General features: G+C 47.8%; 1 protein-coding gene across 1 annotated transcript; it reads right to left on the bottom strand.

Annotated features, from left to right (window-relative positions):
- Nucleotides 1-6,270: 6,270 nt before the first annotated feature.
- Nucleotides 6,271-50,793, bottom strand: ONECUT1 (one cut homeobox 1). Its single transcript, XM_084816456.1, has 2 exons — nucleotides 49,677-50,793; nucleotides 6,271-6,563 (listed from the first exon to the last, which is right to left on the bottom strand). Exons 1-2 carry the CDS (start codon nucleotides 50,791-50,793, stop codon nucleotides 6,271-6,273), a joined length of 1,410 nt encoding a protein of 469 aa, XP_084672582.1.
- Between the last annotated feature and the right edge of the window lie 21,296 nt (nucleotides 50,794-72,089).

Here is a 72,089-nt window from a genome sequence, read left to right on the forward strand (position 1 = left end):
GTATACTCGTTTACCTTGGAGTAAGTTCCAGTGAACTCAGTGGGGCTTACTTCTGAGTAGACATGCATGGGCTTGCACTGTTAAAGACGACACCTTAACATTGTTTAGGATTAAGCTGAAACCCTAACCCTGCTTCCTCCAGGTAGGTAATGGGCAGTCGAGATGTTCTAGAACAATGTGCAAACTCTATTTCCAAAATAATTTACAGTCCAGTCTTAAGTGGTGCCAGGAAGGAGATATCTGAGTGAGAAAGGCTTTGCAGCCAAGAGCTCTTAAAAATATTCTCATGCTTCCCAATCTCCATGGAGTTACACCATCCTTATAAAATGTTTGATGTGATGTGGCTTAATTTCCTGTGCCACAATCTAGCTTCAGTTGTGCTTTATGTGATTAACGGCCCTGGATATGACTACATCATTCAAATTCTGTGGTGATGGGGTAAGCTTCACTACACCCATCCACATCAGCTGCATACATGATGGGGGATACTTGGCTACAAGTAGGGGGGATGGGGGATACTTGGCTCAAGAATACTACAAGCGAGAAGAATCTCAGAATTGTTGTAGATCACAAGCTGAATATGAGCCAACAATGCGATGTGGCTGCAAAAAAGGCAAATCCTATTTTGGGCTGCATTAATAGAAGTATAGCTTCCAAATCCTGGGAAGTACTGGTTCACCTCTACTCAGCACTGGTTAGGCCTCATCTGGAGTACTGTGTCCAGTTCTGGGCACCACACTTTAAGAAGGATGCAGACAAACTGGAGAGGGTTCAGAGGAGGGCAACAGAGATGATCAGGGGACTGGAAACAAAGCCCTGTGAGGACAGACTGAAAGAACTGGGCATGTTTAGCCTTGAGAAGAGAAGACTGAGGGGAGATATGATAGCACTGGTCAAGTACTTGAAACGTCACAGAGAGGAAGGCCAGGATCTCTTCTGGATCATCTCAGAGTGCAGGACATGGAATAATGGGCTCAAGTGACAGGAAGCCAGTTTCCGGCTGAACCTCATGAAAACGAACTTGACTGTTAGAGCAATACGACAATGGGACCAATTACCTAGGGAGGTGGTGGGCTCTCCCACACTGGAGGCGTTCAAGACGAGGCTGGACAGCCATCTGTCAGGGATGCTTTGACTTGGATTCCTGCATTGAGCAGGGGGTTGGACTTGATGGTCTTATAGGCCCTTTCCAGGAACCTGGTGGTCAGAGTCTACTACCGGCCACCCAGCCAAGGAGAAGACAAGGATGAAACTTTTGAAAAGCAAATAGCCAATGTTTTAAGGAAGCATGAAGTAGTAGTAATGGGGGACTTCAATTTCCCCGATATGTGTTGGGAGACACATTCTGCAAAACATGGCCCCTCCAGGAAATTCCTGACTTGTGTGGCGGATAACTTCCTCCTACAGAATGTAGAGGAAGGAACTAGAGGATCAGCTATCCTTGACTTGATCCTAACCAACAGAGATGACTTAGTGGATAAAGTAGCAGTTACAGGAACTCTGGGGGAAAGCAACTACGTTGCACTTGAGTTCTTGGTTCTAAGGGAAGCAAAAGCTGAGTGTAGTCAAACGCGTACCCCGGATTTTAGGAAAGCTGATTTTAATAAACTCAGAACAATGATCAGTAAGGTCCCATGGCAAGCGACGCTAACGAGAAAAGGAGTCCAAGATGGGTGGGAGCTTTTAAAAAAGGAAATTCTCAAGGCACAATCACAAACAATTCCAACAAGAAGAAAAGGTGGAAGACAACAGAAGAATCATAGAATCATAGAATAGTAGGGTTGGAAGGGGCCTACAAGGCCATCGAGTCCAACCCCCTGCTCAATGCAGGAATCCAATGTGGCTTCACAAAAAGCTTAGGGATTACCTGAAAACAAAAAAGGACACATCTAGGAAGTGGAAAGAAGGCCATGTAACAAAGGAAGAGTACAGGCAGGTAGCACAGAATTGCAGGGATGGCGTCAGGAAGGCTAAAGCTGAGAATGAGCTGAGGTTAGCGAGGGATGCTAAAAACAACAAAAAGGCTTTCTTCAGCAACGTGCGTAGTAAAAGGCAGAGGAAAGAAATGGTGGGTCAGCTATTAAATCAGGATGGCAAAACGATAACAGATGACAAAGAAAAGGCAGAGGTGCTCAATTCCTACTTTGGCTCAGTCTTCTCCCCAAAGAGGGTCTATGACCCCCCTGGCAAAGGTGAAGTACAGGTTGAAGGGGCAGGATTGCAGCTTGAGATCGATAGGCATATGGTCAGGGAACAGCTCATTACTTTGAATGAGTTCAAATCTCCAGGGCCAGATGAACTGCATCCTACAGATGCAGATAAAGAACTGGCAGAAGAACTCTCAGAACTGCTGTCTATTCTCTTTGAGAAATCATGGAGGACGGGGGAAGTGCCAGATGACTGGAGGAGGGCTAACGTTGTCCCTATCTTCAAAAAGGGTAAAAAGGAGGAACCTGGGAACTACAGACCAGTCAGTCTGACATCAATCCCTGGGAAAATTCTGGAGCAGATGATAAAGCAATCCATCTGGAAGCACCTTGACAACAATTACTCGAAGCCAACATGGATTTGTCAAAAACAAGTCCTGCCAGACAAATCTGATCTCATTTTTGGATCAAGTAACCTCCCTTGTGGACCGTGGGAATGCTGTAGACATCATAGACCTCGACTTCAGCAAAGCTTTCGACAAAGTGCCCCATGATATCCTGATGAGCAAACTAGCTCAAAGTGGGCTAAATGAAACAATGATCCAGTGGATCCACAGTTGGCTACAGAATCAGATTCAAAGAGTGCTTATCAATGGGACCTTCTCAAACTGGGGAGAGGTAACGAGTGGGGTACCGCAGGGCTCAGTCCTGGGCCCAGTGCTCTTCAACATTTTTATGAATGACTTGGAGGAGGAGGTGCAGGGAATGCTGATCAGATTTGCAGATGACACCAAATTGGGTGGGATAGCTAAGACTTTGGAAGACAGAAATAAAATTCAAAGTGATCTGGATAGACTGGAGTGCTGGGCAGAAAACAACAGAATGACATTTAATAGGGATAAATGCCAAGTTCTGCACCTAGGAAAAAGAAACCAAATGCACAGTTACAAGATGGGGGATACGTGGTTCAAAAACACTACAAGCGAGAAAGATCTTGGAATTGTTGTTGATCACAAGCTGAATATGAGCCAACAGTGTGATGTGGCTGCAAAAAAGGCAAATGCTATTTTGGGCTGCATTCATAGAAGCATCGCTTCCAAATCCCGGGAAGTACTAGTTCCCCTCTACTCAGCACTGGTTAGGCCTCATCTGGAGTACTGTGTCCAGTTCTGGGCACCACACTTTAAGAAGGATGCAGACAAACTGGAGAGGGTTCAGAGGAGAGCAACAAAGATGATCAGGGGACTGGAAACAAAGCCCTATGAAGAGAGACTGAAAGAACTGGGCATGTTTAGCCTTGAGAAGAGAAGACTGAGGGGAGATATGATAGCACTCTTCAAGTACTTGAAGGTTGTCCCAGAGAGGAAGGCCAGGATCTCTTCTTGATCATCCCAGAGTGCAGAACTCAGAATAATGGGCTCAAGTTACAGGAAGCCAGATTCCGGCTGAACATCAGGAAAAACATCCTGACTGTTAGAGCAATACGACAATGGAACCCATGACCTAGGGAGGTGGTGGGCTCTCCCACACTGCAGGCCTTCAAGACGAGGCTGGACAGCCATCTGTCAGGGATGCTCTGACTTGGATTCCTGCATTGAGCAGGGGGTTGGACTTGATGGCCTTGTAGGCCCTTCCAACCCTACTATTCTATGATTCTACATAATTTTACCCTGCTGGATTGGAGCACTTCTCCTTAGCATTTTTCTGTAGGGCCATAAATGGATAATTTGTATTGCTTGTACTCCACTGCATGCTCACTCAATGGGTCAGGAGCGTTAGGTGTAAATTGGATGCACTTACAAACGTACATCTATCCAGACTGCGCTGCTTTCAATGGGCACTCTCATCCACATTCTGGGGCAACTAGCCACATGCAAATAGCTTCTCTTATGTTCAACAAGAGCTAGATTAGGGCACACATGTGAAATCAGAGTTTACTTTGGTTTTGGATAATAAACATGGATTTAATATTACTGTTTTTGTAGCTTGATCCTGACTGGCAGCTGATATAGTAAAAAAAAAAGTGTTCAGTAATCATATACCAGCGATCTCAAAGGTATATGTACACAATTATTCATCTATTGCCCTTTGTGTGAGAAATACCATGTCATTAAATGTAAACACCCTTACTTCTATTGCATATAAAATGAAAGATTTCATTGTCACCTGTATATCTACTTGCAATTATGTCTTCAACATTTTCATTCAAAAATGATAAGCCTGCTAAATCTATGCATTATTCCATTAGGCCCAAAATATGCCATTAAAATCTATATCTATATCTATATATTGCACCCTGTACTTAGAGAAGAACTTGTTAAGCGCCAACAGAGCAATGAAACAGATCCAGCACCCATGGATGTCTGAAAGAACTTTGCTCTTGATCTCTATGATAGCAAGTGTATATCATGCCCAAACAACAAGTTCAAGCGCTTATTTGGGCTTCAGTACAAATGTACAGCCTGCTCCAGAACTCAGCTGATCTGTCAGACAGCCCTGAAATCCTACCCATATATGCATATGTGCATGAGAGTTGCTGGCTCTGATGCCATGCCAACATTACAGTAGCAGAGGAGTAAGAACATGTTGTATTACGTTGTTCATCCCACATACATAATGGGTTGCTTGTCACATTGCAAGCAAGCAACGTGGTTTAAGTTCTCATGTTTCCGCATAATAACTAGTGTAATCCAAGCTGCCATTTGCCCTGACATCCTCAAAGAACTCCTTATGAGGCCAACTTCCAAAGGGAAGCAATAGAGGTGTCCTAATTTCCCATTGGTTTAAGTCAACCATGGGCTATAATTCCACACAGAGGTACGCATGAGTCAAAATATTAACTCCCTGTTGCACTGTGGCTCAGAGCACAAGACTCCTTCTACCATTCTTTAGCAGAATTATTTAGCATTCTTTAGCATTCTCCTTCTTTAGCAGGAACAGAAAAATTGCTATCTGCATTTTAACCAAGTCACATTTTCCAAGCATAAAATATATAAATGAAACACACACCCTGCATGTGAGTATGCATATAAAATTATTACTCTTTGGAAGTTAGACTAACAGAGTACTTCTCCAGAATTCATAGTAAGAGAAAAGAGATTGGTTTGAAACACACAAAGACAACTACAACATCAGTAGGCCATGCCTCTTGTAAATTCATGGAGACCAGTATCAAGTGTTTTTTATAGTGGAGCCCAGGGCTTTCGTTTCAGCAAATGTAGGGTGTCTGAAGTATATTTGACCATCATCCTATCAGCTGCATGCTACTGTTTCTTAGTTGTTCTGGGAATGGCCAGGGCGCGGGGGCAGGGTATGGTCACAATTGAAATAACAGTCTTGCTTACAGTTTGGCGTCTTATATAATAAGATCACTTTATCCCTATAGCTCTACATAGAATTTTGTGTAAAAATAGCTTTGGAGTATTAAAAGCATTGCAACAAAATACCTGTGATATAATTTTAAATGTGTTCTTTGGTACCTAGTTTTGCAATGAAATGGTGTGGGGAGTTTTCTGTAATGGATATATTCCTTAGCAAACAAAGAGAATGCAGCTGGTTTAGGTAACATTCAAAATTTCTTTGCCTTATTTGAACTTGTATCCAGGGAATCCACTGGCAATTGTTTGAACAATTAAAAGAGCAAAATCACACTACTGTAAAAATGTACTCAGACGACTCAATGCTATTATGGTTGTACTTTCTGGAGACCAGCCCTGGATAAGTTCTTTACTACTGGTGTACACAGGAGTGCTATTTACACCATTCACCTTCATGGCATTGCTGCGGAAATGAAGAGCCATATCTGAAAACATGTTCGTTGATAACAAGTAATCACCATGCTCCAAACCACTAGCCAGCCAAGTGCGGTGGAAAAGATCACTGATGAAGGTGTAAAATCAGTGGTTGGTTTCTTTATTCCTTTTCATTCTTTTTGCTTTCAAACCATCATCCTAGTAAAGTGTGTTTCTTAGAGCAAAGTTATAATCAGAAGAAATAAGTCTTTGGTTTCTTTGGACATATAAATAACCTTTTAAAAAGAGTTTTAAGTATAAACCTGCTTTCTTGAGGCCCTGTTCATTTGTCTTAAAGCTTTTCCACCGAGTTTTAGTTTGTGGTCAGTCCTTCATACTTTGGTACAAGTGCTTGATGAAGAAGACGAGTTGCCTGAACTGGAGCTGCCCTCCTCTTGCCATTTATCCAGGCTCCTCCTCCGTGCGTTCATGAAAAAGTTGCTGACGGTGCTCAGCTCCAGACCTAACTGCTGTGAAATGGTGATTTGCAATTCTTTGGAAGGGCGCTTATTTTCCTTGAATATTGCATGTAGAGTCCGACGCTGGACATCTGTAAAGACCAGCCTAGGCTTTTTGGGGGTGTTTCCTCTGTCTTTCCCATGCTCTTGCTCTTTCCGTTTGCAAGCTGAAATGAAATAGAGCACATAAGAGCTTTACTTCTGGGCAAAAGATATGGCAGCTCACACTCTCTCTATCTCTCAATAGGTCTGTTACTGGGAAAGGTCAGGAATGTGGTGAATGTTGACAGCTGAAGGCAAGTAGGAGAGGAACTGTTGTTGTTTTTTAAATCTGACATTATAGCAGTAAATCTGAAGAGCCAAAAAGTGTGTTCAATAACTGATATAATCTTATCCTTCTTTTTATTGTTTATCAGTAGAGATGAACATTTATCTATTTTAGTGGTAACTATCTAAAACAAGTTATATGATATTTGTAGGCAAATCTCAAGAATTCTCAGATGCTTCAAACCACTGAATTGCATCTCAGTTTCTACCATATGCCACATGGGCTTAGACATGTACAATATTATGAAGAAAGTTTTTGGTAAGTATTTTTCAGGCTGATTTTAGATCTCCAATTAGATTCTTCTGAACAGATTTTGTATAATTAAAATAAAGTTTTAAAGTTTGTCAGAAAGTTTTTGAAGAAGAAACATTTTTCAAATAACATTTTTAATTTTAAAACGTTTACTGTTAATGTTTATTGACCATGATACTGCCTTGCCATGTGGAAAAGGGGATGTGATGGATTCGGCTATTGGGTGATATATAAGTAAAGAAAGAAAGGATTTGGACTTGAAACAAATATAGGGAAAATTAGCAATCATATCCTTGTAACTGAATGTATTTTGAAATGGAGTATTTCAATGTATATTCAGTTATAAGGATATGATTGCTAATTTTCCCTATATTTGTTTCAACTCCAAATCCATCACTTCCCCTTCTCCACATGGCAGGGTAGGATTATGACCAATAAATATTAACAGTAAATGAATAAAAGTATTTGTTAAAGGAGGAAGAGGAGGAGATGGAGAAGGAGAAGGAGACAGTACCACCAGTGTGCACAGCAGCTTACAGAGTACAAGAGGACAGGGCTCTGCCCCAAGGAGTTTACAGCCTAAAATTTGTCACAGGGGAGACAAGAGAGAAAGGGGGAAGTGGAGGAAGAGGCTGGTAAACAGGGATGCAATATGTGGTTGTTTCAGTTGCATAGCTTAGTCTGAGTTATAGATAGAGTTACAGCAACGTGTGGGAATGGAGGCTGTGACAAAGGCTTCATGGAAAAGGTAGGATTTGAGGTGGGTTTTGAAGGGAGTAAGAGGGAGGGCATCAAACTATATATCACATAGTTTTCAATATTTCCATTTACAATTGCAACTAATTTGGGGCTTTAAGAAAGGGTTTTGTGTTTAGCAAGCTAATATTTAACATTTGTGTCTGACTCTGAACATTTATCAAGCTTTAAGCTTTTTACAAGTAAACCTTGAAATTATATTTCAAACACAACATTGTGGCAGCATGTTCAACTTTCATAAAGTGAAAATCAAATGCTGAACATATTGCAAAATTAGAATCTGTGTACATTTTTTCCTGCTCTAATAAAAGTACTAAGCTACCCAGTTGGGTCAGCTGTTGCCCACATTCAGGCCACTACTGCTAAATAAAGCAAATGCTTTTCTATTCAAACGTAGAGAGCCCAATGAAAATGTTGACCCAGCATGTGGCTGCTGTGAAAAAAAAAGGCAAATTCCATGTTAGGCATAATTAGGAAAGGAATCAAAAATAAAACTGCGAATATCATCCTGCCCTGATACAAATCTATGGTGTCACCACACTTGGTTAGAATACATTTTGGTCACCACATCTGAAAAAGGGTATTATATAGCTGAAAAAAAGTACAGAAAAGGACAACTAAAATGATCAAGGGGCTGGAGCAACTCCCTTATGAGGAAAGGTAAAAAAAAAGGTTACATTAGAAAAAGGGTGAGCAAGGTGAGACATGATAGAGGTATACAAAATTATGCATGGAGTAGGGGATAGGGAGACATTTCTCTCCTGTAATACTACAGCCCAACAGGGTCATCCCATGAAGCTGACTGGACAAATAAAAAGAAGGACGTCTTCACACAGCACGTCGTTAAACTCTGGAATTCACTTCCATAAGATGTAGTGATGGCCAGCAATTTTTATGGCTTTAAAAGGGGACTGGACAAATTCCTGAAGGATAAAGCTGCTAAAGGTATCTCCAGTATCAAAGACAGTATACCTATGTACACCAGTTGGTGAGGACACATTGGTAGGAAGGTGCTGTTGCACTCATGTCCTGCTTGTGGGTTTCCCACAGCAGCTGGTTGGCTACAGTGTGAGCAGAACACTGGACTAGATGGACCCTTGGCCTGATTCAGCATGGCTTTTCTTTTGCTCTTATGACCTAAGCAGGTACTGACTAGGAGTGGCAAATTACCAATGATAAAGGAGGTCCTCAAGAACAATCCATTGGGATTTTGCCGTGAGTCCCCACTGGTGTACACATGGAATCTCCGGGCCAAATTCAAGGTGTTGGTTTTGACCTTTAAAACCCTATATGGTTCCGGCCCAGCCTATCTTAAGGAGCGCCTCCAGCAACACCAGACAGGCCGCTTAACAAGATCAGCCTCGGATGGCCTTCTCTCTGTCCCGTCAGCCAGGACAGCTAGACTGGTGGGGACGAGGGAGAGGGCCTTTTCTGTGGTGGCCCCCACTCTGTGGAACTCCCTCCCTAGGGAACTCCGCCATGCCCCCTCTTTAATGAGCTTCCACCGTGCATTAAAAACGTGGTTGTTCAGGCAGGCATTTGGGGTGGGTTAGGGTATTTTAGAAAATGTTTTTATTGTAGAATTTTATTGTTTTAAACTGTTTTATTATGCACTGTACATCGCCCAGAGTGGCTGGGTGACCAGCCAGATGGGCAATTAATAAATTTAATAATAAATAATAAAATAATAAAAATGACAAATGTGGGAGTGAAAGGATTTTTCCAGAGGCATGGTGTGCACATGCAGCGTGCTTCAAATGGGGAATAGCTACTTCTAAAGTGGGTGGAAACAGCTCAACAACTATTTATGTCTGAAGCTACAGGTTTTGTTTTAAACATACACATGCGCACACACGTGACAAAAGAGAAATACAATTTGGTTAATATACTAACCCCCAGCGCATGCACCAGTATGCCAGTTCTCATAGGACTAACATAGAAACAGAGACGGATGGAAAATCAGGAAATAAATAAGGACTGGAAGGAGGCAGTATGGAAATGGCAAAGCACGGGGTTGGGGGGTCTGTGTCCAGTGAAAACGCAAGTGCTGGTGAGCATGGGGGCTGCTGGAGTGAAATGGACGGATTCAGAAGAGGAAAGGAAAAGAGACAGAGTACAAGTTGCTATAATTACCTGGCTTCAGGGTAAGGGGAAGCCAAAAACGTCACTTCCTGGCTGGTCACAAGCAGCTGAAAAAATTCTGTGGGCACAGCCCAGCCACAGATCTCCCAGCTTTTGGTTACTATTCAAAATGGGGTATCATAGAATAGTAGGGTTGGAAGGGGCCTACAAGACCATCGAGTCCAGCCCCCAGCTCGGTGCAGGAATCCATGTCAGAGCATCCCTGACAGATGGCTGTCCAGCCTCGTCTTGAATGCCTCCAGCGTGGGAGAGTCCACTACCTCCCTCGGGAATTGGTTCCATTGTCGTATTGCTCTGACAGGAAGTTTTTCCTGATGTTCAGGTGGAATCTGGCTTCCTGTCACTTGAGCCCATGATTCCGTGTCCTGCACTCTGGGATGATCAAGAAGAGATCCTGGCCTTCCTCTCTGTGACAACCTTGCAAGGACTTCCAGAGAGCTATCAAATCTCCCCTCAGCCTTCTCTTCTCAAGGATAAACATGCCCAGTTCTTTCAGTCTCTCCTCATAGGGCTTTGTTTCCAGTACTCTGATCATCTTAGAATCATAGAATAGTAGGGTTGGAAGGGGCCTACAAGGCCATCGAGTCCAACCCCCTGCTCAAGGCAGGAATCCAAGTCAGAGCATCCCTGACAAATGGGTGTCTAGCCTCGTCTTGAAGGCCTCCAGTATGGGAGAGCCCACCACCTCCCCAGGTAATTGGTTCCATTGTCATATTGCTCTTACAGTCAGGAAGTTTTTCCTGATGTTCAGCCGGAATCTGGCTTCCTGTAACTTGAGCCCATGATTCCGTGTCCTGCACTCTGTGATGATCAAGAAGAGATCCTGGCCTTCTTCTCTGTGACAACCTTCAAGTACTTCTTCAAGTACTTGAAGAGTGCTATCATATCTCCACTCAGTCTTCTCTTCTCAAGGCTAAACATGCCCAGTTCTTTCAGTCTCTCTTCATAGGGCTTTGTTTCCAGTCCCCTGTCTGCATCCTTCTTAAAGTGTGGTGCCCAGAATTGGACACAGTACTCCAGATGAGGCCTAACCAGTGCTGAGTAGAGGGGAACTAGTACTTCCCGGGATTTGGAAGCTATGCTTCTATGAATGCAGCCCAAAATAGCATTTGCCTTTTTTGCAGCCACATCACATTGTTGGTTCATATTCAGCTTGTCATCGACAACAATTCCAAGATCCTTCTCGCTTGTAGTGTGGTTGAGCCACGTATCCCCCATCTTGTCACGGTGCATTTGGTTTCTTTGTCCTAGGTGCAGAACTTGGCATTTATCCCTATTACATTTCATTCTGTTTTTTTCTGCCCAGCGCTCCAGTCTATCCAGATCACTTTGAATTTTGTTTCTGTCTTCCAAAGTCTTAGCTATCCCACCCAATTTGGTGTCATCTGCAAATCTGATCAGCATTCCCTGCACCTCCTCCTCCAAGTCATTCATAAAAATGTTGAAGAGCACTGGGCCCAGGACTGAGCCCTGCGGTACCCCACTCGTTACCTCTCCCCAGTTTGAGAAGGTCCCACTGATAAGCACTCTTTGAGATAAGCACTCTTATCTCTTCTTGATCATCCCAGAGTGCAGGACACGGAATAATGGGCTCAAGTTACAGGAAGCCAGATTCCGGCTGAACATCAAGAAAAACTTCCTGAGTGTCAGAGCAATACAACAATGGAACCAATTACCTGGGGAGGTGGTGGGCTCTCCCAAACTGGAGGCCTTCAAGACGAGGCTGGACAGCCATTTGTCAGGGATGCTCTGACTTGGATTCCTGCCTTGAGCAGGGGGTTGGACTCGATGGCCTTGTAGGCCCCTTCCAACCCTACTATTCTATGATTCTATGATTCTATGAGTCCGATTCTGTAGCCAACTGTGGATCCACCGGATCGTTGTTTCATCTAGCCCACTTTGAACTAGTTTGCTCATCGGGATATCATGGGGCACTTTGTCGAAAGCTTTGCTGAAGTCGAGGTATATGATGTCTACAGCATTCCCACAGTCTACAAGGGAGGTTTCTTGATCCAAAAATGAGATCAGATTTGTCTGGCAGGACTTGTTTTTGACAAATCCATGTTGGCTTCGAGTAATCACGGCATTGTTGTCAAGGTGCTTCCAGATGGATTGCTTTATCATCTGCTCCAGAGTTTTCCCTGGGTTTGATGTCAGACTGACTGGTCTGTAGTTCCCAGGTTCCTACTTTTTACCCTTTTTGAAGATAGGGACAATGTTAGCCCTCCTCCAGTCATCTGGCACTTCCCCGGTCCTCCATGATTTCTCAAAGAGAATAGACAGCGGTTCTGAGAGTTCTTCTGCCAGTTCCTTTATTACTCCAGGATGCAGTTCATCTGGACCTGGAGATTTGAACTCATTCAAAGTAATGAGGTGTTTCTTGACCATATGCCTGTCGATCTCCAGCTGCAATCCTGCCCCTTCAGCCTGTACTTCGCCTTTGCCAGAGGGGTCATAGACCCTCTTTTGGGAGAAGACTGAGCCAAAGTAGGAATTGAGCACCTCTGCCTTTTCTTTGTCATCTGTTATCGTTTTGCCATCCTTATTTAATAGCTGACCCACCATTTCTTTCCTCTGCCTTTTACTATGCACGTAGCTGAAGAAAGCCTTTTTGTGCAACCCATCCCTAGCCAACAGCCCATCTTCCAGTTGTTCAGAGATTGCCCTCTGAACCCTGAGAGGGTTCAGAGGGCAATCTTTGTTGCCCTCTGAACCCCCTCCAGTTTGTCCGCATCCTTTTAAAGTGTGGTGCCCAGAACTGGACACAGTACTCCAGATGAGGCCTAACCAGTGCTGAGTAGAGGGGAACTAGTACTTCCCAGGATTTGGAAGCTATGCTTCTATTAATGCAGCCCAAAAGAGCATTTACCTTTTTTGAAGCCACATCGCATTGTTGGCTCATATTCAGCTTGTGATCTACAACAATTCCAAGATCCTTCTCGCTTGTAGTGTTGTTGAGCCATGTATCCCCCATCTTGTAACTGTGCATTTGGTTTCTTTTTCCTAGGTGCAGAACTTGGCATTTATCCCTATTACATTTCATTCTGTTTTTTTCTGCCCAGTGCTTCAGTCTATCCAGATCACTGAATTTTGTTTCTGTCTTGCACGATATTAGCTATCCTGCCCAATTTTGTGTCATCTGCAAATTTGATCAGCATTGTCTGCACCTCCTCCTCCAAGTCATTCATAAAAACGTTGAAGAGCACCAGGCCAAGGACTGAGCCCTGCGGTACCCCACTCGTTACCTCTCCCCAGTTTGAGAAGGTCCCATTGAGAAGCACTCTTTGAGTCCGATTCTGTAGCCAACTGTGGATCCATTGGATTGTGGTTTCATCTAGCCCACTTTGAGCTGGTTTGCTCATCACGCTATCATGGGGCGAAATCTTTGCTAAAGTTGAGGTATATAATGTCCACAGCATTCCCACTGTCTACAAGTGAGGTTACTTGATCAAAAAATAAGATCAGATTTGTCCGGCAGGATTTGTTCTTGACAAATCCATGTGGGCTTCGAGTAATCACGGCATTGTTGTCAAGGTGCTTACAGACTGATTGCTTTACATTCTGTTCCAGAATTTTCCCAGGGATTGATGTCAGACTGACTGGTCTATAGTTCCCAGGTTCCTCCTTTTTCCCTTTTTGAAGATAGGGACAACATTAGCCCTCCTCCAGTCATCTGGCACTTCCCCCGTCCTCCATGATTTCTCAAAGAGAATAGACAGCGGTTCTGAGAGTTCTTCTGCCAGTTCCTTTATTACTCCAGGATGCAGTTCATCTGGCCCTGGAGATTTGAACTCATTCAAAGTAATGAGGTGTTCCTTGACCATATGCCTATCCATCTCAAGCTGCAATCCTGCCCCTTCAGCCTGCGCTTTGCCTTTGCCAGAGGGGTCATAGACCCTCTTTTGGGAGAAGACTGAGCCAAAGTAGGAATTGAGCACCTCTGCCTTTTCTTTGTCATCTGTTATCGTTTTGCCATCCTTATTTAATAGCTGAACAACCATTTATTTCTTCTGCCTTTTACTATGCATGTAGCTGAAGAAAGCCTTTTTGTTGTTTTTAGCATCCCTCGCTAACCTCAGCTCGTTCTCAGCTTTAGCTTTCCTGACGCCAACCCTGCAATTCTGTGCTACCTGCCTGTACTCTTCCTTTGTTGGTTGGCCTTCTTTCCACTTCCTAGATGTGTCCTTTTTTGTTTTCAGGTCATCCCTAAGCTTTCTGTGAAGCCGCATTGGCTTCTTCTGTTGTCTTCTTCCTTCTTTCTTGTTGGAATTGTTTGTAATTGTGCCCTGAGAATTTCCTTTTTTAAACGCTCCCACCCATCTTGGACTCCTTTTCTCGTTAGCGTCGCTTGCCATGGGACCTTACTGATCATTGTTCTGAGTTTATTAAAATCAGCTTTCCTAAAATCCAGGGTACACATTTGGCCACACTCAGCTTTTGCTTCCCTTAGAACCAAGAATTCAAGTACAACATGATCACTTTCCCCCAGAGTTCCTGTAACTGCTACTTTATCCACTAAGTCATCTCTGTTGGTTAGGATCAAGTCAAGGATAGCCAATCCTCTAGTTCCTTCCTCTACTTTCTGTAGGAGGAAGTTATCTGCCCCACAAGTCAGGAATTTCCTGGAGGGGCCATGTTTTGCAGAATTTGTCTCCCAACAAATATTGGGGAAGTTGAAGTCCCCCATTACTACTACATCATGCTTCCTTGAAACATTGGCTATTTGCTTTTCAAAAGTTTCATCCTCATTTTCTCCTTTATTGGGTGGCCAGTAGTAGACTCTGACCAACAGATTCCTTTTATTCTTTGCTCCAGTTATTTTAACCCAGATGCTCTCGAAGAGGCTACCAAGCTCATCCTCCTGAATTTCTGTGCAGAGATATGTATTTTTCACATACAGTGCAACCCCACCTCCCTTTCTGTTCCTCCTGTTCTTTTTGAGCAAGTTATACCCTTCAGTTGCTGTATTCCAGTATGCGAGTCATCCCACGAAGTCTCAGTTACACCTATCGAGTCATAATTTCCCTCCTGTATTAAGAGTTCAAGTTCGTTCTGTTTGTTCCCCATACACTGGGCATTACTATATAGACATCGAAGACCATATGCTTCATGGTCTGGCTTTCTTCCTACATGTTTGTGAAGACTATTATTGGGCGCTATTAGAGCTGTTCTCTCCATTGCAGTGCATGCGCCTATGTCCATTGTTACCCCCAACATTACATCTCCCTTCCCCATAGGATTCAGTTTAAAGCCTTCCTGATGAAGTTCTTCATGCTGTGGCCAAACACATTCTTCCCATCCTTTGTGAGGTGCAACCTGTCCCTTGCCAACAGCCCATCTTCCAGGAAGTATAGCCCATGGTCCCAAAATCCAAATTCCTCCCGTCGGCACCACCTTCGTAGCCAGTCATTCACGCGGAGTATTTTTCTTTCCCTTTCTGTCCCTCTTCTAACTACTGGAAGGATGGATGAGAAAACTATCTGGGCCCCAAAGTTCTTGAATTTCCTTCCCAAAGCTTCAAAGTCTGATGTGATTTCTTCGTAACTCCATTTGGTGGTATCATTTGTTCCCACATGGATGAGAAGAAAGGGATACCTGTCAGTGGGCTTTATGAGTGCAGGCAACCCTTCAGTCACATCTCTAATCAGTCCTCCTGGAAGACAGCATGCCTGGTGAGTCCACGGGTCTTTGCGACATACTTGGGTTTTGATCCCTTTCAGCAAGGAGTCTCCCACTACTACTACTCTTCTCTTCTTGTTGTAGGCCTGGGTTTCATCGCCTCTGTTTGACTGACCTTCAGCCTCTTGCTCACTCTCATGCAGGTTCCCCTGTAATTCTTCCTCTGCAGGCTGTCCTCCAGTCTCATCCTCAAGTACCTGGAAATGGTTCCATAGCTCCAGTGCTTCCACTGGTGTAGAATGGCTTCTGGTTCTTCTGCTCCTGTCACCCTTTTCCAAATCCTCTACTGCATTTTTCCTCAGTTCAGCACTTCCCTGTTCTGCCTCAGTTTGCTGTTGCTCTTCAAGCTTCTGGTCTGCCTTTTGCCGCTGTGGTTCCCCCATTCTGTCCAAGAACGCTTCACGTTCTCTTATTCCCCGGAGGGTCGACAGTCGCCGCTCCAGTCCACTTACTTTCTTCCAGCAGCGTGATCAACTTGCACTTGTTGCAGGTGTAGGCCATGTTGTTCTCAGGCAAGAAAACAAACATTGCACACACCTTGCAGGTCACCACCACTGGAGAGTCCTGTCCTTCCATAGCCTCTTTTCCCTTTTTGTGTCTAGTGTTCTGATTGTTCTAGAGTAGCCTGTGCCTGGTCCTCTGCTCACTGGAACAGGGTCCCACTGGTATGGAAGTGTGTGTTACAAGAAAAATAAAGTAAAAAAAATGTTGTTGTTTTAAATGTTAGGGGCCTCACCCTTGAGCTCCCCTGCCGAACTCCCCTGGCCAACTCTTGTTTGCTCTCCCTGTGTGCTCGCTCTCTCGAAGCTTGCTTGCTTCTATAGTCCGTAGACCAGCTGGAGCAGCTTCCTCTTCTCTGTTCCGCTCAGCTGGGAGGCAGGAAACAGACTGAAACGTCCTGCCCACACAGCTGCTGGGGGTACTCAGGCCGCACCCTCTCAATTCAATAGGAGTTCTCAGGAGCACCTGGTGAGCTCACAGCCATAGCTGTTATTAGCGACCCCAGAGCCACATACTCTTAATTTGGTGGTCTAATCTGGGTTCGAATCTGCATCTTTGCAACCCAGTGGGTAAGAGGGTAAAAAAAGTAACAGCCATGCTGAATCATGTTCTCACAGTGGCCAACCATTTACCTGTAGGAAGGCCACAAGCAGGACATGCATGCAATAGCACCCCCTGCTTGTGATCCCCAGCAAATGGTGTGCGTAGGCATACCCTCCGAAGGGGCAACTATCCCTGCACGTTTCATCCAACTCTGCCAAGAAAGAAAGCAGTTATTGGTGGTTCTCTTCATATATATATATATGTGGGAGGGACACTACACCTGCAAATATCATCCAATGCTGACCAAGAGAAAGCATTATATATCCATTTTTTAAAATTCTATGACAGTCAATCAGAGGCACAAAGGGTTCAGGTTTCTGACTCTTGACATGGATTTGGTGTTCAGTTAAAACAAACAGACTTCAAATTGATCCAAGCTGGCCATTTTCCAAAGTGCCAAATCATATGATCAGTGCAGCTCTACTGAATGGCTACTAGTTCTGATGGCTATATACTACCTCTACCATGAGAGGCAGTGCACCCTTCCTACCAGTGGCTGGGGAACATGCGTGGGAGACTGCCTTGTGGGCTGCTACCCGACTGTTATTTGTGGGCTTCACGCAAGCACAGGTTGGGCACCGTGTGCTCTTCCAGTGTTCCTATACTCACATGCAAATAGCCATCCCTGCACAGGAAGACTGGAGAAGTGAGTTCTGACCTCTTTCTAAGCTTTCTTAGCGCTCTTCAAGTCCTTGAAAGGTTGTCACAGAGAGCAAGGCCAGGATCTCTTCTCGATCATCCCAGAGTGCGGGACACGGAATCATGGGCTCAAGTGACAGGAGGCCAGATTCCGGCTGAACCTCAGGAAAAACTTCCTGACTCTTAGAGCAATATGACAATGGAGCCAATTCCCTAGGGAGGTGGTGGGCTCTCCCACACTGGAGGCGTTCAAGACGAAGCTGGACAGCCATCTGTCAGGGATGCTCTGACTTGGATTCCTGCATTGAGCAGGGGGTTGGACTCGATGGCCTTGTAGGCCCCTTCCAACTCTGCTATTCTATGATTCTATTCTATGATTCTATGAATACTGGGGTGGGTTGCCGTTTGCAAATGCTCTTTTGGGCTGCATTCATAGAAGCATCGCTTCCAAATCCCGGGAAGTACTAGTTCCCCTCTACTCAGCACTGGTTAGGCCTCATCTGGAGTACTGTGTCCAGTTCTGGGCACCACACTTTAAGAAGGATGCAGACAAACTGGAGAGGGTTCAGAGGAGGGCAGCAAAGATGATCAGGGGACTGGAAACAAAGCCCTATGAAGAGAGACTGAAAGAACTGGGCATGTTTAGCCTGGAGAAGAGAAGACTGAGGGGAGATAGGATAGCGCTCTTCAAGTCCTTGCAAGGTTGTCACAGAGAGCAAGGCCAGAATCTCTTCTCGATTATCCCAGAGTGCAGGACATGGAATAATGGGCTCAAGTGACAGGAGGCCAGATTCCGGCTGAACCTCAGGAAAAACTTCCTGACTCTTAGAGCAATATGACAATGGAACCAGTTACCTAGGGAGGTGGTGGGCTCTAGGGGTGTGCAGACCCCACCTACCTGGGTCACCTGGGGGGTCTGCAGGGGGGAGGTCCGCAATCTGGTTCTCCCCCGCGGAATCCTCCCCAGCCAGCTCCGCTCCGCAGCAAGTCCGCGGAGCTGCCGGCTGGGGCTGGCCACTGCCAGACTTTCGGCCGTGGCTGGTCTACAGACGCAGATGGCATCTGGCATAGCAACATAAATCTTTACGTAGCCTATCATGGCCAAAGGGAGGCATGCAAATGGTGTAGCGGATGCCATTTGCGTCCTTCCCTTTTTGCCATGATAGGTTACGTAAAGATTTACGTACCATATCACGGCAAAAAGAGAAGGATGCAAATGGTGTCCGCTATGCTGGATGCCATTTTGCATCTGCACAGGGCAGCGGACAGACCCGGCTGGAGCCGGAGCCGGCGGTGCCAGCCTGCCAGGTAGGATCCAGCCGGGTCGGACTTCACAGGATGGCGGGGCGGGGTGGTCTGTTCCGCTACGGACTCTGGAGGGGGGGTGGATTCTAAGAATGCGGCCTCATTGGAATCCGTAGCAGAATTCTCCGCCATCCCTAGTGGGCTCTCCTACACTGGTGGCATTCAAGATGAAGCTAGACAGCCACTTGTCAGGGATGCTTTGACTTAGATTCCTGCATTGATCAGGGGGTTGGACTCGATGGTCTTGTGGGCCCCTTCCAACCCTACTATTCTATGATTCTATGATTCTATGATTCTATGATTCTATGATTCTATGATTCTATGATTCTATGAACTAAAGAGGAAATAAGCTGTTGATCTCTTTCCCAAATATTGATCTACAGAGGAGATCAATCTCAAGTGATATGCATTATGTTTGTTTATTTATTTTTTACATTTCTATACCACCCAATAGCCAAAGCTCTCAGGTGGTTCACAACAATTAAAACTGAGAAATGCAACATAAAATACAATATAAATCCCTTGCTTATCCATCACTAAAATATTTATTTATGTATGTATAGTATTTCTTCCCACCTTACTGTAAAAATAATTAAGGCAACCAACAATCCAGTTGAAGAGAAGTATATTCTAGCTCTCTGCACTTGCTACTGTCATCCACTAGATGGTAGATCATTTCTGATTAAGAGAAGGACAGAGTACAGGTCTAACAAAGAGGGAAAGTGGCAAGTAAAAGGAGGCACCATGTCAATATTTATTTATTTATTTATTTATTTGTACACCACCCAATAGCTGAAGCTCTCTGGGTGGTTCGTACACACACACACACACACACACACACACACACGTATCTCCTCCCATTTTAATACATGAATGTGTAAAACCTGCAGAATTCTAGCAGCCCTCTGAGTACATATAAACAGATTTCAGATTAACAGCAAGTCCCTCTCTATCTATAGTCAGAGGCAAAATCTGCACTGTAAGATGAGGGCAACTTTAATGCCAGAAAAGCAGGAGATCCTAACACAAAAACAAGCACAATAGTCTGATGTATATTCGGAATCATGGGCAATGTGGTTAATGGCCAGCAGGCAGTAAAATGAATTGAACCCTATACATCACTGAACTTGAGCCAGACATCCTAGGGAGTGAAGTCAAGTGGGCCTTAGGAAGCATTAGTAACAACAAAGCTAGCGGAGATGACATTATTCCAGCTGAGCTATTTAAAATCCTAAAAGATGATGCTGTTAAAGTGCTGCACTCAATATGCCAACACATTTGGAACACTCAGCAGTGGCCACAAGACTGAAAAAGGTCAGTTTACATTCCAATTCCAAAGAAGGGCAACGCCAAAGAGTGTTCAAACTACCGTACAATTGTGCTCATTTCACATGCCAGCAAGGTTATGCTCAAAATCCTACAAGCTAGGCTTCAGCAGTATGTGAACCGAGAACTACCGGAAGTACAAGCTGGGTTTCAAAGAGGCAGAGGAACTAGAGATCAAATCGTCAACATTCCCTGGATCATGGAGAAAGCAAGAGAATTCCAGAAAAATGTCTATTTCTGCTTCACTGACTACACTACAGCCTTTGATTGTGTGGATCACAACAAACTGTGGCAAATTCCTAAAGAGATGGGAGTAAAGCAATCCATCTGGAAGCACCTTGAAAACAATGCCGTGATTACTCGAAGCCAACATGGATTTGTCAAAAACAAGTCCTGCCAGACTAATCTGATCTCATTTTTTGATCAAATAACCTCCGTTGTAGTCTGTGGGAATGCTGTAGACATCATAGACCTTGACTTCAGCAAAGCTTTCGACAAAGTGCCCCATGATATCCTGATGAGCACACTAGCTCAAAGTGGGCTAGATGAAACAACGATCCGGTGGATCCACAGTTGGCTACAGAATCGGACTCAAAGAGTGCTTATCAATGGGACCTTCTCAAACTGGGGAGAAGTAATGAGTGGGGTACCACAGCGCTCTGTCCTGGGCCCAGTGCTCTTCAACATCTTTATTAATGACTTGGAGAAGGAGATGCAGGGAATGCTGATCAAATTTGCAGATGACATGAAATTGGGCGGGATAGCTAATACTTTGGAAGACAGAAACACAATTCAAAGTGATCTGGATAGACTGGAGCGCTGGGCAAAAAACAACAGAATGACATTTAATAGGGATAAATGCCAAGTTCTGCACCTAGGACAAAGAAACCAAATGCACAGTGACAAGATGGGGGATACGTGGCTCAACCACACTACAAACGAGAAGGATCTTGGAATTGTTGTCGATCACAAGCTGAATATGAACCAACAATGTGATGTGGCTGCAAAAAAGGCAAATGCTATTTTGGGCTGCATTAATAGAAGCATAGCTTCCAAATCCCAGGAAGTACTAGTTCCCCCCTACTCAGCACTGGTTAGGTCTCATCTGGAGTATTGTGTCCAGTTCTGGGCACCACACTTGAAGAAGGATGCAGACAAACTGGAGAGGGTTCAGAGGAGGGCAACAAAGATGATCAGGGGACTGGAAACAAAGCCCTATGAAGAGAGACTGAAAGAACTGGGCATGTTTAGCCTTGAGAAGAGAAGGCTGAGGGGAGATATGATAGCACTGGTCAGGTACTTGAAAGGTTGTCCCAGAGAAGAAGGCCAGGATCTCTTCTGGATCATCCCAGAGTGCAGGACACGGAATAATGGGCTCAAGTTATAGGAAGCCAGATTCCAGCTGAACATCAGGAAAAACTTCCTGACTGTAAGAGCAATAGGACAATGGAACCAACTACCTAGGAACGTGGCGGGCTCTCCCACGCTGGAGGCATTCAAGACGAGGCTGGACAGCCATCTGTCAGGGATGCTCTGACTTGGATTCCTGCACTGAGCAGGGGGTTGGACTCGATGGCCTTGTAGGCCCCTTAACCCTACTATTCTATGATTCTATGAGTACCAGACCACCTTACCTGTCTCCTGAGAAACCTGTATGAGGGCCAAGAAGCAACAGTAAGAACCAGACATGGAACAACTGATTGGTTCAAAGCTGAGAAAGGAGTACGACAAGGTTGCATATTGTCACCCTGCTTATTTAATTTATATGCAGAGTACATCATGAGAAACGCTGGGTTGGATGAATCACAGGTCGGAATTAAGATTGCCGGGAGAATTATCAACAACCTCAGATACGCAGACAATTAACACCCTAATGGCAGAAAGTGAAGAGGATCTCAAGAGCCTCTTGTTGAGGGTGAAAGTGGAGAGTGCAAAAGCTGGTTTGAAACTCAACATTAAAAAAACTAAGATCATGGCATCTGGCCCCATCACTTCCTGGCATATAGAATAGAATCATAGAATCATAGAACAGTAGGGTTGGAAGGGGCCTACAAGGCCATCGAGTCCAACCCCCTGCTCAATGCAGGAATCCAAGTGAGAGCATCCTTGACAGATGGCTGTCCAGCCTCGTCTTGAATGCCTCCAGTGTGGGAGAGCACACCACCTCCCTAGGGAATTGGTTCCATTGTCGTATTGCTCTAACAGTCAGGAAGTTTTTCCTGATGTTCTGCCAGAATCTGGCTTCCTGTAACTTGAGCCCATTATTCCATGTCCTGCACTCTGGGATGATCGAGAAGAGATCCTAGCCTTCTTCTCTGGGACAACCTTTCAAGTACTTGACGAGTGCTATCATATCTCCCCTCAGTCTTCTCTTCTCAAGGCTAAATATGCCCAGTTCTTTCAGTCTCTCTTCATAGGGCTTTGTTTCCAGTCCCCTGATCATCTTTGTTGCCCTCCTCTGAACCCTCTCCAGTTTGTCTGCATCCTTCTTAAAGTGTGGTGCCCAGAATTGGACACAGTACTCCAGATGAGGCCTAACCAGTGCTGAGTAGAGGGGAACTAGCACTTCCCGGGATTTGGAAGCTATGCTTCTATTAATGCAGCCCAAAAGAGCATTTGCCTTTTTTGCAGCCACATCACATTGTTGGCTCATATTCAGTTTGTGATCGACAACAATTCCAAGATCCTTCTCGCTTGTAGTGTTGTTGAGCCACCTATCCCCCATCTTGTAACTGTGCATTTGGATTCTTTTTCCTAGGTGCAGAACTTGGCATTTGTCCCTATTAAATGTCATTCTGTTGTTTTCTGCCCAGCACTCCAGTCTATCCAGATCACTTTGAATTGTGTTTCTGTCTTCCAAAGTATTAGCTATCCCACCCAATTTTGTGTCATCTGCAAATTTGATCAGCATTCCCTGCACTTTCTCCTCCAAGTCATTAATAGAAATGTTGAAGAGCACTGGGCCCAGGACTGAGCCCTGCAGTACCCCACTCGTTACCTCTCCCCAGAAGAGGGAAGAAGGGGAAGAAATGGAAGCAGTGACAGATTTTATTTTCTTGGGCTCCAAGATCACTGCAGACAGTGACTGTAGCCATGAAATTAAAAGACGCTTGCTTCTTGGGAGGAAAGCTATGGCAAACCTAAACAGCATCGTAAGAAGCAGAGACATTACCTTGCTGACAAAGGTTCATATAATCAAAGCTATGGTTTTCCCAGTAGTAACGTATGGCTGTGAGAGCTGGACTATAAGGAAGGCTGAGTGCCGAAGAATTGATGCTTTCAAACTGTGGTGCTGGAGAAAACTCTTACTGCAAGAGTAAGAGCTCCTGGACTGCAAGGAGGTCAAAGTCAATCCTAAAGGAAATCAACCCTGAGTGCTCATTGGAAGGACAGATACTGAAACTGAAGCTCAAATATTTTGGCCACCTAATGCAAAGAGAAAAGTCACTGGAAAAGACCCTGATGCTGGGAAAGATGGAAGGCAAAAGGAGAAGAGGATGGCAGAGGATGAGATGGCTAGATAGCATCACCGATGCAATGAATATGAACTTGAGCACACTCCGAGAGAGAGTGGAGGACAGGAAGGCCTGGCGTGCTATGGTCCATGGGGTCACGAAGAGTCGGACATGACTTAATGACTGAACAACAACAAAGTATCTACCTAGAGCATGTACAGATGTTAGTACAATCTGTCTCTTTTGGGAGAAGCAAAATTAAAACAATAAATCCACAGTATTTTAAATGGCTATTAATGCCCTGGGACAATGGGGTGGGGAGAGCAGGAATTCTAGCTAGAGATTCCTTCCTCAGCCCCCAGGCTCTAATGGCTCAAACTCTCTTGTATGATTAGAAATCCTTATTAACAGGCTAGGTGAAATGAAGGCTAGCCTTTTGATTTTAAAATTGTATCATGGCATGAATGGACTCAATTAAAAAATTAGCTATGTAGTGCAGATTCAGGTTAAGGAAGTTCTGCCCAAACCTATAGGTTGTGTTGTTGAATATTCTGCTATAATTTTGGAAGAAACCATGGTTGGAGGGTATCTTTCCAGCCAGGGTGTTGGTTAACAATAATCAGGGCTGTGATTCCTTCATCAATAGACTTATTCTCTTTCCATTTTGGCAAAATAAGTGCATTCACCCAACATCCTTGGCACCCTCTCCATGCACCTGCTTTCTGTCCCCCAACATTTGACCAGATGGAAAATTAGCACTGTCTCTAAGATGTGTCCAAGACCACTAAGATTTAAAGCTCACTTTTCCTATTGGAGACACTTCCTTAGGGCAGGCTCTCTTTGATAGGGCAGAGCTAATAACTGATAACCATCATGATACTTATGTATTTTATACACTTAAATATTTATTGATATAACTTTCTCCTAAAGTTATAAATGGTATAAGACCAATGTGTCCATAACAATGCTATGAGAAATACACATTTGGATTTTGTCCGGGGGGCAGGGGGAGACTCTTACTTGGAAGCTTATGGCATTTGTGTCTCCAATAGTTATCCTGCTCAGCAGCATAGAAAATGCTGCCACTAGATCCAACCTCTGTGGATTAACCCAGATTATTAAGGTAGGAATTAGACAAATGGAGATTTAAATGCTACCTTTACATTCATCAGTTGGAACCTTCTTAAGGCTCATGAATTATTAAATACAATCATAGTTCAAATTATATAATTTCCTTGCAAATTTTCCTTCTCCAAAATGGAATTGCATTGATTCAAGCTCAGTTTTGCATTCTTGCATTTGGGCAAACCTCTAAGAACAAGAATGGTGATATCAATGCATCTGAGGTGTGATGTTCGCTCATTGCGTGATTTGTCTGAATTCAGGCAAAGGTAAGAAGGAGCTGGCACATTTTGGACCACTGCCTGGGATAAGGGGAGAAGACCTAATCGCATCCTTATTTGCTTAGCAGTTACTAAGAAATGGGGAACAAGCTGGAGAAAGCAGAAGGGAGAGGCTGTTTTGCATTTCCTTTTGATACAGAAGTGCACTTGGAGGGGAGGGTTGTTGGGGGGAGGGTTGTTGTTGTTTTTTTGCCACTGACACTTATCTAAGCCCTGATGTGTAGGAATTAGGGGCCCTGCTGACTTGTTCCCAGTCCTAGGCAACAACCTTGCCACCTCAGTTGTAGATAAATATTAACAAAGAATAAACGAGGTTGAAGAAAGAAGGCTATAAATCAATCAGCCTCAAGGACACTGCCAACAAACTATTGCAGATTCTTTTCTGGGGATTTTTCTCAGAACAGTTGCCTTTAAAGCATCAAAGGACGCATGCTTATGGCTTTCTAAGGTGTGGATGTGGGGAGGGAGAAATGGATTAAATACCCCAGCCACCCCCCTGCTTCAGAAGGAATCAACATCAAGGATAATGGCTGCCTTTCAGTTACCCTCCACATAAGAAAGCTGGAGGAACCCCAGGGCATGTGTCTTGGAGGTGAGAAGAGAGAGTTCTTTAGCTACTTTGGAGCCCTAAAGGTAGTGCAACTGTGCGTGGTGATCTAAAAGACAGCTTGTCTAATATGGAACAGGGATTTTTAAATTTTTATTTTATTCTTTTGCAACTGGGAGGCCCATAGGTCAGGAACAGAGCACATGCTTGGCATGCAGAAGACTCCAGGGGCAAACATCCCCAGCAGCATCTCCAGTACATCAGGAACATTGTGAGAAATGTAAAAGGCATTCAAGGGACCACCAGTATAAGAAGGGGCTCATCTTGTTGAGCCCCCTCAAACCTGGACCCAGTCCTGACTACTTATTTATTTTATTTATTCATTATTTAATTTATTAATCGCCCATCTGGCTGGTCACCCAGCCACTCTGGGCGATGTACAACATACAATAAAACAATAAAATTCTACAATAAAAACATTTTCTAAAATACCCTAACCCCCCCCCCCCAAATGCCTGCCTGAACAGCCACATTTTTAATGCATGATGGAAGCTCATTAAAGAGGGGGCATGATGGAGTTCCCTAGGGAGGGAGTTCCACAGAGTGGGGGCCACTACAGAAATGCCCTCTCCCTCGTCCCCACCAGTCTAGCTGTCCTGGCTGATGGGACAGAGAGAAGGCCATCCGAGGCTGATCTTGTTAAGCGGCCTGTCTGGTGCTGCTGGAGGTGCTCCTTAAGATAGGCTGGGCCAGAACTATATAGGGTTTTAAAGGTCAAAACCAACACCTTGAATTTGGCCCGGAAAACAACTGGTAACCAGTGCAACTCCTTCAGCACTGGAGTGATGTGATCTCGCTGGCGGCTGCCTTTAATCAGGCGAGCCGCCGCATTCTGTACCAGCTGCAGCTTCCGAACCATCTTCAAGGGTAACCCCACATAGAGCGCATTACAGTAGTCTAAATGAGAGGAGACCAGGGCATGTACTACCGATGGGAGCAGATGGTCGGGAAGGAAGGGGCGCAGCCGCCATATCAGATGGAGTTGATACAGCGCTGTCCGGCTCACAGCTGACACCTGAGCCTCCATGGACAGCTGGGAGTCCAAAATGACCCCCAGGCTGCAGACCTGGTCTTTCAAGGGTAGCCATACCCCATTCAACACCAGGTCAACATCCCCTAGCCTCCTCTTGTCTCCCACCAAAAGTACCTCGGTCTTGTCTTGGTTCAACTTTAGCCTATTCCTCCCCATCCAGCCACTCACCATCTCCAGACATTTGGACAGGGATTCTACAGCCAACCTTGGTGAAGATTTGAATGAGAGGTAGAGCTGCGTGTCATCCGCATATTGATGACACTGCACCCCAAACCTCCTGATGATAGCCCCCAGCGGCTTCACATAGATGTTAAATAGCATCAGGGAGAGGATGGAACCCTGTGGCACCCCACAAGTGAGTGGCCATGGGTCCGAAACCTCCTCTCCCAGTGCTACCCTCTGGTGCCTGCCGGAGAGGTAGGACCGGAACCACCGCAATATGGTGTCTCCAATGCCCAACCCCTCCAGGCGGTCCAGGAGGATACCGTGGTCAATGGTATCAAAAGCCGCTGAGAGGTCGAGGAGAACAAGGAAGGAGCATTCACCCCTATCCAGAGCCCTCCTCATATCATCTACCAAGGCGACCAAGGCCATTTCTGTCTCATGCCCAAGCCTGAAGCCCGACTGAAATGGGTCTAGATAATCAGTTTCTTCCAAGTGTGCCTTCAACTGCACCGCCACCACCCGCTCAATCACCTTGCCCAAAAATGGCAGATTTGAGAATGGGCGAAAGTTGTTCAGAACTTGAGGATCCAAGGAGGGCTTCTTTAAGAGTGGTCTTATCACTGCCTCCTTGAGGGCTGATGGCATCACTCCCTCCTCAAGGGAGGCATTCACCACTGCCCTGATCCCATCTACTTGTGGCAGATGGTGAATTCTGCTGTACAGCAATTTCATGGCTGATCTGGTGGAAGTAGATTTGACACTTTGCAGCCCCAGTAATGTCATGGATGGTAATATGCCCAAGCACATAACTTACACACGCACTGGATTTGATGTTTTGCACTAGCCTGGAATCAGCTAGTCTGGTTATTGGGGTATGAATAACACACCGTGGTCAAGTTCAAATCCCAATCAACTTTGGTTATGGTGAACTATGGTGGACCAATAGATTTATGCATCTTCAGACACTTGAGGGGGACATATCCAGTCATCTGTCATGTTCCTTGTCCTCCCCCTTTGCAATCAACACTCTCCAAGATACCAGGTTTCAGGCTCACTACTTTATTAGACCAGGTTCCTTACAAATGAAAATTCTAGGAAACTCTCAGGCTACAAAGGAAGCAGCTACGCCACACAATTATGAACACCAATAGAGGAGCCGAAGTGGAACTTAGAGAAGTTGCCAGCAGTTTGAACAAGAACTTCCAGGCCAGACTAGCTTAGGGGGGATGCCCCTCTCTTACTGTTGCTCCCTCCTATGTAGGCTATCACGCATAGCCAACCTGGAGGAGCGTCTGAGTTCCACCTCTAACTCTTCCTGCTTTGCTCTGGGAGAGAACCTAGCATCCCTCACATCATGCCCCTCACTCTCCTCCTCCCTGAGACCTGGGTTCTCATGGAGGAGGAAAGGGAGGGGCAGGCCGAGCCATCTGTGTGCCAAGGTCTTGAGAAGAAGGCCTTGCCATATCTGAGCTCACTAGGGAGCGAGCCTCCCCCTGATCTGGCTGTTCCCATTCTGAATGTGAGCTGCTAGCTATCTCCACATGCTCAGATTCATTCCTGACATCATCTAAACTCACAACCTATTAACGTCCAACAGCTTGAATTGTGGAACAGAGCAGAAAGTAAACCATGGAGTACCTCTACATCCTTCTATCATTCACTGCCATGACAGGGTCACTCCTAAATTACAGGAAAGGTAACTTGCAGTGGCACAGTGACAGAAATGGGATGCAGGAGATTGCCCAAAGAAAAAGTGGCACTTCACTTAGAATCATAGAATCATAGAATAGTAGGGTTGGAAGGGCCTACAAGGCCATCGAGTCCAACCCCCTGCTCAAGGCAGGAATCCAAGTCAGAGCTTCCCTGAGAGATGGCTGTGCAGCCTCGTCTTGAATGCCTCCAGTGTGGGAGAGCCCACCACCTCCCTAGGGAATTGGTTCCGTTGTCGTATTGCTCTAATGGTCAGGAAGTTTTTCCTGATGTTCAGCCGGAATCTGGCTTCCTGTAACTTGAGCCCATTATTCCGTGTCCTGCACTCTGGGATGATCAAGAAGAGATCCTGGCCTTCTTCTCTGTGACAACCTTTCAAGTACTTGAAGAGTGCTATCATATCTCCCATCAGTCTTCTCTTCTCAAGGCTAAACATGCCCAGTTCTTTCAGTCTCTCTTCATAGGGCTTTGTTTCCAGTCCCCTGATCATCGTTGTTGCCCTCCTCTGAACCCTCTCCAGCTTGTCTGCATCCTTCTTCAAGTGTGGTGCCCAGAACTGGACACAGTACTCCAGATGAGGCCTAACCAGTGCTGAATAGAGGGGAACTAGTACTTCCCGGGATTTGGAAGCGATGCTTCTATGAATGCAGCCCAAAATAGCATTTGCCTTTTTTGAAGCCACAGCACATTGTTGGCTCATATTCAGCTTGTGATCGACAACAATTCCAAGATCCTTCTCGCTTGTAGTGTGGTTGAGCCACGTATCCCCCATCTTGTCACTGTGCATTTGGTTTCTTTGTCCTAGGTGCAGAACTTGGCATTTATCCCTATTAAATGTCATTCTGTTGTTTTCTACCCAGCACTCCAGTCTATCCAGATCACTTTGAATTGTGTTTCTGTCTTCCAAAGTATTAGCTATCCCGCCCAATTTGGTGTCATCTGCAAATCTGATCAGCGTTGCCTGCACCTCCTCCTCCAAATCATTAATAGAAATGTTGAAGAGCACTGGGCCCAGGACTGAGCCCTGCGGTGCCCCACTCGTTACCTCTCCCCAGTTTGAGAAGGTCCCATTGATAAGCACTCTTTGAGTCCGATTCTGTAGCCAACTGTGGATCCACCGGATCGTTGTTTCATCTAGCCCACTTTGAGCTAGTTTGCTCATCAGGAGATCATGGGGCACTTTGTCAAAAGCTTTGCTGAAGTCGAGGTATATGATGTCTACAGCATTCCCACGGTCTACAAGGGAGGTTACTTGATCCAAAAATGAGATCAGATTCGTCTGGCAGGACTTGTTTTTGACAAATCCATGCTGGCTTCGAGTAATCACGGCATTGTTTTCAAGGTGCTTCCAGATGGATTGCTTTATCATCTGCTCCAGAATTTTCCCAGGGATAATTCTTCTGACAGATAACTTCTGTCAGAGCAACCAGTTGTGTTACCTTTATGATGTATATGCTACACTTTTGGCAGACAGAATTGCTTATATTTGCCATATGACCTGTAAAATGTGTGGCAGAAATGTCTTGAGCTCTTGTTGCATTTTCTTGGATGAGCTCTAGTTATTTCCTTTTGACAGGTAGGTAAAGTTCTTAGAAGGATGCACCCTTCCTTCCACCTATGTACTTGGTCTTTGTCCATCCTGGTTGCCACCATCTTGCTCGGATAGATTAGCCAGCTTGATTTGAGAAGACTTTCTTTACAGTTTCCTTTCTTTGGGAGAGAGTAGTTCCTGCCTCCTTGAAGGAGGTGACTGTCTCCTTTGAAGAGATCATCCTTGAATCCTTCATACCTGGGAAATTTCAGGCCAAGCCAATCTCTAACTTACTACTTTGAGGCAAGTGAGAGGGTACATGGTGGCTGTGCAACTCCAGAAGCTTTTGGATGAATTAAAAAGGATCATCTTGGCCCATTTCATCTGGTGATTGCCCTGGTTTTGGTGCATGTGCTGGATTGGGAAGTAGACACGGAGAGAAGTTGATCCTTCTCAGAGACCTCTTCCTGTAATGCAGGAGGCATATCTTCCTGTTATGAGGCTGCATTTGTTATCTGCTTCAAAAAAAAGGGGGGGAGGGAACCAAATATGTCCTGATGGGATTTTATAAGTCAAGATGGGTATGGCCAAAGAGTGCATGTTATTGCACACACATCAGAGTAGGGAACCAGCTAAAACTGAGTTTGAAAAATCAGGATATGTCTCCTTGAAACATCTCCAGTATAGACTCTGTTTCAACTACAGCATCCCAAGTCCAGGTGGACTTAGCTGTTACCCACAAATATGTCCTGAACATTTATCACAACTGTCTGTAGACAGCTCATTCTCTGGGGATGATGGGCTAGGGTTCAAGAAATCCCATTCAGCACTCAGAAAAAATTCCACTGGAAATGTGTCTGCAGATGCAATAGCAATGGGAAAGAACGTTTCCTTTGCCAATGTCACCACCATGGCTTAAGCCTTTGAATGTGCTCTAAGCAAATTGCCCCTCAATATGGGCAATATCACGTCAGACTTTGAAGCTTTGGGAAGGAAACTCAAGAACTTTGGGGCCCAGATAGTTTTCTCATCCATCCTTCCAGTAGTTAGAAGAGGGATAGAAAGGGAACGAAAAATACTCCGGGTGAATGACTGGCTACGAAGGTGGTGCCGACGAGAGAGATTTGGATTCTGGGACCACGGGCTATACTTCCTGGAAGATGGGCTGTTGGCTAGGGATGGGTTGCACCTCACAAAGGCTGGGAAGAATGTGTTTGGCCACAGCATGAAGAACTTCATCAGGAGGGCTTTAAACTGAATCCTACGGGGAAGGGAGATGTAATGTTGGGGGTAACAATGGACGTAGGCGCATGCACTGCAACGGAGAGAACAGCGCTGATAGCGCCCAATAATAGTCTTCAGACACAGGTAGGAAGAAAGCCAGACTATGAAGCACATGGTCTTCGATGTCTATATACTAATGCCCAGAGTATGGGAAACAAACAGAACGAACTTGAACTCTTAATACAGGAGGGAAATTATGACTTGATAGGTATAACTGAGACTTGGTGGGATGACTCTCATGACTGGAATACAGCAGTTGAAGGATATAACTTGTTCAAAAAGAACAGGAGGAACAGAAAGGGAGGCGGGGTTGCACTGTATGTGAAAAATACATATCTCTGCACAGAAATACAGGAGGAGGAGCTTGGTAGCCCCATCGAGAGCATCTGGGTTGAAATAAATGGAGCAAAGAATAAAAGGAACCTGGTGGTCGGAGTCTACTACCGGCCACCCAATCAAGGAGAAGCCAAGGATGAAACTTTTGAAAAGCAAATAGCCAATGTTTTAAGGAAGCATGATGTAGTAGTAATGGGGGACTTCAATTTCCCCGATATTTGTTGGGAGACACATTCTGCAAAACATGGCCCCTCCAGGAAATTCCTGACTTGTGTGGCGGATCACTTCCTCCTACAGAAAGTAGAGGAAGGAACTAGAGGATCGGCTATCCTTGACTTGATCCTAACCAACAGAGATGACTTAGTGGATAAAGTAGCAGTTACAGGAACTCTGGGGGAAAGCGACCATGTTGTACTTGAGTTCTTGGTTCTAAGGGAAGCAAAAGCCGAGTGTACTCAAACGCGTACCCTGGATTTTAGGAAAGCTGATTTTCATAAACTCAGGACAATGATCAGTAAGGTCCCATGGCAAACAATGCTAGCGAGAAAAGGAGTCCAAGATGGGTGGGAACTTTTAAAAAAGGAAATTCTCAAGGCACAATCACAAACAATTCCAACAAGAAGAAAAGGTGGAAGACAACAGAAGAAGCCAATGTGGCTTCACAAAAAGCTTAGGGATGACCTGAAAACAAAAAAGGACACATATAGGAAGTGGAAAGAAGGCCAAGTAACAAAGGAAGAGTACAGGCAGGTAGCACAGAATTGCAGGGATGGCGTCAGGAAGGCTAAAGCGGAGAACGAGGTGAGGTTAGCGAGGGATGCTAAAAACAACAAAAAGGCTTTCTTCAGCTACGTGCATAGTAAAAGGCAGAGGAAAGAAATGGTTGTTCAGCTATTAAATAAGGATGGCAAAATGATAACAGAGGACAAAGAAAAGGCAGAGGTGCTCAATTCCTACTTTGGCTCAGTCTTCTCCCAAAAGAGGGTCTATGACCCCCCTGGCAAAGGCGAAGTACAGGCTGAAGGGGCAGGATTGCAGCTTGAGATCGACAGGCATATGGTCAAGGAACACCTCATTACTTTGAATGAGTTCAAATCTCCAGGGCCAGATGAACTGCATCCTAGAGTCATAAAGGAACTGGCAGAAGAGCTCTCAGAACCGCTGTCTATTCTCTTTGAGAAATCATGGAGGACCGGGGAAGTGCCAGATGACTGGAGGAGGGCTAACGTTGTCCCTATCTTCAAAAAGGGTAAAAAGGAGGAACCTGGGAACTACAGACCAGTCAGTCTGACATCAATCCCTGGGAAAATTCTGGAGCAGATCATAAAGCAATCCATCTGGAAGCACCTTGACAACAATGCAGTGATTACTCGAAGCCAACATGGATTTGTCAAAAACAAGTCCTGCCAGACAAATCTGATCTCATTTTTTGATCAAGTCACCTCCCTTGTAGACCGTGGGAATGCTGTAGACATCATATACCTCGACTTCAGCAAAGCTTTCGACAAAGTGCCCCATGATATCCTGATGAGCAAACTAGCTCGAAGTGGGCTAGATGAAACAACGATCAGGTGGATCCACAGTTGGCTACAGAATCGGACTCAAAGAGTGCTTATCAATGGGACCTTCTCAAGCTGGGGAGAGGTAACGAGTGGGGTACCGCAGGGCTCAGTCCTGGGCCCAGTGCTCTTCAACATTTTTATGAATGACTTGGAGGAGGAGGTGCAGGGAATGCTGATCAAATTTGCAGATGACACAAAATTGGGAGGGATAGCTAACACTTTGGAAGACAGAAACAAAATTCAAAGTGATCTGGATAGACTGGAGTGCTGGGCAGAAAACAACAGAATGGCATTTAATAGGGACAAATGCCAAGTTCTGCACCTAGGAAAAAGAAACCAAATGCACAGTTACAAGATGGGGGATACGTGGCTCAACCACACTACGAGCGAGAAGGATCTTGGAATTGTTGTCGATCACAAGCTGAATATGAGCCAACAATGTGATGTGGCTGCAAAAAAGGCAAATGCTATTTTGGGCTGCATTCATAGAAGCATCGCTTCCAAATCCCGGGAAGTACTAGTTCCCCTCTACTCAGCACTGGTTAGGCCTCATCTGGAGTACTGTGTCCAGTTCTGGGCACCACACTTTAAGAAGGATGCAGACAAGCTGGAGAGGGTTCAAAGGAGGGCAACAAAGATGATCAGGGGACTGGAAGCAAAGCCCTATGAAGAGAGACTGAAAGAACTGGGCATGTTTAGCCTTGAGAAGAGAAGACTGAGGGGAGATATGATAGCGCTCTTCAAGTACTTGAAAGGTTGTCACAGAGAAGAAGGCCAGGATCTCTTCTTGATCATCCCAGAGTGCAGGACACGGAATAATGGGCTCAAGTTACAGGAAGCCAGATTCCGACTGAACATCAGGAAAAACTTCCTGAGTGTCAGAGTAATACGGCAATGGAACCAATTACCTGGGGAGGTGGTGGGCTCTCCCACACTGGAGGCCTTCAAGACGAGGCTGGACAGCCATTTGTCAGGGATGCTCTGACTTGGATTCCTGCATTGAGCAGGGGGTTGGACTCGATGGCCTTGTAGGCCCCTTCCAACCCTACTATTCTATTCTATGATTCTATGGTTGATAGGAGAGTCTTCCAGTCCTTGCATTCTAGTCATCTCCCATACCTTGCTAACTCAGCTTCTTCAGCCACCCAACGGGCCAAGGACAGAAGTTATGCTGTGACATGGAGATTCATAGGGAGTCACCCAGGGGCAGCCGTGTCTATGGCAGAGGGCGGTCTCACAGTCCAAAGTCTAACTAGCCCATTGACAGAGAAAGTAGCCATTAGAATCAATCCCCCCAAATGAGTATGGAAACTAGTTGGATTCATAAAAGGTCCCCTGCTCCTTGCTGGGAATAGTGCAACCTCGTTTGCAAGTTATTGGAAGTGGGCAGTGTTGCACTTAGTTCATGGGAATTTCGACCACAGCTAGCCTTAGGGTCTCTATAGCCTACAATGTGGTTTCCTGTGATTTCTTCCTTTTGCTCCCCCCGCTTCCTCCCCCCACCCCCAATTTCCACCTTGTTGGGAAGCAAACGTTGCTGGTGTTTTACTGGTTTCATAGTAAAACATGTGAAAGCATGTCTTTGCTTTCTTACTCCTGCTGATGTAATGGAACACAAAATGGACTGAACAAACTCTTTTGAAACTCTACGCTATACCTGTATTGTATATACAAGAATATTTGTGAGTAAAACTGTTTTATTTTCTTCACTAAAGAAGGGCGTGGTCTCCTTCACTGTTCTAAGATGGCCTATGTGCATGTGGGACTGGTGAACACTCATTCTGTTTTGCCTTTTTGTTTCTCTCTGCTAATTGCCTAACAGGAGGCATAATTACTAAATAATCTTATGACCCTTGAGGAGGTTATGAACCAATTTTAATCTGGATCTTCACGAGGTGAATAGTCTCTTTATTATAAGGGTAGAGTACTGACATTCCACATGAGTGTATTACCTCCATTAGGTCAGAGCAGAATAGCAAGTCCAGAGTATGACCTGCAGCATATGCTCAGCCACAAATACTTTGAGATAGCCACATAGTTACCATGGTAACCAAGAAGCTCTAGACTACCTCAAGCAGGGATGTCTCATTATGACTGTTGAGGTCCCTGAGGGTCAAAGCTGGGGGACTTCAACTTGAGGCAAAGACTTGTTCTCTTCTGCCCAAGGGCAAGACTAGATCTAATGGGCTTAAATTAGAGGGGAGCACAGCTCAGTTGAACATTAGGACAAACTTCTTGATGATCAGAGCAGTTCAACAATGGAACCCATTACCTCCAGGGATGGTAGTCTCTCCCTGGCTGGAAATCTTCAAGCAGGAGCTGGGCAGTCATCTGTTGGGCTGCTCTTGCTCTTGATGTCCTGCCTTGAGCCAGGGATGGAACTGGATGGCCTCCCAGATTCCCTCCCACTCTGTGATTCCATGAGGCCAGTTCTGTCCGTTCAGGCCGGGAAAGTGTTGTGCAGCAGGTTTGTCAGTACACAAACAGAATTTCTAGCTCATTCCTGGTCCCCAACACAAAAGGGACCTCATTCTGCACTGGCACTGGATGCCCGGTGAAGGAAAAATACAGTCTACTGATAATTGTTTTCTACCTCCCAAGCCTCCTAGAGAAAAGTCCACTGCTGCACCAAGTTCCCAGCTAGAACCAGGCAAGACAGCACAAGTCCCCTTCCTCCTACAACCATGAGAACATAAGAAGAGCCCTGCTGGATCAGACCAAAGGTCTATCTAGTCCAGCATTCTCTTCCCACAGTGGGCAACAAGGTACCCATGGGAAGCCCACAAGTAGAACATGAGTGCAATAGAACCCTTCCACTCATGTTCCCAACAACTGGTATGCAGAGGCATACTGCAAGTCCTGAAAATACAAAACCAGGCTGGATCCTTCAATCAAGACATAATAATAGCTATTTTATTGGTAATTTGCCATCTAGAAGCTCCATTGACATGAAATCTGGGATATCCCAGGTAGAGAGGAGGGTTGGAAAGGGTCTGAAGCCACAATCATCAGGTATTCCTTCCCTTTTCACTTCACTGCCCCTTCCCATTATATCTCTGCTCAGTGCCATGCACACTGGTGCATCCTATTTGCACTCAACTCATTCTCCTTGAAGAAACATTCTGCCTCTTTCCTTTAGGGCTGTGTGGGCTTCTAAGTGACCATCAAGTTAGTCTTCTTGTTTACAAAGGATCCCTTATGATGCAAAGAGGTACATGCAGGGACTCCAAAGGTGATTGGTAACAGCAAATTGACATGACCTATAACAGGAGTGAATGACCTTTTCAGTCCTGAGGGCCTGTATGAGGATCTCTGAGGGTGGGAATAGAGAGCATTCCCTCACCCCACCACTCAGCTCCCCCAGTGATCCTGATACAGGCCACTCTTCCCTCACTGCGAGGAGTGATGGGGAAAAAGCGATCTGTATGAGAATCTCTAGGAGAGGGAGTGGGAGTACAGATAGTATGGAATTCGGAAGGGGGGAGTGGTCAGGGCCCCCTTGGGGGTCCACAGTATGTGCACCCCTGATCTGTAGGGTTAGGGTCTTACTGAAAAGGTCTTAGTGAAAAGATGGGGGGAGGGGGGTCTCCAGTAAGAGACTGCTTCCCGAAGAGGGCATTTGGGGGTCATCAACTCTGAGGGAAGACCAGATAAGGAAGTAGGTGCTGACAGGTGCAGAAGCTGCTAGTCACAATAGCGATATGGTGCCTCCAGTGTCAGAGGCAGCATGCCTATGTACTCCAGTTGCTAGGGAACATGGGCGGCGGGGGGGGTGTTGTTGCACTCATGTCCCAATGGGGCTTCCCACTGGGGCATCTGGTTGGCCATTGTGGGAAACTGGATGCTAGACTAAATAGGCCTTTGGTCTGAGCCAACATCAGGGTTCTCCTTATGTTTCTTATGTAATCTCCAGGATCTGGTGTGATTGAATATTCTGGTGAGGGTCACCTCAGAGAGGGAACAGGGGGCTCTTTATCTGAAGAGACTCCAAGACTAAATTCATGTGCCTGCAGTTGGGGACCAGGGAAAGACCAGGGATACGGTTGGTGTTCTGTCCACCCTGCTCCCTAGCACCCCCCCTAGATAAACTGATGGATTCAGATGAGGTTGCCAGAGATCTAGTTCTGGAGGAATGCCACATTCATTCTCATGTTCCCTTCGCTGATGTGTTTCAGGGCCACCATGGCAGATATGGGGCTTTTCTTGTCTTCCTGTCACACAATACCTGTGTCAGATAATTGCCCACCACCATAATAACATAGAATCATAGAATAGTAGGGTTGGAAGGGGCCTACAAGGCCATTGAGTCCAACCCCCTGCTCAATGAAGGAATCCAAGTCAGAGCATCCCTGACAGATGGCTGTCCAGCCTCGTCTTGAATGCCTCCAGTTAGGGATGTTCGAAAGTGACTTACCTTTCTGCGGATTATGTTGATGGTGGGGGGAGAGGCATTCCGTCCCTCCCCCCAGAATCCTGGCCGGGGGAAGAGGCGCTCCGTTCCTCCCCCCCGGAATCCTAGCTGGTCAGCTGAGCTCTGCAGCGATTCTGCGGAGCCGCCGGCCAGCTCCGCCAGCAGCTGGACATCTGGCCGCTGGCTAGCAGGGATGCAAATGGCGGCGGCCATAGCCGCCGCCATTTGCGTCCCTGCAGTCAGCCGTGATAGGCTATGTAAATGTTTACGTAGCCTATCATGGCTGATTTAAAAAAACAAACAAACGCGCGTACGCCAATGGTGGCAGCCATGGCCGCCGCCATTTGCGTTCTTTATTTTGGCACGTCTTATTCTATGTAAACATTTACATAGACTAAGACAGCGAAAATAAGGGGAATGCAAATAGCGTAGCATCTACACGCGCTTTTTTTTTTAAGTCAGCGCGTGTGTGTTTTTTTAAGTCAGCTGTGATAGGCTACGTAAATCTTTACTTAGCCTCTCACATTTGTTTGTTTGTTTGTTTTAACCTGGAAATGGCGGCGGTGGCAGCCAGTCAGAAGACTGGCCGCCGCAGCTGCCGCCTCCGAACCGCCACCGGAGCCGCCGCCACCAGGAAGAGTGGCCCCAGGTAAGTCTCGTCCCGGGGGGGGTGGAGGGGGGGGCAGGCTGTTCTGCCACCGATTTTGGGGGGCCAAATGCGCTGGCATTCAGCCTTCCCGAGATCCGTGGCGGAACTTTCGTACATCCCTACCTCCAGTGTGGGAGAGCCCACTACCTCCCTAGGGAATTGGTTCCATTGTCGTATTGCTCTAACAGTCAGGAAGTTTTTCCTGATGTTCAGCCGGAATCTGGCTTCCTGTAACTTGAGCCCATTATTCCGTGTCCTGCACACTGGGATGATGGAGAAGAGATCCTGGCCTTCCTCTCTGTGACAACCTTTCAAGTCCTTGAAGAGCGCTATCCTATCCTATCTCCCCTCAGTCTTCTCTTCTCAAGGCTAAACATGCCCAGTTCTTTCAGTCTCTCTTCACAGGGCTTTCTTTCCAGTCCCCTGATCATCTTTGTTGCCCTCCTCTGAACCCTCTCCAGTTTGTCTGCATTCTTCTTCAAGTGTTTTGCCCAGAACTGGACACAGTACTCCAGATGAGGCCTAACCAGTGCTGAGTAGAGGGAAACTAGTACTTCCCGGGATTTGGAAGCGATGCTTCTATTAATGCAGCCCAAAAGAGCATTTGCCTTTTTTGCAGCCACATCACATTGTTGGCTCATATTCAGCTTGTGATCGACAACAGTTCCAAGATCCTTCTCGCTTGTAGTGTTGTTGAGCCACGTATCCCCCATCTTGTCACTGTGCATTGGGTTTCTTTTTCCTAGGTGCAGAACATGGCATTTATCCCTATTAAATGTCATTCTGTTGTTTTCTGCCCAGCGCTCCAGTCTATCCAGATCACTCTGAATTTTGTTTCTTTCCTCCAAAGTAGAATAAGAAGATCCCTGCTGAATAAGACCAAAGGCCTTTCTAGTCCAGCATTCTGCTCCCACAATGGCCAACCAGCTGCCTGGGGGAAGCCCACAAGCAGGACATGAGTGCCACAGCACCCTCCCGCCCATGTTCCCCAGCAACTGGTGTACATCTGCATGCAGATCTGGAGGTAGCATATAGCCATCAGGAATAGTAACCTTCTCTTCCAGTAATTTGTTCCAATCCAAATTAGAAGGGGCAGGATTGCAGCTTGAGATCGACAGGCATATGGTCAAGGAACACCTCATTACTTTGAATGAGTTCAAATCTCCAGGGCCAGATGAACTGCATCCTAGAGTAATAAAGGAACTGGCAGAAGAACTCTCAGAACCGCTGTCTATTCTCTTTGAGAAATCATGGAGGATCGGGGAAGTGCCAGATGACTGGAGGAGGGCTAACGTTGTCCCTATCTTCAAAAAGGGTAAAAAGGAGGAACCTGGGAACTACAGACCAGTCAGTCTGACATCAATCCCTGGGAAAATTCTGGAGCAGATCATAAAGCAATCCATCTGGAAGCACCTTGACATCAATGCCGTGATTACTTGAAGCCAACATGGATTTGTCAAAAACAAGTCCTGCCAGACAAATCTGATCTCATTTTTTGATCAAGTCACCTCCCTTGTAGACCGTGGGAATGCTGTAGACATCATATACCTCGACTTCAGCAAAGCTTTCGACAAAGTGCCCCATGATATCCTGATGAGCAAACTAGCTCAAAGTGGGCTAGATGAAACAACGATCATGTGGATCCACAGTTGGCTACAGAATTGGACTCAAAGAGTGCTTATCAATGGGACCTTCTCAAGCTGGGGAGAGGTAACGAGTGGGGTACCGCAGGGCTCAGTCCTGGGCCCAGTGCTCTTCAACATTTTTATTAATGACTTGGAGGAGGAGGTGCAGGGAATGCTGATCAAATTTGCAGATGACACAAAATTGGGAGGGATAGCTAATACTTTGGAAGACAGAAACAAAATTCAAAGTGATCTGGATAGACTGGAGTGCTGGGCAGAAAACAACAGAATGGCATTTAATAGGGACAAATGCCAAGTTCTGCACCTAGGAAAAAGAAACCAAATGCACAGTTACAAGATGGGGGATACGTGGCTCAACCACACTACGAGCGAGAAGGATCTTGGAATTGTCGTCGATCACAAGCTGAATATGAGCCAACAATGTGATGTGGCTGCAAAAAAGGCAAATGCTATTTTGGGCTGCATTAATAGAAGCATCGCTTCCAAATCCCGGGAAGTACTAGTTCCCCTCTACTCAGCACTGGTTAGGCCTCATCTGGAGTACTGTGTCCAGTTCTGGGCACCACACTTTAAGAAGGATGCAGACAAGCTGGAGAGGGTTCAAAGGAGGGCAACAAAGATGATCAGGGGACTGGAAACAAAGCCCTATGAAGAGAGACTGAAAGAACTGGGCATGTTTAGCCTTGAGAAGAGAAGACTGAGGGGAGATATGATAGCACTCTTCAAGTACTTGAAAGGTTGTCACAGAGAAGAAGGCCAGGATCTCTTCTTGATCATCCCAGAGTGCAGGACACGGAATAATGGGCTCAAGTTACAGGAAGCCAGATTCCGGCTGAACATCAGGAAAAACTTCCTGAGTGTCAGAGCAATACGGCAATGGAACCAATTACCTGGGGAGGTGGTGGGCTCTCCCACACTGGAGGCCTTTAAGACGAGGCTGGACAGCCATTTGTCAGGGATGCTCTGACTTGGATTCCTGCATTGAGCAGGGGGTTGGACTCGATGGCCTTGTAGGCCCCTTCCAACCCTACTATTCTATGATTCTATGATTCTATGAATCCGTTTTTAAAGCTGTCAAAGTTGACAGCCATCACTACATCTTGTGGAGGTGAATTCCATAGTTTAATTACGTACTGTGTGAAGAGGACTTCCTTTTATTGGTCCTGAATCTCCCACCAATGAGCTTCATGGGAGGACCCCGCTGGGGTCTAGTATTATGAGAAAGACATTCTGCTGCGCTGTGCAGCAGCCCCAGGGAAGTGCTGGGCAGGTCCCAAGTGGACTTCCAGTTCCTGAAAGGGAAAGAGGAGGCCCACTAGTGCTCTGCATGAATCGGCCGTCATCCCACAAAGTGCGCCAGATGCCCCCACAACTGACATGGCTTTTGAGGCAGACATACAGTCTGCAGCTTCCATGGATAAGGGGGGGGGTCCCTGAAGGTGGAGAGTCTGGAAGCCCCTGCCATGGGGAAAACAATAATGCTGAAACAAAATCCTCACTGAGCAATTTAAGAAATGGAAGAATTTTTGTTGTTCTCTAGAGCAGGCTTGTAAATAGTAACTTCTGGGAGCTTTAAATAGGCAAAATGTTAACCTGAGCCAAATTGTTTAAATCCATGAACACATTCCCATCAATGCTGTGAGACATCCAAGGTTAAAAACCATCTTTATATTCCCCCCCCCCACAGGCCCCATACACACAGGCACACACATGTCAAGGCTGGTGGATATATTAGTAAGTAAGGATGTCAAAGATTTGTAGTTGTCAGGGAATAAAATCCACTAATTTTACAAAGCCAGTGACCATCCAGTAATATTATTTCACAGAGCCTAAGGAGAACATACTGTAACTGAATCGCTTGAGCACTCATTATGTAATAACATCAGGATCCACTGCACTGCATTACAACTTCATATTAAGCCATAAAATATGTTTATAATACACATCTGATTGTCAGTAATTCCATCCAGTGCCCCCAAGCTTTGATTACAGCCTTTTTATTCTTCCTGGGCTAATGGCAAATAACTGCTAGTTAATCTGAAAGTGGAGGAGAGGACAAGTCAAGAGAGACAGGGAGAGAAGGGCAAGTGCCCCATCCTTTGTCCCACCACAGGCCTTGATCTGAGCCCTGCTGCTCAGCGGTGGAGTGCCTGCTCCACACACAGAAGGCCCCAGGCTCAGTCATGGCTGCCAGTTAAAAGGGTCAGGCAGCTGGTCCTGGGAATTCGGAAAGCTGCTTCCTCCATCAGAGGCTAGGCAGACAAATGCTATGACCTGGTGTGAGGCCGTTTCTGGTGCCCCTCTTTGTCCGGATGGCATCTTCCTCATCATATTGGAAGTGCATCAGCACATGGCAAGGAATTGGGGGTAACTTCCACAACAATAAAAGCCTCTTTCTCCTGAAAGCTGTGTGAGATGGCTTTCGGAGTAGGGATGAATTTTGCTATCTTTTTTTTTTTTTTTAGCAGGAATTGATAGTTGCCTTTAATATATTGCTCTAATGATCTTTCTATGACTGGGAATACTTCAAGGTAAAGCTGCAGCCATTTCTGCTGGTAAAATGTATGTGTCAGCATCAGCCTTCTTCACAGGTCAGCAGTGAAACAGGAGGGTGACACCACCTTCTTCTTGTTGAAGGCAGAAGACTGGTGAGAGAAATTTGCTCCCTCCATCACTTTTAGTTCCATTAATCACCCACATAAACAAACATGGGGCATTTTGCATGGCTGCTTAATGGAAAGAACTCTGTCTTTTCCAACATGCTGCCCTGCATAACTAAGAAAAGATGGTGAGAACACTGGTGTCAACTATAAAATGATTGAAGATGGAAATAAGCCGCTTCTTGCATCTACAACTGACTCATGTGAGGAGGAACTAAGCTCCAGATTTATAGGGATGCAAAGAGAATGCCATTTTAAGGTGCCTCTTGATAGCCCAAAGATAGTGGTTTAAAAAAATGGGCACTGAGAAGGCTACATTGTGCTGTAGTTAAAGAGCATGCCAGGGCTATCCAGATTGCTTGGAGATACTCAGGGCAGGGGCCTGGGAGAGAGGAAGGCATTCTTCCCCATAAGAACATATGAGCATCAGAAGAGCCCTGATGCTGGGTCAGGCCAAGGGCCCATCCAGTCCAGCATTCTGTGCACACAGTGTCCAACCAGCTGCCCATGGGAAACCCACAAGCAAGGCATGAGTGCAACAGTTCCTTCCTGCCCATGTTCCCCAGCAACTGGTGTACATAGGCTCACTGCCTCTGGTACTGGAGGCAGCATAGAGCCATCAGGACCAGTAGCCAGTGACAGCCTTCGCCTCCATGAATTTGTCCAATCCCCCTTTAAAGCCATCCAGATTGGTGGCCATCACTAGTTCTTGTGGAAGTGAATTCCACAGTTTAACCATCTGCAAAACAGTATGAAAACCTTCATTTCTAATACCATTCCGACATATGAAACACTAAGAGTGTGTGTGTGTGTGTGTGTGTGAGAGAGAGAGAGAGAGAGAGAGGGAGGGAGGGAGGGAGGGAGGGAGGGGGAGGGGGAGAGAGAAAATGAGAGAGAGAAGGGGGCAAAGGTATTTAAAGCTCACCTGTGAAACTGCCTCTATAACGCCTTTGATCCTTGGTTCTGCCATTTGTGCCACATGTGACTGATATTAATGTAGAAAAGAAACTGAAATGTGCATGCAGAGCTTGACACTGACAGTACAGCTGGGTCTGAGAGAGTGCTGGCTGAGCCTCATCCCAAGCAGGGAAGCTCCTCACCCCCCTCCAACTATGCTGCTGGTTAGGGTTTCTGGGACCAACCCAGGGAGCTGTATTTACCCTGAGTTATTCATGGCCTATGAACTGCAGAACTCAGATGGCATCTCTTCCCACTGGAACCCTGCAGGCCTCTTAAGATCTGCTGCCTGGAACCTGCTGAGAGTTGCCATGGTTAAGGAAATCAGAAGGGGGGCAGGGGGAGAGAAAAGCCCTGGGTCTATGCAAGGATGCTCTCCCAGATGAGTTGTGGCATCTCCCTTCCCTTTACATTTTGGAAGACATCTAAGTCCAGTCCCTTTGCAAGACTCTGAAAAACCCAGGGGCTGAATGCTCATTTGCACACACACACACACACACACACCGCCCATTCCTTCTCAGTGCACCATGGGTCAATTTCATTTTTTTCCCTCAGCTGGAAAAAGGTTAAATAACCATATATTTCTGCATCACTTAGCAAGATCTCTGGCCACATGAGGAAGAGTGGCAGGGATGAAATATTCTGCTGGCATATGAGACCCATGGATAGGCTTTTCATAGGTTTTGGAATTAGTGAGTTCCCAGCCACCAGCACACACCTGCTTTGAAGAGGAGGATGGCCCCCAGGGAGATACAGAGTCTTCTCCTCTGGATCCTGTTGGTGGGCTTTCTGAGATAGGCAGCCTTGGAGATCTTGAGCATTCCTTCATTGCTTCTTCCCAAAGTATGTTTGCCTTCCTTTTGGCAGCTCCACTTTCGGTGTTGCAGAGATGTGGACATGCACTACGAAGCAGCAGAGCTGTAGCTGCTGGCCAAGAAAGATCCAAGCAGGATCAGAGTCAGACAGAACCAAGGGATGCCAGAGGTGATGTGGAATGATCTCTCTCAGACAAGCTTTCCGGGCTGACCATTTGACTCCTCCAGCAAAGGCAGAAGTGGGTGGGAACCAGTTGCTATTTTTGTTGATAAGCAGGGATCGTAGCTGATTCCACATCTAAAACATTAATAGTGCAATTCTATGCAAACTTACAGAGCAGTAAGCTCCATTGAATTCAGTGGGACTTACTTCTGAGTAGACATGGATAGGGTTGTGCTGTAAGTCTAATTGGTGATGCACTAGCTACAATATGTGTTTCTAAGGTGTAATTAATTTAGTTAATTCATGGCAAAACTACATTATCACCCTATAGTGGAGTTTGTTTTGTGATTCCCCCCCCACACACACACACACCTAATTAGGGTTATGGAACATATGTTAGTGGGATTCTGGAGAAGAAAAAGAGAAAGGCTGCCAACAACGTTCTATCTACCAATGTTCTATTATGCTGATGTGCTCTGCTCCCCAAAGGGCAGATTTAATACCATTTTATTGCTTAATGAAGTTGCTTAATTGGTTTTACTGATGCTGCAGTTGTTGTTTTTGCTGTTAGTAGAGTATGACTGTAATTTTAAAAATTCACCACTGGTTTATGTTTTGTCTGTTAAGCTGTTACAAGTTTTGCAAGCTACACTGAGCGTGGGGAGCAGATGTTGGTAGCCCTGATTTTCAGAGGGTTGCCACGATGTCTGTGTTATCACTAACCACTATTTTTGCGAATGACAGTAACATAATCATTGCTGTCTGGGCTTTGTGCCATTTCCTTCTGACCGCAGGGTGTACAATCCAGCCCCTGCCCCCCTGCCGGAACCGAACCAGTCTCGCAGAACAGCACTTCGTGCTTCTGATGAGGTGGATTCCAGTCCGCAAAAGTTTGTGCCACCGTAAATGTGTTAGCGTTTTAGGTGCCACAAAACTCTTTGTTGTAGACATTTTCCTACAGCCTGAATAGGGACTAATGTCACGAAGCAAATGCGGGGCGGGGCTCCCACGACCCTGCCGGGCAGGCGCCTAGGAAGCTGAAGTGTGTTGTGCCCCTGCCAGGCTCTCCCTTATTATGGTAACTCAGCGGTCCTATACACGTCTGCCCAGAAGTAAGTCCCGCTGAGTTCAATGGAGCTTACTCCCAAGTTGCAATATACACTTACCTGGAAGTAAATGCCACTAATCTCGAGGGGACGTAGTTCTGAGTGGACGTGTTTCGGGTTGCACTCTTAGTCTTTTAGAGCAGCAAAACTGAAAAAAGGCTTCTGTGGCCCCTTAAAACCAAACTTCCCTATTGCCACAGCCCCCTCCCCAAGCTCTCTTCGTCAGACTTCTGAAGCGACCTGGTACGATTAGTTCACGGGCGCAGAGAAGCACCGGCGGGGGGCGGCGGCGGCGGCGGCACCAACTTAAAGCCACTGTCGGCGTTACGTTCATGATACATATGCCGCATGTGAGGGGGTGCGGGGTGGGGGTTAATATCCCCTGGGAAGACATCTCTGGATCCTGCCCATCGCAAGCAACTCCGGTCGACCCCGACAAAGCGCAGCACGAGGCCCCCGAAGGCTCCTGTTAATGCGCCCGCCGAAACGAAGTATCCCACGTCATCGCACTGGTCTGGCAAGAACAACCGAAAGCGCCTGCGAAACGTAAACGAAACGAGCGAACAGAGTCGCGCGCGTTCTTAGCACGCCAGGCGCTCTCTCCCAGTCGCGAAGCGCTCGCGCGAGCCGCCCGGGCTCTCGCCTCGGCGCCTTCTGCGGAAGGGCCTCTCCACCAGGAGGCGCTTCTCACAGGATTTGGTCAAGTCCTCGGCTCACCCCTTGCTCTGCCTTCTTCCTTTCCATTCACCGGGCTTCCTTCTTGGAGCGTTGCCGGTCGCGCTGGAGCTCGAGCGCCCCCCCACCGCCCCCGCCCCCGCCTCCGCCGCTCCCGCGAGCTTTTGTCCTGGCGGATGGAGGCCGAAGGAAAAGGGGCTGCCGGGTGGGGCGGGGGGGGGGGTTGAGTCGCCTGGGCAGAAAACGAGATGCGGCAAGAAGGAGGCCTGTGGCGGGGGGGGGGGCTGCCTCCCTAATTTTTCTCTGCCCCCCCATTACAAACAATTAAAAAACAGTTTTCGATTTTGTCTTTATAAGGCCTGCAAACCAGATGAAGTGAAGTGTCCCCCTTACTCTCCCACCCCGAACTTTAAGGCTGGCTACGAGCCTGGCGAGAAGGAAGGAGATCGCCCGCAGGCCCGCGGAGACGGATGCGGCGGAAGGAAGCCGTTTCTCAAGGAGCGGCCGGTCCGCCGACATTGCGCGAGAGAACGGGACTTCCCTGGAGGGAGGAGAGGCTCCTTCGAGGGTATAATCGCCGCCCCCGAGGCAGCAGGGAAGGGCTCCTGCGGTGGAAGAAGGGCGGACGGGTCACACAGCCGGCTCCGCTCTGCAGCCGACCAGACGAAGGAGACGTCTGCTCCGCTTCCCTGCGCGTGTGCGAGGGCGACCCGGGGAGCGGGCGGAGCTCTGGCCTTCAGGCTGCCCCACGCTGGGCTGAAGCGCTTGGCTTAACTGGCTCTGCCCCGCGAGTTCCCGGCTCCGCGGGGTCCTGGCCCCGAGGAGGGTCCCCAGGGCTCGCCCACACACCCGCATCGGCCCGCCCGGCAGCGGGGCAGGAGCCCTGTGAGGGCCAGAATCCGTCCCTCAGGCTCCCGCCCCCCGCCGGGGGATACCCGGCCGCCGCCGCCGCCTTCCTCCGCTGTTCTCCGCTGCCGCCGGGTCAGGTGGCGGCAGCGAGCCAGGCACTCTGCTGCGAGCGGATCAGCTATTGATTTTATTTTGAGCAGGTTTTAAATGTGAGATGATCTTCTTAAGTGGTAAAAATCTGCGCCCATTGATATTGATGTATGCACATCAGTTCAAAATATCGTAAATTACTCCAGCCAACGCAAATTGAATTTCGCATCCAAATTATAGCTCAGTCTCCGGCATTTAGAGAATGATCTGGCAGGTTAATATCCCACAGTAACTCGCCCTTTAACGTCTGTATTTATATTTCTCGATTTCAAGGCCAAGAACTGGCGGGGGTGAGGGGGATCCTCTTTGCCAGTCCTGATTCCCGTGCATTGCGGGTGAGGCGTACAGGAAGAGAAGCGCCACAACTGCTGGTTTGACGGTTCGCTGTGGAGAGGGACCGATCAAAGGGATCGTCCTCTCAGACCTCTCTGGAGAAGAAACCGGCGGGCCGGTTCTTCTGCGGAGGACGGGGGGAGAACGGGCGGGCGAGGCGGCCATCCTGGAGCGGAGAGCAGTTATGTGCGGGGGGGGGGGGCGGAGTGGGAAGAAAAGGGGAGAAGGAAAAGCGGGGGGGGGGGGGAGAGAAAGAGTGAGACCGGCGCGGCTTCTCTCAGCCTCCGTCCAGATTCCGGCCCCAAGAATTGGTTTTGGACGCGGAAAAAGGGCGTGTCGTTAACGGGTTCGAATGCCAGCCCTCGTTCCAGCATCGATCTCTCCAACTAAGTGGCGATCCAAATCGACCAAACTGTTCTCCTAAAATGCCCAGTTCCCACTAGAAGGGGAACCTCCTCTCTCGCCGCCCCGCCGCCGCAGCCGCCGTGACCCTCCCCTCGGTCCCACGAAAGCTCTTGGGTCCCGGAAAAGGGAAAGGACTGCGACAGAGTTGCGAAGAGCACCCTGGTCCAGACCGAGCAGGGGAGCGACCGAGAGACAGACACTCCTGGGCTGGTGCATCCAGCGCCGCTTGTTCCGAGCCGACCAAAGCCCCCGTTTCAGAGAAGCGCGACATCACCGAGGAAGGCGGAAGGGGCGCGGCGCGGGCGCCTTTCCGTTCCACCGGACCTTTGCTGGCAGCGACTTGTCTAATGCCTCATTTGGGGCACAGAAGTGGATCAGTGACTTGCTCAAAATCAAACGGGCCGTTTCGCCTTCGCCAAGGACGAGCTCACGAAAGCCCCTTAGCTCAAGGCCGAACCCTCCCGCACCGGAGAGGGCCGGCTCCCGTTTCCAAGACGGCGCCAACCCAGTTGCCTCGGGAGGGAGAGCGGCCGATCCTCCCGTCTTGGGCCTGTTGCAAAGCTTTGACTGAGTGGTTGCAATTAGAATCCGAATGGAAACAAGCCCCTTCCTGGATAATTGGGACCTGGAACGCCCGGCACCCACAGGCGCTGATTCTCTGAGGCGCATCAATACCCTCAGCAGCACGCAGGGATTCCGCAAACCCGGCTCCCAGAGAGATGCGGCCTCGCACCCTAATCGCCGCCCGGACCGGCCTTTCAGCAGCAGTGAGTTCAATCTGAACAAGTCGCCGCTTTTTGTTTTCTCCCCCCGCCCCCGCACTGCGGAGAGCGATCGAGTTTTGCCTAAAGTCATCCCGAACAAGCAGAATTTCTGAACCAATACAAATAAACAAGAAGGAAAACTCCGGGCGCGGGCCCAATCTGCTTGGGACCCCTTCTAGCCGTCCTGGGTTCTGACCCTCACCGCCTAACAACGGGACATAAATGTCAAGGCCATGATCAGTCCAAAAGCCATCGCAGTGACCACCTCGCTTGCAAGGACTGGCTCACCCAAAGAAACACGAACTGAACTGTTTCCTCCAGAGAGGCTCCCGGGCGCCCGTTGGAAAGAGTCCGCCACCCCGCGAGACGATTGAAAGGCACAGCAGCCCCGCATTGGCCATTCCCAGGAGAGTCAGGAAGGCACACAGCACACTGCATGTGTGTAAAAGGAGGAGCTGTCCACACGGCGTGCAACACGAGAGCAAAAAGCGATGCTTTTTTTGTGCAAACACACCCGCGGCACAGTAGGCGACCCACCTGTCTGTGGTCACCCCTGGGTGTGTGTCTGTAGACACGTGGAGAGAGCCGGGAGGCGGGGGAGGGGGGGGAGGGAGCGGGGAGGCTTCCCAGGTTGACCCGATCCGCGTCCTGTCCTGTCACACGCTCCGGATGAACTGTGCGGGTCAGGAGACCAGCTGTATCCGCAGCAGAGTAGGCACCTGACCGAGCAGGACGACCGAGGCCGCGGCTGCAGAGGGCTGCTGTGTGGTCTACGATGCAAAGGGGCGTCCTTCGGCTTTCCCTCCCCGCGGAGCCCCCGGCACCGGCAGCAGGCCTTTGTCGCTTACGCCCCCCCCCCCTCTTCACTGTCATTGTCTGGAAACCGGGCCGGGCCGGTGGGGGAGGGGCAGTGAGCTGGCGAAAAGGGTAACAACACCCAGAGGGCCTCCGGTTGCTCCCGGGGTGCCTGTCCCGCCCCCGCCCCGCGCGGTTCTGCCGTGGAAAAGAGTTGTGCTTAAAGTACGTCGCCCCCTCCAGTCCGGCAGATTTCGCCTCCCCTCGCCCGCCTCTCCCCCTCACCTGCCAATCTGAGGGCGGACATGCGCTGGAATTCGGGCTCCTGGAGCCACTTCCACATCCTCCGGAAGGTCTCCCGCCCGGACTTGAGTTTGCTCCAGGGCTTGGGGTTCCTCAGCAGGTCGGAGAGCGTCCCTTGGGAGCGGCACAGGACCCTCTGGGCGAAGATGGCCTGCGGGATGCTGTAGCGCTTCAGCTCGGTGGTGATGCGCTGCGCCACCTCCTTGGTGTTGATTTCCTCCATCTGCCCGGAATTACTCCCGCCATTCACCTGCGGGGCGGCGGCGGCCGGGTTCGGTTCCCGGGAGGAGCCCAGGATCTGCCCGTGGCCTTGGGCGCCGAGGTGGGCGTGCGCGTGCGGGATCCCGTGGAGAGGCACCATGCCGGCGGAGGAAGGGGCGAGGGGGTGCTGGTCGCCGTGCCGGCCCAGCACGGCCGGGTGGTGGGCTTCGAAGCCGCTGGGCGTGAGCAGCTTCTCGGAGGGCATGGCGGCGCCGGGCGGGTGGGCGTAGTGCGGAAGCCCCTGCTGGGAGCTGTGAAGGCCGCCCAGGCCCGGGCCGGAGAGCGGCGAGAGGCTCTGCCCGAGGCCGGCGGCCACGTCCTTGTGGTACGGCGCGTACAGGTTGTCCACGGAGGCGGCCAAGCCCCGCTCGTCGCGGAGGAGGGTGAAGCCGCCGCCCGCGCTGCCCGCCAGCCGCTGGGGAGGGTGAGCGGGGTGGTGCGGGTGCGGGTGCGGGTGCGGGTGCGGAGGGAACTTCTCCGAGACGGTGGAGATGGGCGGCAGCGGCTGCAGCGGCGTCAGCGTGGTGTAGGTGCTGCTCACGCTCGTCCCCGGTGGCGTCTCGCAAGCCACGGTCAGACTGGGGTGCAGCGGCCCGGCCAGCGGGTGCTCCGCCGCGCTCCGGTGCGGGTGGTGCGGGTGGTAGCCCCCGCCGTCCAGGAGGGCGGCCATCCCCATGGGGCGCGCCGAGGCCAGGGTGTTGCCGCCGCCGCCGCCGCGATGGGCCAGCGCGCTGCGCGGATGAGGGCTGCTGCTCATCAGGGCGGCGGCGGGCGGCCCCGGCTCATGGCTCACCCCGTGGAGGCCGCCCAGATGCTCCATCGCCAGCTGCGCGTTCATGCGGACGAGTCGGGCCGGCGCGTGGAGCGCACATCTATCTGGCCTGGCGTGGCTTGCAAGGCACCGAGGAAGCGCGCGGCTGCCCGCCTGCCGGGCTTCTCCTCACCGCCGGCGGGCGCGCGGCTCGGCCCGAGCTGCAAGCCAGCCGGCTCCCCCGCGGCGGCGGCAAGGGAGGTCCGTCCGGGGCTCGCGGGCTGCGGCTGCTGGCGCGGCCGGTCGCTCGCCGGGGCTGCTGGCGCGAATCGGGGCTTTACGCTGGGGCTGGTGATGGCGGGGAGCGGGAAGGGCCCTTCGTATGGCTGCGACCCGCTGGCGGCCCCGTCCCTTACAGCAGCCTCCGCCGCCCCGGCAGGTGTCGAGCCGCCTCCCTGGCCATCGCCAGCTCTTGCGCCGGACTCTTCCAGCGCTGCTACAGACCCCGCGGATGCAGCTGCTGGCGCTGGGAGAAAGCGGGCATGCGCACTGGGGACGCGTACAGCGCCTCCCCCCTCTCGCCCCTCGCCTTCCTTTCGCCTGTCTGCGCGCGCGCGCGCACCTGCCCCTGGCTCCAGGGCCGCTGGCCCGGCGCTCTCGGGTCCCGCCGCCGGCTCCGCAGCCCCGCGCTCTGGGGACGTTCGCCTGGGATGACAGCCCGGAGCGGAGGCGGTTGGTGTCCGCCCCGCGGACAATGCCAAGAAGGGGCGGGCGGGCGGACGCGCCAGGGCGTCGGCTCGGCCTCCGCGGATGGGGCCCCACGTGGCGCCCGGAGATCACCTGAACTTCCCCGCGCGCCCGGCCTTTCCTCTGGCTGCCGTCGCGCCGGCCGAGGGAGTCGCGAGGAAGCGCTGCGCAGGCCGGCCGGCGGCAGCTCTTGCCCGGAGCGCCCCGCCGCCGGAGGAGAGCCCCGCGCGGCCTGCCTCTCGCTCGGTCTTGGCGTCCTCTCCGGCGACTCCGCGCTCCCAGTAGCGGCACAGGCCGGGGCTGCCACGCGTCTCCCGGCTGTGCGGCGCTGCAAGGTGGGCTTCCGGGCCGCTGGCCCGGGGCGGATCTTGCGTCCCATTCTCGCGGCCCAGCAGCCAAGCCAGAGGCCAGGGTCGGGGGGGGGGGGGCGAGGGCGCAGCCCGATTCATCTTTCCCGGAAAGAGAGACCGAAGTACAGATTCGGGGGTGATGCAGACGGAGAGAGAGAGGCAGATGCTGGGCGGCACGAAGCGACCCTTTGAATGGCTTGGCTGCGCCCGCTTCATTCGGACTCGCTGTCGGACTCGACCAGCCCCTCCGTGTCGTTTGTGTCTCACCCTTCCTCCAAAGTCACCAGCAGCCTCCCCACCCGCCCCGCCCGCTGCCATTCTATTATCACAACGGCCCCGTGGAGTAGGCTAGGCTGAGGGCTCGTATCTTGGCCCCAAAACTTCGAAATCTGCTCGCCGCCACCAGCCGTCCGGATCTGCCTCTTCTCCCGAGATAGGATTGTAATTTGTCACCCAGTGAAGGGAAGCAGACCCAAAGCCGGGAAATGGGAATTCCCGGACGGTGCGCTTCCCAAGACCTCCCTGCCTCCTCTTCCTCCCGTCCTCAGCCTTCTCTCTTCTTGGCCCACCGCCCCACCCCACACGGCCGAATTCCGAGCCTTCCCGAGGAATTCCGCCGGAGCCTTGCGGCGGGCTGCGAAGCCCCGCGCCGCTGCTAGCCTGTCCCTCCGCTTCGCCCTTTGACCTTTGACACCCCCACGCCTGAGGATGCTGTGCGGGGAGGGCAAGGAGGAGCCCTCGGGCTTCCGAGGGAGGAAAGGGCACGTCCACTCGCCAGGTGCTGCGGGGCTTCCCCCGCCACAAGAGGAAGGAAGGACAGGTGCGCCCCCATTCCATCCCCGGTCCTTAACCAGGCAGCCGAAGTGCAGCGCTCCCTCACCCCCAAGACCCAAGCGCGGAGAACAAGCACGGTGTTGTGGCAGGCAGGAGCCGGCGCCGCCAGGGACGGGGCAGGAACAGGCTAAAGCTCAGCCCAGCCGAGAGAAGCCGCCGGCGGCAGGCAGAAGCAGCGGGGGGCGTGGGGGCCAACCGGCCAACCGCAGCGGCAGCACCTTGCGAAGCGAGTCGTGGGCTCCTCTGGGGTCTTCCTCTCCTCTGCTCCGGCAACACTCAGAGGAGAATGAGAGGGGAAGGGAGGAGCTCCACCGAAAAGGAACTCACAGCGACAGTAGACTCGAGGCGAGAGCCAAGTTGTCCCAAGTGAACAGACCTCGAAGGCTCCCCCAGCCACTCCCCAGCCCGCAATGGCAGCCAGCAGGAGGCCTGACACCCATCCTGGCACTTGCGAAGGAGCACCAGTTCCATGGCATTAAATTCCGGAAAGAGGCCAACCCTGCATTTCAGGTTCTTCCCCCACCTGCCCCATGAATGCTGCTCTGAACCACCAGCAAAAGTGGCCTTGGCACAGAGGGCGCACAGAGGTTGCGGTGGCAGTGCAAACCCGAACACTGAACCTCCGCCCAGAAAGGAGGCGCAGCGCTCACTCCGAGTTCTTGCCTCACGGTCATGGGCGCCTATTGGCTAGTGCTTGTGACACCATTGAGAGCCAATTCCATTCTGCCATCCCATGCATCCCATTTCTCAAGTGAGATTCCCGAAAGGCCGGGCACTTCCCCGCTTTTTCCCTTGAAGGCTCCTGACTGCCTGTAGACTTTTAAAAGAAAGAACAAAGCCCCGACCTGCCAAAAATACCTTTAGATGTCTTGTCATATATGTTGCCCTTACAGTGCACACGCATGCACCGAGTGCCCAACACCCCTCTCTAGGGCAAGAGGGCGGTTGTTTCTTTGGTTTTGAAATAAGGGAGTAGACATCCTGCAGCAAAGCCACACACGCGCAGTCGCACACACGTTCTTCCTCCAGGCTTCGGTTTGTTCAGACAGCTCTTGTAGGGGAAGGACGGGCACCACCAGGGGCTTCTAACAAGTCCACTTATCAACTAGAGAAGGGTGAAGCAGAATTCCTGCTACACTGCCTCACTTAAGACTAGAACAATGTGTTGTGTTGAGGAACACAATGTGTTGAGGAAGTCCATTTTTAATAAGAAGGGTGGGGGTTGGGGGGATGGCAATGGCCAGTGATGGAAGAAGGTACCAAAGGCCAAGCCAGAGACAGCGATGGTGCCAGGGTAGGGCCTGAAGTTGCTACTGGGGATTGGCTACACCCAGTCACAAGGAAGAGACCTCTCAGCAGGTACGTCTGTGTGATGTGATGGAGGCACTATTGCCACCATGTATTTCTGCAGCACATGTTCTCCTGCAGTGGCACTAAATAAGACATTCAGCCTGTGAAATAAATGGTTACGTGCCTAGCAAGGGGGCCACCCTGGGATTCCCAAAGTTCTTCCACAATATTTCCACACAGACAATAAGAGCATGGCTGGGCGTGTTTTGCACTCCCACATGCGTCATTTGAGTGTCAAGTATTTGGGCTGGCTGGCTGTTGTGCCAACTCAAAGACAACACTCAGTTCCTTTGTCAATTTCCTGCAGCAGGATATGACCACCCAGGATTATTTAGCTAAAATTCCTGTTGGATTCACTGGAGCTTCACCATAATGCCGTTTCTACAGCAGCCAGCCAAGAGCGACTGGGAACCCCCCTACGGGACAGGCGGGATCCAGCAATCACCTGTTTCCCCTGCTGTTTCTTCCGGGGCCCATCTGGCATGCAAAGATCTTTTGCCATTGTGCTCTGAGAGAGACCGCTTCTTCACCCCGGCCCCTGTCTTTCTCACTGCTGCAGTGTAACATATGGAGCTGCTGCTTTCAGTGATCTTCCCATCAGAACCACAAGACCTCATTTTTGAGTGGACAAAGCCAGCTTAGACTGCATTGGCACAAATGTAATGTTAGGGTTTTGGGCCTCCATGTGCATCATTTTGCACTTTTTTACAGATCTTGAGCCTCATCTTCCAATTTGTGACCCATCGCCTTTTGGTGTGCTTTGGATTCCTGTATGCCTCAGACTCCAAGCTGTGTATTGAATGCCTTAAATTGCACTAGTCAAAGGAATATCTTCATGCTCTCTTCCTTCCTTTGTGAAAAATTACCATTTATTATTGAGCACTCTGGCATAATTTAATCAGTTACTGATCCATAAAAGGACCTTGTAACTGTTACCTTCTCTTAGGAGCCGTTGATAAGACTTCCTCAAAATCATTTGGAAAATTCAAGTATATAATGTCTATCAGATTGTCTAAATGTTGTCTGACATATTAAGAAGGATCAGGAAAAGGTGTTGAGGCAGGATTTCCCTTTGGAGAAACTGTAGCAATTCTTCCTCAGGAGTGGATGAGAACACTCACAGTAGTGTACTGTGCACCTTTGTGGTGATTATGTTATGATACAACCTGATGAAAAACAATATATCAATTATATATACACACACACATACACACGCATGCACACCCACACAGGACACATCATGGGTGCATACCGAGCTGAGCTTGCCTGAAGATCCCAAGCTCAGAAGAGCATCTGTAAAGGCCCTTCAGGTCTTCTTGGAGTAGATGTCATTTTTAAAGTAGAATATGTGTGCAATTTCCATTTCAGATACATTGCTGAATGTTCTAGACATGGCTTTTACAAGTTGTTTCTCCATTCTTCAAATAAATGGTAATTCCCCCAGCACAACTCCAAAGGCAATGGTAGGCAACTTGTGGCCCTCCAGATTTTGGGAGCCTATGACTCCCTTCAGCCCTAGCCAATAGAGCCAATGGTGAGGGATGATGGGAGTTGTAGGCCAACACGTTTGGAGGGCCACAAGTTCCCCACCCCTGACCTAAGGCCTCAAACTGAAGTGGGGGGGGGGCGAAGAGATCCAGACCCTCCAGTCAAGCAAGCTTTGCTAGCCTCTCCCCTGAAGTACAGGACAGTTTCAGCCAGAGATCTTCCCTTGCTGGACTTGGTGGGAATGTGTGTGGGAATTGAGCCAGACTTGTGAATCTGGATGAAGGGGAAGGGGTTCAGCTGCTAGAAACATGCCTCTCCCCAGTGCCTCTTATCCAGAGCCAGATTAAGACATGCTGAGACCCTGAACCAGGTCAAGATTCAGAGGCCCCATACCATAAAAAATAGAGAAAAATGTATTACATTATAATAGAAAGGGTAATGACAAAATAAATGGCAAACCATTATACTTGCATATATACATCAGCAAAGATGCAATGAAAAACAACTAAATAAAACATACTTGGCACATGGAATATATACAGCACAGTGGAGGCTGGCGATCTGATTTCAGTGGGGCTGTGAATCCATTCTGGGTTTCTGTTGAAACCAGCCAGAATGCTAAAGGAGCTATCCAAGGTGCTTAATCCATTTGGGGGATAGGGCTCAGTGCTTTGGATAGCTCCTTTAAAGTTCTGGCTGGTTCTGACTAAAATCCAGAATGGATTTATAGCTCTGACAAAATCAGAGCCACCAGCCTCCACTGATACAGCATTTTTTTCCTAGGAGATTTATTTATTTATTTATTTATTTATTTATTTATTTACTGCCCAGTATAGCCTGCCCACGTCATGTGATGTGCTGGGCTTGATGAAGCCAAGGCTAGAGTTAAAATTGCTGGAAAAAACATTAACAATCTCAAATATGCAGGTGATACCACTTTGATGGCTGAAAGCGAGGAGAAGCTGAGGAACCTCATGATGAAGGTGAAAGAAGAAAGTGCAAAAGCTGGGCTGCAGTTACACCTCAAAAAAACCAAGATTATGGCAACCAGCTTGATTGATAACTGGCAAAGAGAGGGAGAAAACGTGGAGGCAGTGACAGATTTTGTCTTTCTAGGCGCAAAGATTACAGCAGACACGACTGCAGCCAGGAAATCAGAAGATGTTTACTATTTGGGAGGAGAGCAATGACAAATCTTGATAAAATAGTGAAGAGCAGAGACATCACACTGACAACAAAGGTCCGCATAGTTCAAGCAATGGTATTCCCCGTAGTAACCTATGGCTGCGAGAGCTGGACTATAAGGAAGGCTGAGCGAAGAAAGATAGATGCTTTTGAACTGTGGTGCTGGAGGAAAATTCTGAGAGTGCCTTGGACTGCAAGAAGATCAAACCAGTCCATACTCCAGGAAATAATGCCAGACTGCTCACTTGAGGGAAGGATATTAAAGGCAAAACAAGTACTGTGGCCACATCATGAGAAGACAGGACACCCTGGAGAAGATGGTGATGCTAGGGAAAGTGGAAGGCAAAAGGAAGAGGGGCCGACCAAGGGCAAGATGGATGGATGATATTCTGGAGGTGATGGACTCGAGCTTGGGGGAGCTGGGGGTGATGACAGCCGACAGGAAGCTCTAGCGTGGGCTGGTTCATGAAGTCACGAAGAGTCAGAAGCGACCGACCGAATAAACAACAACATACTGCCCAGTAGCCAAAGCTCTCTGGGCAGTTCATAATTTTTTATTTTTTTTTTAATAACTGCCTTGATTTCTCAAATGAGCTATTCCACTATTGACACTCTGAGAGACCTTTCTGTGTGCAGGATTAAATTTCACCCTCAACCAAGACACCTTCAAAAGTTCTCTTCATCATTAGAGTTCTTTTTGTTTTGTTTAGCCAATGATACTGTAAAAGTAGTCTTTAAAATGGTCTTTGGGTTACAGAGGCTCCATCCCCCTGTGGTGTTGCAGTGAATGAGTTGTAGTTAGAGGCACAGAAGGGAACTGGGAGGAAAAGGAAATAAGAGGGCAGAGCCCACGTTGTTGGAGTATGGCCTGATGAATTAACTTTCAGTTATGGTAAGCTCCTGAAATAAAGAAGCTTCCAGTCCTTATCTCTGGTAGTCTGTAATTCCTACAACACAACAACCCCCTAGATTTTTATGCCCCTGCCCCCGAACACTGAGGCTGACTATAGGCCTGCGTGGTGGTATATGGAGGGGTGGGAAAGTGGCGAGGAGGGAATGAGTAGAGATTATGCTTGGAGTGGAATGGACTTTTGAATGTATTGGCAGGCTGGCTCCCATGACCTCCTCTGAGATCTGAGGTGAGGCTGAGCAACCTGTGGATGATACAAGTAGTCCAGAAGCCTGGAAGGGATCGGGTATGGATTAGGATGGGGAGGTCAGGGTTCAGAATTTTGGTGGTGGATTTTATATGAAAAGTGATTTAAGCCAAAGTGATTTCAATTATAATATATCTCCTTAGTCATCTTCAATGTATTTAGAGACCCCTCATACTATGGAGCCCTAAGCCATGGCTTACTTGGCTTGTTCCTACATCTGGCACTGCTCTTACCCCAGCACACACATTGCACATGGTGCCCTTTCCATGGCATAGGATTTGGAAATCCCCCATTTGTTATATTTCCCTCTATGTTCAGGGTAAGGTAAATGTGGAAAAAATGGGTTCTTGCTCCCAGCAATGTGTTGTGCTCCACACCCACTGGGAATTCTGGGCCCACCCTTGGGGAACTCAGAGCCCAGGCCTTCTCCATTCAGGCAGTTACAGCCACAGTTGTTGCAAAAGGGAGTGAAGAAGCCATCAAGGATGTCAGTCAATAAGGCCCAAGGGCCTATAGGGATTACACAAACATACCAGGAATCAAGAGTCCATGTCAGGATGGGGACAGCATGGCTGCTCCGTGGTTAGAACGTTTCTATCCATAACTACATGGACTGTTGTATTTTACCAGATCTGCTATTTCCTGGATCTGTAAGACTTATTTAGTGTCCTGGGCCCAGAGGAGAGTCATGTCATGTGGCTTGGAGATGCTACTGGGGATATCCGTTCAGGGTATTTATTTATTTAATTACATTTTTATACTGCACAATGGCCAAAGTTCCCTGGGCAGTTCACACTTAAAACTGGGCAGCCAGGGCACCCCTAGGATAATGTGGAATCTGCTGAAACTTGCTGAGAAGGCAGGCAAGGAGGAGCACTTCTAGGCACTAGCGATCTATATTGGGGTAAATCCTTTTGGTAAAAGTTAGAGGTAGAAGCTCATTAGTAAGAGTCTTGGTTACTAATAACACCCCCCCCAACACCCCATCATGGATCACTGCCTTGTTGCGTAACTCAGTGAAGCCATAAGCTATGCCGTGCAGGGTCACCCAAGATGGACAGGTCATGGCAGAGAGTTCTGACAAAATGTGGTCCACTGGAGAAGGAAATGGCAACCCACTCCAGTATTCTTGCCAAGAAAACCCCATGGAACGTATCACAAGGCTAAAAGAGATGACACCGGAAGATGAGCCCCTCAGGTCGGAAGGTGTCCAATATACTACTGGGGAAGAGCAGAGGGTATTTCCAAGTAGCTCCAGAAAGAGTGAAGCGGCTGGGCCAAAGCCGAAAGGACTCTCAGCTGTGGATGTGTCTGGTGGTGAAAAGAAAGTCCGATGCTGTAAAGAACAATATTGTTTAGGAACCTGGAATGTCAGATCAATGAATCAAGGTAAGCTGGAGGTGGTCAAACATGAGATGGCAAGATTGAACATCGACATCTTGGGAATCAGCGAACTAAAATGGGCAGGCATGGGCGAATTTAATTCAGGTGACCATCATATCTACTACAGTGGGCAAGAATCCCTTAGAAGAAATGGAGTAGCACTCATAGTCAACAAAAGGGTGGGAAAAGCAGTACTGGGGTACAATCTCAAAAACGATAGAATGATCTCAGTACGAATCCAAGGCAAACCATTCAACATCACAGTAATTCAAGTCTATGCCCCAACCACTGAGGCTGAAGAAGCTGAGGTTGATCGGTTCTATGAAGACCTACAACACCTTCTAGAACTAACACCAAAAAAAGATGTCCTCTTCATCATAGGGGATTGGAATGCTAAAGTCGGAAGTCAAGAAATCACTGGGATAACAGGCAGACATGGCCTTGGTGTACAAAATGAAGCAGGACAAAAGCTAATCGAGTTTTGCCAAGAGAACATGCTGATCATAGCAAACACTCTTTTCCAACAGCACAAGAGGCGACTCTAGACATGGACATCACCAGATGGTCAATATCGAAATCAGATTGATTATGTCCTTTGCAGCCAAAGATGGAGAAGCTCTATACAGTCAGTAAAAACAAGACCTGGAGCTGACTGTGGCTCAGATCATGAGCTGCTTCTTGCAAAATTTCAGCTTAAATTGAAGAATGTAGGGAAAACCACTAAACCATTCAGGTATGACCTCAATCATATCCCTTATGAATATACAGTGGAGGTGAGGAATAGATTTCAGGGATTAGACCTGATAGACAGAGTGCCTGAGGAACTATGGACGGAGGTCCGTAACATTGTTCAGGAGGCAGCAACTCAATCCATCCCAAAGAAAAAGACATGCAAGAAAGCCAAGTGGCTGTCTGATGAGGCTTTACAAGTAGCAGAGGAAAGAAGGGAAGCGAAAAGCAAGGGAGAAAGGGGAAGATATATCCAACTGAATGCAGAGTTCCAGAGAATAGCAAGGAGAGACAAGAAGGCCTTCTTCAATGAACAATGCAAAGAAATCAAGGAAAACTACAGAATGGGAAAGACTAGAGATCTCTTCAAGAAAATCGGAGATCTCAAGGGAACGTTTTGTGCAAAGACAGGCATGATAAAGAACAAAGAAGGCAGGGACCTAACAGAAGCAGATGAGATTAAGAAGTGGTGGAAAGAATACACAGAAGAACTATACAGGAAAGATCTTAATGTCCCTGATAGCCATGAGAGTGCAGTCACTGAATTTGAGCTGGACATCCTTGAGAGTGAAATCAAGTGGGCCTTAGAAAGCATTAGTAACAACAAAGCTAGCGGAGATGACAGTATTCCAGCTGAGCTATTTAAAATCCTAAAAGATGATGCTGTTCAAGTGCTGCACTCAATATGCCAACAAATTTGGAACACTCAACAGTGGCCACAAGACTGGAAAAGGTCAGTTTACATTCCAATTCCAAAGAAGGGCAACACCAAAGAGTGTTCAAACTACCACACCATTGCGCTCATTTCACATGCCAGCAAGGTGATGCTCAAAATCCTACCAGCTAGGCTTCAGCAGTATGCGAACTGAGAACTACCGGAAGTACAAGCGGGGTTTCGAAGAGGCAGAGAAACTAGAGATCAAGTCGCCAACATTCACTGGATCATGGAGAAAGCAAGAGAATTCCAGAAAAACGTCTATTTCTGCTTCATTGACTATGCTAAAGCCTTTGATTGTGTGGATCACAACAAACTGTGGCAAATTCTTAAAGTGATGGGAGTACCAGACCACCTTATCTGTCTCCTGAGAAACCTGTACGAGGGTCAAGAAGCAACAGTAAGAACTATACATAGAACAACCAATTGGTTCAAAATTGGGAAAGGAGTATGACAAGGCTGCATATTGTCACCCTACTTATTTAACTTATATGCAGAGTTCATCATGAGAAACGCCGGGTTGGATGAATCACAGGTCGGAATTAAGATTGCCGGGAGAATTATCAACAGCCTCCGATATGCAGATGGTACCACCCTAATGGCAGAAAGCGAAGAGGATCTCAAGAGCCTCTTGCTGAGGGTGGAAGATCATGGCATCCGGCCCCATCACTTCCTGACATATAGAAGGGGAAGAAATGGAAGCTGTGACAGATTTTATTTTCTTGGGCTCCAAGGTCACTGCAGACGGTGACTGTAGCCATGAAATTAAAAGACGCTTGCTCCTTGGGAGGAAAGCTATGGCAAACCTAGACAGCATCGTAAGAAGCAGAGACATCACCTTGCCGACAAAGGTCCGTCTAATCAAAGCTATGGTTTTCCCAGTAGCAACATATGGCTGTGAGAGCTGGACTATAAGGAAGGCTGAGCGCTGAAGAATTGATGCTTTTGAACTGTGGTGCTGGAGAAGACTCTTACGAGTCCCCTGGACTGCAAGGATGTCCAATCAGTCCATCCTAAAGGAAATCAACCCTGAGTGCTCCTTGGAAGGACAGATACTGAAGCTGAAGCTGAAATCTTTTGGCCACCTAATGCGAAGAGAAAACTCTCTGGAAAAGACCCTGATGCTGGGAAAGACTGAAGGCAAAAGGAGAAGGGGATGGCAGAGGATGAGACAGCTAGATAGCATCACTGATGCAATGAATATGGACTTGAGCATGCTCCGGGAGAGAGCGCAGGACAGGAAGGCCTGGTGTACTATGGTCCAAGGTGTCACGAAGAGTCGGACACGACTGAACGACTGAGCAACAACAACCCCCCAGACAGCTGTTCAAAAGAGGAGGCTACTTTGGGAAGAAACAGTGCCACAAAGAGCAGTGGTGGCCTCTGAAAATCCATCTTGATGTTGCTTGCTATAGGCTCGTTCCAAGAGCCCAAACTCCTCACTTGGTTGCTTGACTTGACTATGATTTTTTGTATATCTAGTACCATGTATTGAACAGAATAACCTGGCCTGGCCTTGCTTGAGTGTCTGTTTGATCTTCTGCTCAGAGAAGAACTGGGATAGTTCGAATGCATAGTCATTTGGTTTTACCACCACCAAACCCAGATGCAGTGACCAATTCAAACCTATAAATCCTCTGGTTGAAAATAATAAGTGCTGCCATGTGAATTGCTGTGGGGTGATACACTGAAATGAACATCAAGGCAGCAAAATGTCCCAATTGTAATAATAATTAATAACACTCAGAGCATACAGGAGACAGGATGTGTTCCAGTGTGTGTGGAAATAGAGCAAAGATGAAGGAGCAGATGAGGATAGAGAGAACTGGGAAAAATGAGTTAAATGGAAGAGAAGCCTGAGCATTGTGCAGCTCTCCAAAATCAGCTGGCCTTTCCTGGCCTCTGGGCTTTGCAAGGGCTGTTTATTCACAGCTGATAAAAGACGACTTTGCTGTTCTTTGGGTGATGACAGCTTGCAGTGGTCAGTGGATGGAGGTCATTTCCCTTTGCAAAGGAGAATATGTCAAAGGTGACGCTTGAAGACTCCAAAAGCCAACAGCTGCCAGAAGGAGATTAGCACTGGTGACACTTTCCCGTGTTGGGGCGCAATGGGGATGGGGGGGAGGTCAGGGGCAGAACTGGGAGCTTCATAAAGCTTGAACAAATTGGGAGGGGCGGGCATCAGCAGCCCTTGATATATGCAGCAAAGGGAGCAGGCGACTGGCCAGTGACCAAGACAGCTGAGCTCATTCCTGAGAAACTCTCCAAGCCATCCGAGCCTTATAGCAGAGGCCCCAGAGAAATATAACTTTTCAGCAGGCTAGATCTCATACCCTGCCACTCTTGCAGCCAGTCCATGCCACTTCGGGAAATTGAGATGCCTCCACTCCTGAGAGTCCTTGGCCAAAAACCTGAAACTGAGTGGGAAGAAAAATATAATGCCTGAACTAGCTAAAGCTGTATGGACAGAATCTGAGGCTGCTCCATTCTTCCATGCACACTCAAGAGCACTTTGCTGTGCCTGGCACCAACTCCCTCACACCAGGTATTGCAAGGAAACAACTAACTCTGGATCAAGGGGCTGGATGATTCTAAGATTGGACACTGTCAATCTGGAGACCACCTGCCTCCACAGACACCATGGAACTGTCAGGAAGTCTGACACGAATGGCATTCTCAAGATTGGAAGACATACGGTGTAAAGATTGTAAAGTTAAAGCATAGACGCAAACAGATGCAAAGAGATGCAAAGCAAATAGGCTGTGATCCTTAACACACTTACTAGGAATTAAAGCCCATTGAACACAATAGGACTTACACTTGAGTAAATATCCAAAGGATTGTGCTGTCAAGCAAAAAAGAGTCTTGCAGCACTTTAGAGACTTCCCAAGTTATTATGGCAAATGTTTTGTGGACTCTGGTTCACATTTTCCTGTCTGGAAATTAATGCTGTACTCCTATACACTTATCTGGGAGTACTTCTCATTGAACCAATGAGGCTGACTTCTGAGTAAACATGTATAAAACTGCACAGTAAATAAATTAGATTGTTCAGTTGTTGTTCAGTCGTTCAGTCGTGTCCGGCTCTTCGTGACCCCACGGACCATAGCACGCCAGGCCTTCCTGTCCTCTGCTCTCTCCCGGAGCATGCTCAAGTCCATATTCATTGCATTGGTGATGCTATCTAGCCATCTCATCCTCTGCCATCCCCTTCTCCTTTTGCCTTCAGTCTTTCCCAGCATCAGGGTCTTTTCCAGAGAGTTTTCTCTTCGCATTAGGTGGCCAAAAGATTTCAGCTTCAGCTTCAGTATCTGTCCTTCCAAGGAGCACTCAGGGTTGATTTCCTTTAGGATGGACTGATTGGACCTCCTTGCAGTCCAGGGGACTCGTAAGAGTCTTCTCCAGCACCACAGTTGGAAAGCATCAATTCTTCGGCACCCAGTCTTCCTTATAGTCCAGCTCTCACAGCCATACATTACTACAGGGAAAACCATAGCTTTGATTAGACGGACCTTTGTCGGCAAGGTGATGTCTCTGCTTCTTACTTTGCTGTCTAGGTTTGCCATAGCTTTCCTCCCAAGGAGCAAGCGTCTTTTAATTTCATGGCTACAGTCACCGTCTGCGGTGATCTTGGAGCCCAAGAAAATAAAATCTGTCACAGCTTCCATTTCTTCCCCTTCTATATGCCAGGAAGTGATGGGGCTGGATGCCATGATCTTAGTTTTTTTAATGTTGAGTTTCAAACCAGCTTTTGCACTCTCCACTTTCACCCTCAACAAGAGGCTCTTTAGATCCTCTTCGCTTTCTGCCATTACGGTGGTATCATCTGCATATCGGAGGTTGTTGATAATTCTCCCGGCAATCTTAATTCTGACATGCGATTCATCCAACCCGGCGTTTCTCATGATGTACTCTGCATATAAGTTAAATAAGCAGGGTGACAATATGCAGCCTTGTCATACTCCTTTCCCAATTTTGAACCAATCGGTTGTTCCATGTCTGGTTCTTACTGTTGCTTCTTGACCCTCGTACAGGTTTCTCAGGAGACAGGTAAGGTGGTCTGGTATTCCCAACACTTTAAGAATTTGCCACAGTTTGTTATGATCCACACAATCAAAGGCTTTAGCGTAGTCAATGAAGCAGAAATAGATGTTATTCTGGAATTCCCTTGCTTTCTCCATGATCCAGCGAATGTTGGCGACTTGATCTCTAGTTCCTCTGCCTCTTTGAAACCAAGCTTGTACTTCCGGTAGTTCTCGGTTCGCATACTGCTGAAGCCTAGCTGGTAGGATTTTGAGCATCACCTTGCTGGCATGTGAAATGAGCACAATTGTGTGGTAGTTTGAACACTCTTTGGTGTTGCCCTTCTTTGGAATTGGAATGTAAACTGACCTTTTCCAGTCTTGTGGCCACTGTTGAGTGTTCCAAATTTGTTGGCATATTGAGTGCAGCACTTGAACAGCATCATCTTTTAGGATTTTAAATAGCTCAGCTGGAATACTGTCATCTCCGCTAGCTTTGTTGTTACTAATGCTTTCTAAGGCCCACTTGACTTCACTCTCGAGGATGTCTGGCTCAAGTTCAGTGACTGCACTCTCATGGCTATCAGGGACATTAAGATCTTTCCTGTATAGTTCTTCTGTGTATTCTTTCCACCACTTCTTAATCTCATCTGCTTCTGTTGGGTCCCTGCCTTCTTTGTTCTTTATCATGCCTGTCTTTGCACAAAACGTTCCCTTGAGATCTCCGATTTTCTTGAAGAGATCTCTAGTCTTTCCCATTCTGTAGTTTTCCTTGATTTCTTTGCATTGTTCATTGAAGAAGGCCTTCTTGTCTCTCCTTGCTATTCTCTGGAACTCTGCATTCAGTTGGATATATCTTCCCCTTTCTCCCTTGCTTTTTGCTTCCCTTCTTTCCTCTGCTACTTGTAAAGCCTCATCAGACAGCCACTTGGCTTTCTTGCATGTCTTTTTCTTTGGGATGGATTGAGTTGCTGCCTCTTGAACAATGTTACGGACCTCCGTCCATAGTTCCTCAGGCACTCTGTCTATCAGGTCTAATCCCTGAAATCTATTCCTCACCTCCACTGTATATTCATAAGGGATATGATTGAGGTCATACCTGAATGGTTTAGTGGTTTTCCCTATGTTCTTCAATTTCAGTTGAAATTTTGCAACAAGAAGCTCATGATCTGAGCCACAGTCAGCTCCAGGTCTTGTTTTTACTGACTGTATAGAGCTTCTCCATCTTTGGCTGCAAAGGACATAATCAATCTGATTTCAATATTGACCATCTGGTGATGTCCGTGTGTAGAGTCATCTCTTGTGCTGTTGGAAAAGAGTGTTTGCTATGATCAGCGTGTTCTCTTGGCAAAACTCGATTAGCTTTTGTCCTGCTTCATTTTGTACACCAAGGCCATGTCTGCCTGTTATCCCGGTGATTTCTTGACTTCCTACTTTAGCATTCCAATCCACTATGATGAAGAGGACATCTTTTTTTGGTGTTAGTTCTAGAAGGTGTTGTAGGTCTTCATAGAACCGATCAACCTCAGCTTCTTTGGCCTCAGTGGTTGGGGCATAGACTTGAATTACTGTGATGTTGAATGGTTTGCCTTGCATTCGTACTGAGATCTAAATATCTAAATACATTAGATATTTTAATATAAAAACAATAATGCAGGCCCAGAAATGTAAGCTAGCTAGACATTAAGCTTCTGCTTCATCTTGTTAGTTGCTCATACCAAGATTCCTAAATACAACAAGATGCCACCATGTTACAAGAGGTTATATGCTCAAAGCTCAGGAATCTGGTGTAGAAAAAAACTTGTACCTGACCTGCAGTGGTCTGGGCCAAATCAAGAGTGCAGCCAGGTGCAGCAGGTAAGAATCTCTTTCCTCCCATCAGAAGAAATAAGTGTGGCCCAAAGGCCTCATGGTCCCAAGTCTTCAGAGTTAGTGTGATGTAGCAGCGGGAGGAGTGTGGTCCATGGGAGGGGGCCTGGAGGGGGTGAAACTGACCCCCTGTCCAGTGAACTAGCCCTTGAGCCAGTTATTTCAGACAAGCAACCAGGATGAAGCATTGGGTGACATGATTTCTAGCTTCTTTTTTTTGAAGAGTCTAGCATAAATGAATTTTTTTTTAGGTTTCCAAGCTTCTTAAGCAAAATCACATTGTAACTAGAGAAAGATTGGAGCAGGAGACAGCTGGCAAATGGCAATCTGGAAAATCAAATTTACAGTAACCCCCCTTCCCCTGGACCTTTGAGCTTAATGATTAGTAGTTTGGCAGCCAGGAGCACTTCTTCATACACATAACACACATCCCATATCTGTGGAAGTCAACTGCTGCCCCCTGTTGGAACCCTGCTATGGCCCCATCTCCCCTGCCCCTGTCAGTCAGCCAGGTTCTGCAGTGTTGGCAGGATCCTGCTGCTGCACACCACCCTTTCCAGACATGGAAAGAGCATGGTTTCCCTCCCCACATCTCTGCTAGTGGAAACAGCTTGGTGTGGTGGGTGGAATCTCTATAATGCCTGGCTTTTTCACAACATCAGCCCTCCATTCTACTTCTCACCCCCCTGCCCCCCAGTACTTGCCAAAGCCAGGAAAAAAATGAAATATGACATGAAGCTACGTCTGCCCTCAGTGGCCAGTGCAATTGCCTTAATGCCACGTGGTAATAAAAGTGGAGAGTTTTCTAGTGACAGATGCAACAGATATGAGTGTCTCTTTATAATGTTATGAATAATTTCTTCCTCATCAAACACACAGAAAAGATCCTCTGGGCTGGAATATGACACTCCCTTTTCTAACAGTTCCTTTTCCTGCTCTCTTCAGGCACAGTATTGCTGGCTAACAAAGAGGGAGACACACTGTCTCCTCCAATCCATTCCTCTCTCCCTGGCTGCTGAGGGAAATTGCATAGAATAGTAGGGTTGGAAGGGGCCTAAAAGACCCTGGAGTCCAACCCCCTGCTCAATGCAGGAATCCAAGTCAGAGCATCCCTGACAGATGGCTGTCCAGCCTCATCTTGAATGCCTCCAGTGTGGGAGAGCCCACCACCTCCCTAGGTAACTGGGGTTAATCCTGTCACCTGTCTTTGGTGTGGACAGGCCAACCCTGAAACTCATTAGGTCATGATAGCTTTGCTTTCTGAAGGAAGGTGTTGATTCTCTCTGGAGTGTTTAACTCCCTTCCTGTTATCTTTTTGGTGCCAGAGGAGACCTTTCTTTTCTCCAGGCATTTTAGATTTTTTGGCTGTTCCCTCCACCCTGCTATTTGTTGTCTTTTGTGTTGTTTTTTATTCTTTTAGCTTCTTGTAATCCTCCCAGAGAAGGTTTGTTATTGGGTAACAGTAATTCCTGTTCAATTCAACTGACTGGCTGACGTAGATGTAGCCAGCCAGTATCTTTTGGCTAATGATGGTGGATCCTGTCAGTGGGGCCCCTGCACTCCTTGCGTGATCAGGTATAAGCAAAGCTGCCATTGTAAGATCCAGAACAACTGCATGGAAAATCAAGTGAGGCAATTGGGCAGGGAGGACATGGTTTTAACACTCATTCCTCTTTTGTTCAAACCTCTAGCTGTTCTGTCTCTTGTCATTAAACTGCTTTTAAAAGAATGATGCTCTGGCTGATTTTTTTGTTGTTGTCTATTCTAAGGTTAGGTCTGATCATTCATGCCCCCCCCCCCCCGTCCGTGATTAGTACAAATAATGTAACTGTGGGTAAATAAGCCATGGTGGGCTGTGGTGATTGTGCAAACCCGGTCATGTCTGGGCTCAGGGACCAAAAGAGGAGGAGATTTCTCAAGCTGCTGTAATCATCCTCATTACCCAAATAACTCAAAACTGGAGCCAAAAAAAGCTGGATTTTGCTGCCTGAATCAATTATGCAACTTAGGTGAATGTGCAAATATTGGCTCATTTAGCATAATTTAGTGATACCAGGAATCTTGCTGACCACACACCACACACACACACATTTTGGAGAACACACACACACACATTTTGGAGATGGCATCAAATATTTCCCACACGGTTTCAAGTCTTTCTTCACAGTTACAAAGGTGGAAGACAATTATCAGAATGCCTGTTTCAGAGTCCCTCCACCACATTCTGTGTTTCCCCACATTTGTGTAGAATTGTGCAATATAAACAGCCTCACCCCCAAAGCTCCTGAACAGTCAAAACAGGGTAGCACTAGTAGCAACCAAACTCTAGGGTGGGGAAGGGATAGCAGGTGAGAGAACTCAGATAGATCAAACTGGGCTTCTGACACACATCTGCTTTTGCATGGAACAACCAAAACGAGGATGCACGATGGTAAAACCCAAGGTTTCAAATGGGGCGCATTGCTTAATCAATCCATCGCTTAACAGCACAATCCAGTATGTGTCTACTAAGAAGTAAATTGTGCTGTGTTTAGCTGGGCTTACACCTAAGTAAGTGGGTATAGGACTGCAGCCTTAATTTTAAAACTTTGACAGGCAGCAAATTCTTATGCATTATTTATTTTTATTGTATGTTACCTCCCAAAGAGAAAAAAAGAGATGTTCTGCCTCAGGTGCCAAAATGTCTTTACCGGAGATTGGTATTATGCATCTTGACTGAAGAGGGTGGGGGCAGGTTTCCTGTTCCACCTCAGGCAGCAACATGTCTTGAGCAGGCCCTTACACACAGATGAGTGGACATCCGACTGCAGCCTAATAGTGTGATCCTATACATATCTACTCAGAGGTGAGCCTACTGATCTTACTCCCAGGTGAATGTGTATAGGATTGTAACTTAAATCAATTTGAAAGCTGTCCTAATTAACCAGGCAGCATATATTTTATTTTATTTAAAATATATTATTAATCCAAGTACTTCTAAAAAATTGCAGATAGAAAGCATCATCTTAGAAAGAGGGATTGTTCCTACACACACACACAGCAGGGACTTTCCTCATGAATCCTCTCTGTACAGAGGAAGGGTGCTTTTTCTACTTCAGAACAGATGGGCATTTTCTTTTTTCACAATATGCAAGTTTATATAAGTTTAATAGATTAATCAACTGCTCAATTTACAAAAAAAAACCCAATTAAACGGATTTTTTAAAAAAATTGGGTGACGCTCTCAATTAGAAGGGTAGGGGCAATACTCTCCAGCTATATTACAGTGATTTCAGGTGATTCAAGAAACAACCTTGGCCTGTTTTTCTGGTTCCCTGGTTTGTACTACAGGCTGCAAGGCTTTCCTTTTGTGAATATGTTTATTTTATTATTTCATATTGCAACACAAAAATACCAGTCTGGAGGGGAGAAGATCAAAATTGCTTGATGTTTAACTTTACAGTTCCTTACCTCAGCATTGAATCCCTCCTCCTTACTCTCTCCATCTTTGCTACTGGATTTTGCTGCCTTTTTGAAGTATCCAGATGCTGCTGACACACTAGAGGCAATGGATTGGATCTAGAGACTTAGTCATGTAGATCCACTGAAATAAATGGGACGTGTTAGTCATGACTAACTTGTCCCATTGTTTTCAGTGAATCTCCTCTAAGCATCTCTAAGTCTGTATCTAACCCAGTATATTTTGTATCCCGCTGATAAATTCGTACTGCAAGCCAGAATGAGTATTGCCCTGGTCCTGCCTGGAACAAAATTTCGGGGGGGGGGGCATTCCTTTCCCTTCGACCCTGCCACCCCCCAGAGTGCTACCCACTGCCGTCATTCTTCCGTTCTCACTCCCCATCCTTTAGGATCCGACCCCCATCGGCACACGTTCTGGCCGAAATGGAATCCTGGCACAAGGAAGAAGAGGAGGGGGCTTTGACCAAAGAACGGGAGGGGCAGTTGCTTCAGAGAATGTACCACCACGTACAATTGCATGCTCCTAGAGGATCGAATAACACCAGCCATACTGTCAGGGTCTCCACCTGCTCACCCCACAAGTCCCGAGTGGATGTATGCGCCCGCCGATGAGGCCCCTCTGAGGTCCACACGGATCAGCCTCTATGTTGTTGTTTATTCGTTCAGTCGCTTCCGACTCTTCGTGACTTCATGGACCAGCCCATGCCAGAGCTTCCTGTCGGCCGTCGCCACCCCCAGCTCCCCCAAGCTCGAGTCCGTCACCTCCAAAATATCATCCATCCATCTTGCCCTTGGTCGGCCCCTCTTCCTTTTGCCTTCCACTTTCCCTAGCATCACCATCTTCTCCAGGGTGTCCTGTCTTCTCATGATGTGGCCACAGTACTTCAGTTTTGCCTTTAATATCCTTCCCTCAAGTGAGCAGTCTGGCATTATTTCCTGGAGTATGGACTGGTTTGATCTTCTTGCAGTCCAAGGCACTCTCAGAATTTTCCTCCAGCACCACAGTTCAAAAGCATCTATCTTCCTTCGCTCAGCCTTCCTTATGGTCCAGCTCTCGCAGCCATAGGTTACTACGGGGAATACCATTGCCTTAACTATGCGGACCTTTGTTGTCAGTGTGATGTCTCTGCTCTTCACTATTTTATCAAGATTTGTCATTGCTGTCCTCCCAAGAAGTAAACGTCTTCTGATTTCCTGGCCGCAGTCAGCATCTGCAGTAATCTTTGTGCCTAGAAAGACAAAGTCTGTCACTGCCTCCACGTTTTCTCCCTCTATTTGCCAGTTCTCAATCAAGCTGGTTGCCATAATCTTGGTTTTTTTGAGGTTTAACTGCAACCCAGCTTTTGCACTTTCTTCTTTCACCTTCGTCATGAGGTTCCTCAGCTCCTCCTCGCTTTCAGCCATCAAAGTGGTATCATCTGCATATCGGAGATTGTTAATGTTTCTTCCTCTATATGCCAGAGAACAAATGGACACAAGGCTGACATTAAAAAAAGGCAATACTGAGAATTCCGTGGGAGAACTGGGCACTGCGGTTGGCCTCACAACCGAGGAAAAGGCTCTTAAGAAGGCTCCACCTGAAACTGCAGAGCTAGGATGTGCTGGCAAATTCGATTTTATTCGGTTTGGACTTAATCCACTTGGGATGGTGAGGTGTGTTTGCTGTGAGTGGGATCCGGTCAACTGAAGGTAACTCGCTATGCAGATGAACTGTATCAGGTGATGAAATAGGCTCTAGTCCACATGAAAGCTACTTCTACGACAGAGGAAGGCGAACGAGGGCCCTGCCTCTTCTGAAACAACAGCGCAGTCTTACACGTTCAACTCACATACGCCCCATAGCTCAGTCCCAAAGCCCCTGCTTTTCCCGCAGAAGGTCCCAGTTTTTTTTCAGTCCCCGACGGCACCTCCAGGGAGGGCTGGGAAAGAATCCTGCCTGTGCCTAGGATCGCACGGTCAGTCGTTACGGGCCCTGGCATTTCCGTGCTGTTGCTGAAACGGCCTAAAACTACGGCCCCATTTGAGGAATATGCTGGAGGCAGTTTGATGGACCACATTTCCAATTGCGCTTGGAAAAGCGTAGGAGCCTGGGGGA

This window comes from Heloderma suspectum, chromosome 11, assembly GCF_057233095.1.
Source record: "Heloderma suspectum isolate Gila_16-S chromosome 11, 16-S_ref, whole genome shotgun sequence".
Taxonomy (NCBI): Eukaryota; Metazoa; Chordata; class Lepidosauria; order Squamata; family Helodermatidae; genus Heloderma; species Heloderma suspectum.

What these genes read in the sequence shown, in the direction of transcription:
- ONECUT1 (XM_084816456.1), bottom strand. Translation starts at nt 50,793, where the DNA reads ATGAACGCGCAGCTGGCGATGGAGCATCTGGGCGGCCTCCACGGGGTG. An exon ending in GTCCGCCCTCAGATTGGCAG is followed by an intron (nt 6,564 to 49,676) that starts GTGAGGGGGAGA and finishes ATTTCATTTCAG; the next exon opens with CTTGCAAACGGAAAGAGCAA.